Source organism: Cupressus sempervirens, chromosome 3 (assembly GCF_028749045.1).
Source record: "Cupressus sempervirens isolate cs-2001-9-10 chromosome 3, ASM2874904v1, whole genome shotgun sequence".
In the NCBI taxonomy this organism is placed as follows: domain Eukaryota; kingdom Viridiplantae; phylum Streptophyta; class Pinopsida; order Cupressales; family Cupressaceae; genus Cupressus; species Cupressus sempervirens.
Window position 1 is genome coordinate 199,892,740 of NC_143120.1, and position 72,089 is coordinate 199,964,828.

The following is a 72,089-nucleotide window of genomic DNA, read 5'->3' on the forward strand; positions in this document are numbered from 1 at the left end:
TCTTGCTGCATTTTGGGTTTATAGAATTTATGAGCAATCCTCGTGAAATCAAATCTATCAAATTTCCTATAAACCGGCTTATTTCCTTGTGGTAGATTTCTCCTATTCCACTCATTCCCTCTCTTCCATCCCCGTTGAGGAGGCTGAAACTGCATCTTATTTTGAAAGTAGGGCTTCTGTCTATGAATCCCAACATATCTATTGAAAGGCCATTTAGACCCATATTGTTGCCCGTAACCCCAACCCTCATGCTGGTGAAAACCAGACTTGGAGCCATCATTTCTCCTGCAGTTTCCTTCATCAAAACCAGAAGACCGTTGCCTCCAACTTCCATAGCCAACCACATCTCATGCTCTCACCATTTTTAGTATCCACTTCAGATACTCATATGCAAATGGAATGTTACTATAGTTACATTAAAATATTATTATGTTTAACTACAACATCCTTCAACCATGCAGAAATATAAGCTTGTGCTTCCAATCATCAATAAAAGAAACACTCAAGTACCAATGCTTAACTAAGAAACACATTCTTTCACATAAAACAATGCAGCTAAGTTGATTTTACATCCTTAGTTATTAATTATTATATGAGAAATGCATTGCATGTCTATCCACATTGGAACAACATCAAATATATAAAAATAACTTCGTAAACTTTTAGGTATAATAAATGAACCGAGTTACCTCAAGTTCATATTCATCATCGATTGATTCACCACTATTGTCAGATTCTGCCTCGTCTTCACGTATTCTCTTGCTTGGCAATACATCCAAAAGTTTTGTCCATACACACCCAATACACGTAGTTGCCTACAACGATCATAACAACCATAATTTAGACCAAGCTTTTGTTCCAATTTTCCATACTAAATCAATGTGAACCTAAGAAACAATTAAAGATGGTGTGAAAATAAATTCAACCATGTAAAGAATAGAAAAATGATTATGTAGCTAGTCTGTCAAACCAATTTAAGACATAAGAGTACAATGCACTTTGAAATCTTCAACAATAAGGATCTAAGATATGCCAGCCCCTATGAATTTTATATAGGAGAAATTTGTAAAAGCCACAATCACTACAATGTAAACAAGCTCGAAATAATCTTTCAAACTTTTCAGCACCAAGCAAGCACAAAAATATAAGAATGTATCTATTAAGTAACAAGAATGAACCTAGTCTAAACTTGACCATAATTAATGAAAAGAACTTGCCATATAAAAAATATGCAAAGGTTAAAAAAATCAATGTCATCACATAAACAAAATAGTTTTCAAAGAAAACACACCTCTATTGTTTTTCATAGATTTTGGATCCTTCTTTTCTTTGGCAATTCCCACAACATCAAAACAGAGATAATTCATAGATGTTGCAACCTAGCCCAAACAATTAGAAATATATATGCGTGCGTGCGTGCGTGCGTGCGTGCGTGCGTGCGTGTGTGTGTGTGTGTGTGTGTGTGTGTGTGTGTGTGTGTGTGTGTGTGTGTGTATGTATATGTATATGTATATGTATATGTATGTATATACATATACATATATGTATACATACATATATATAATATATATATGTATATGTGTGTGTATATATATATATATATATATATGTATACATATAGATATATATATATATATGTATGTATACATATAGATATATATATATGTATATATGTATACATATAGATATATATATATATATATATATGTATACATATAGATATATATATATATATATATATATATATATATATGTATACATATATATATATATATATATATATCTATATGTATACATATATATATATATATATACACACACATATACATATATATATTATATATATGTATGTATACATATAGATATATATATATATATATATATATATATATATATATGTATACATATAGATATATATATATATATATATATATATATATATATATATGTATGTATATATATATATATGTATGTATACATATAGATATATATGTATACATATAGATATATATGTATGTACACACATATATATGTATGTATATACATATACATACATGTATATATGTATATGTAGATATATGTATATACATATACATATATGTATGCATACATATATACATACATATATATATATACATATAGATATATATACATATTGTATATATATGTGTATATGTGTATATGTATATATGTATACATATACACATATATATACACATATGTGTATATATATACATATACATATATACATATGCATATGTATATGTATATGTATATGTATACATACATATATATATATATATGTATATATACATATATATATATATACACATATATAGATATGTATAAATATGTATATATATATGTGTGTGTGTGTGTATATATGTATATATCTATATATATGCATGTATGTATATGTATATACATATATGTATATACATATATACATATATACATATATATAGATATATATGTATATATGTATATACATATACATATACATAGATATATATACATATATATACATATATACATATATATAGGTATATATATAGATATATACATATATACATATACATATATATATATACATATACATATATACATATATATACATATACATATACATATATACATATATATACATATGTGTGTGTGTGTGTGTGTGTGTGTGTTGTTAAGAGCAAACATAAATCATCGAGAGGGTTTCCTTGTTTGATTTAGTTAGCATCTACAAATTGACAATGTGAATAATATTACAAAACTTTCAAGATTTCTATGCACCCAAAAAGAACACTCACATTTGAAAACTCAAAGTCCAATGTACCACATATCTCGATCAGTTTCATCCTATCAACTTTTAACTATATCCAGATAAATAAGTTAGGTTTTTGCACAGCAAGATCCAGAACTTAGGGTGGGTATATGGATAAACAAGAAACCAAAGTTTAGAGAAGACTAACTTGAGGCCATTATTGTAGCATTGTCATATGTGTGATGATCAAAAGTAACACAAGAGTAAGGGTTTGAATTTTGTTTAAGTTGTTCACCCAAAAGAAAAATAAAAAAGAGAAAAAAACTGCTCCTAGGTTATATCCTTCATTCATATTGACTAAAGAATCAAAGGATTATTATTGGCCTAATAACAAGCTTGAAATATGCAAGTACAAACAAACCTTATTTCTTCTTGTACATAGGTAAAAAGCTACTGCCGTGAACACTGGATGACCAAAATCAGCACTTGATCTCCAGGACTCTGGTAGAGCAACTATAAATCTTTCTTTGTATCTTTATAAGGTTAATATTAGAATTGCATATTCGATCATGATTTTGGGTTGACAAGACTCAGGGATCATATGCTAACCCCACACTTATCAGAGAGCTCAAGGTCAAAGTATAAGAGCATAGGATTTCATTTAGGATATCAATGTGTTATTTAATAATGTGCCTGCAATATCTATGGTGGTGACTTCAACAATTGAGAATGATGAATATCATTAGCAGCTTTTCTTCCATACACACCAACATGGGCATTTAAAATCCACTTCATCTCCACATAAAGTTTTTAAACTATGCTTAGAACCATTTATTTAGTAACTTACAACCGAATATTTTCTTATGATGTTTAGTTTCTTATAAACTTCCACAGTAAATTTAAAAACCTACCATTTTGGTTTACTAACTTCACGTATCTTACACAAGCTGACTTGTGTTCTAAATAGTATTAAACATTAAAAAAACTACAAAATGTGCAAACATTTGAGGTCTGAAAAATCTGTTAGCTAAACATTATGCATAGTTGGTTGTTCCCTCTGCATCAGAGCATATTTCCCATTTGGGAAATAATTGATGCAATTTCTGTTATATGTGAAAAAGCTAACAACCATTGAATACTTCAATTACATCACTCCAAATTTCTATTCTAATAAAAATCAGCTCATTTTAAAATTTTAATAAAACAATGCCTACCTTGCTTGAAGAGAAACTAGACAAAGAAAGCATGGCAGAGGGTATACTTACATAGCTCCTGTGTACCTCACAGTCAATACCCTGAGGAGGAAGGCTCGCCTATCTTCTGACATAGACTAAATTATAAGCTTCTTGCAACTTTTGAGTTTTGACTCTCACTTTAACCTGGAAAAGTAAGTTCTTGATCTTTTTATGCGATTGGAGTTGGGGGCATTGGAGATGGCATTTTCATAAATTTTCATTAGTGTTTCAGATTCAAGATGCCCTTTTATAATCCTTCTAATAAACCTTACCTTTGGCATCAACAATGACATCAAAAGAAGAAGGTCAGGGCAACCCATGGTTCTAATTTTCTGCAAAACTAGACACCTGGGCCTCATAGTCTTTTCTAAATTAATTTCCAACAAGCTAGCATGTTGCACTACATAATCTACGAGGAGCTCCATCTTATTAACTAGTAAGTTCATCTTTTCACTAACATGTTCCTTTGACAATGAAATGACCTGAGGGGCAGCTCCGAGTAGTTAGCATATTTCTTGAGTCAACAGCCCGTAGAGTTTAAAATTCTCTATCTTTGCCTCTAACGTTTCCATGCTGCTAATAGTCACTCAATTTACTATATATTTGAACATTTTCCCTCTCTATTAAGCAAAAATCTTGTGAATAAGATTGACGTGTGCAAGCCTCAGAGAAGTCTTTTTGAGAACATGCAGATTTATTTTTAAGAAGCTTACGAGCTTCGGCCCACAAAATTTGCATCCTTCCCAAAAAGCGAGGGAGGACCTTAGGGTCTTCTCCAAGTTATAACCAAGAAGTCATGGATCTCTTAATAGGGTTTTGACGAGCACATCCTCAGACTAAAATATGTTCTTCAAAAATTTCACCTTGGGAAGTTGGGTCTTGAGGCTATGTGTTAATATGCTTGGGTATATGCTCAAAAGTTTGGCCAGATTTTGATCCACGAAACCAAAATCTTCTAGCAGTTTGATCTTAGGTTCCAATACTTTATCTACAAATACCATAAGTTGGGGCTGATACCTCATTATACGAGCAATTTTGACTTCAGTGCAACCGTGTTGCTTCAACAGATGAAGAAATCTATTGACATTGTTGAGGGTCTAAAGCTTCTTCAAATGAGGTGCCGACCTAAATTAGCAGATGAAGTGGATTTTAATCATTTCAATGAATTAGGGCGTGCGCAAAATAGAACTTTTTTTATTTTAACACAACAAGCCTATGTTGGTCAAAATTTTGACCAACATGGGCATGGATTTTAAAAAGAGGACATTTTTTCTTGCCCATTTCAACAAATTTGACCCCATTTTAATAGATGGTCAAAAATTTTGGTCTAAAAATGGTGTCAAATGTACTAGTGATGGCAGTCCACAATACCAAGAAAATATACGCCAAGAAATTAACACCATGACCCACAAAGAAAGCATAGAGCAACCAGAAACTACCCTCATCATCCATGTACTACTTCCCCAAGAAGAAGGTAGTCCACTTCGCTCACTACCACTTGAACAACTCAAGCCATACAAGCAATAGCATTTAACCTAGTCATTTAATCAATGTGAACAATCCTATCATTTTCCTAGGCTGATCTAGAAAGGACCTACTTGATAAGGTTGGAGTAACATTGCATACAACCTCTTGCAACATTTCTTGGAACATCTAATGGCATGCACGACTGTAGGGAGACAGTTGTATTTGCACAGCATGACTATTGTAGTGCACAACATAGTTGCTACTTGCACAATGCCATTACTTTACATAGCATACTTGTAAGCTTGGGTTGCATCAATACCTTGCACAACAAGGTCATTGTCATGCAAAAAAAATCTACTTTGTGTATACCATGACGTTAGCATATTGCACATTGAATGAATAATAACCACACATGATTAACCCTTGTTGGTCACACATGGTCAAAAGTTGTTCACCAAACAACTTTACCTGAACCATATACATGTCTTCCTACACTTCAACCAAATACCATCCATGGTTTGTGGTAGTGGATACAAATACCTAATTGCTTCTAAGTACTTGTGATACCTGATAAGTATATCTAGAAGTTCACCATACTCTAAGATGGCATAGCATGTATCTCAACAACACCACAAATACACCTACACTATCATACACACTCGAGTAACTTAGACAAGTAGGAGGTTGTGAGTTGTCCAAATGGTTTGCAGTTCCATTAGTGATATTGGTTTCATGTCTCTGTGCCTAGCCAAACCTGTTTTTGTTATTCGCATTTGTAGTTAAGGATGGTGTAGATCCATTCTTTTGTGGTGATGTAAAAGGAGGTAACTTTGAATTGTCAGCCTTTCCACAACCCTTCCCTTTGGTTTTGGTGGGAGTTCCATCAAATCTTTGAGAACCATAGAAATTCTCTGTACAAAGACCTACAAGTTTCTATTGTTTTTCAGAAATTGGGCAAAGGGGTGCCCTCATAGAACTAGCCATTGTTGTTGAAAGAAAATTAGAATCAGATGGCTTTTCTGAGCCATTCTCAGTTTCTTCCTCTAAAGTATGTTTTTGAGAAGTCCTGCAGAAAATCCTTAAAGAAGACATTTTGTGCAGCATGTTTTTTTTCACCCTTAGAATCATCCATTTTAGCTAGTAATATAAAGCACTCTTTCAAGATTAGATAATGAGATCTAAATTGTTCTACAGTTCTTGAGCAGAGAAAACACCAAGGAAACAAGATAGATAATACTTCTGAAAGGGTACAAAAACCTCTATAATTTTTCAAAACCTAGAATAATGAACTTAAGGGAACCTTTAAAAATTGGAACATCATGCAATATTGCACTCATATGCTATTTTTCAAACCAAAGGTTCTAGAAAAGAAAATGAAAAGCATTTTACATCTTGCACAATTTTTTTATGGGAAATAAATTAATCTAATACTCAAGCCAAAGTAAGAAGGCACATTCAGGACCCTGTTATGATTCAAACCCAAGATACTCTTTGACCTAATGCTATTTGTGCTTGCTCCCCATGGCTTATTCTATCTTTTCTCTGTCCCTTCTCTTACTCTCTTCTCTTACACCAACTTTCTGAAATATGTCTAATTGTTACCATTGTCCTCTTTTACTCATTTTTTAGTTTCAACTATAGCATGGAAATAATAGTTCAAGCTTTTAAAAGAAACTAAATAATAATAATCGTTGAATATGATTTGTGGAGAATAAATTATATATTCTAGTTACGTGTAATTCATAATTTGGATTGACAGTCTTTTGGTGAGTAGAGTAATCAATGAGTTGAATAGTAATCAACCAACACTTTTAAATGTTTTTGGTCTGAAACCTCTTTACTGCAAAGGCATCCTACACTAGTGAATAAATAAATGACTAATTATAATTGAAAAAGCCCATAACTTGGAGGCCACCCTATGTGAGGTTGTGAAACACTGAAATATAGGTTCGTGAGTTAATGCATTATTGTAGCAACAAAATTTCAACCAATATTACCTCCCAAACAATCAGTGCCAAACCTTCTGACTATAATATTAATTTATTAAACAACTTAAGTGTCACATAGCTACGGAAAAAAGTAAAGAATAATAAACAAAAATAATATGCATGCTTGATTACTTAGGATTTCATGCCATCCAAAATGGCTTAACAACACCTAAAGATTTTATGACACAAAATAATAACAATAGTTGAACGGAATGCACTCAAGTGATAAATGCACGTGCCCATTTGAGATACAAGAAAAAATATTAAAACTAAATAAAAGACCTACTCCAACATGCTGGGCAATGCCAGGTGGATGTGTTTCACCGCATAGAAAAGAGAGATTCCCCTTCATCAGCCTTGGGCAAGCCTGCAAAACAAATTCCATGCAACCTTAGAACTCATTCGCATACCAAATGAGACTATTAATCTCTCTAAGAAATTAATGAATGAAAAAGATTCATCTCAATTCTATTAACATATTCGTAGGGATATCACAAAATTGTTGTGTTCAGTAATTGAAGCAAAGAAAAATTTGGTGTATTGTGCAAGTCTAGATAATGCTATCATTTTATATTTATAAAAACACTTACTGGGAAAAATAACGATGTGTTCTCCCCTTAGATTACTTCCCATTTAACAAACCAAGGAAAATGCAATAGATATATTTATCAACAAAGAAATAACATCAACGAGAGTAACCATGCCATCTCTTAGCATTCTCAGTATTGCCATTAGCACATAAAGAACTGGGCTACACTTCACAATGCCAAAACCTTGAGCAAAATTCACTGTAAATTCAACTTTGTAGATTTTAAGTCAAACTCATTGACCCATGTTTCATGAGTAATAATTCACAAGGAATCATCTCTCATGAGAATGAATGGAACACTTAGCTCTCATTGCAATTAGATGATGCTCACAGGTGGTGGATAAGCTAATATTATAATTTATTAACTATAAACTAACACTATGGATCATAAACAAACAAAAGACTAGTAGACTGAAAATGTGTTCTTAGCAACAATAGTTGTCTATTCATTTAATGTGACAAGAATGTATTCAGAGCCATGCATGAGAATCTCAAAAGAAGTTCAGCCTTCACTATTTGACTATCATGGCTATACTAGGATAACTGTGGTACAAGGGGTGAATTGATAAATCTGTCCCTACAATTGGGACTGACAATAGCAACAAATAAATAAGCGATATTTGAGAGAGATTTAAACAACATAGATCACTTGGAAGGCTCTGAAGGTTGGTGCTAGATGACAAAATCAGAGGTTTGAAAAGCATAGTTGAATTACTAGTCACAATGGGAAATAGAGGCTTGTTGCCTACTGCTTGGAGAACTAATTGTGATCTGCCACGTTTATTCATTTGTCTATGATTTTCAAAATTAGAATAGATCTCTGTGCTTAGATCTCTGCTACTGCTTTCCAAACTACTGTCTATATCTATCACTGGCATGCCTTTTTGCTTGGATATAGGATGTAGAACTTTTGAGTTTTTCCTTGCTTGTGTAGCAATCCTTGAAACCTCTTATGCATTCATTCGAGCCAGTGCCCAAGGGCTAATCTTTACAGATCCTTTATTCTTTTGCACTATCTGTTCATTGGGTGTCCTCTTTATATTTTGATTATCTACCTTGATGGATGGTATGACACTATCTCTTGGCAACATAGAGAACTACAAATCACCAAACTGGTGTAGTAAGTTATATAGATCTATTGACATAAAATATGAATAACATGTGCACATTGCATTTGTCTCAAAGATTGTAGATTCAGACCTAGTCCTCTACAAAAAGGCGTGGTGGAGTGCACTAGGACCCATGGTGTAATGCACTCATAGAACTTGAATGACTCAATCTTGACACTAAACTTTTCATTGATATTTGTGGGCTTTGTGCTCATCCCATATTTTGCTGCTCTTGCTCCCTCATTGCAACAATGTAATCATATGTGCTGACACCCTATTATTGGCATTTCAACCAAAGCAAATAAGCATAAAATACATTCATCATATAACAGAAGGAATACCAAAAAGTTCAATACAGAAAATATCAATATTTCAAATCAAACTTTTGACAAGATTATCAACCTTTCTTATGAGTAAAACATGAAAGAAGAAAAGTTTTCCAAGAGGAAGCATTGCAATCATAGACAAAATAGTGCATGAACCCTATAAAATGACCCAATTGAAAAGTTGAACACTACGTGATAAAAGGATTGTTTTACATAACTCATTATCACTTCAATGGGAAATATTATAATTCTTATTTGCACATAAATTTGAAAATGAGAGGAAAAATATGCAAAGATTGTTGCACAGCTCACCAAGACAACAACAAATGGTCCCAATGAGAAACTACTACCTAGCTTAGATACAATCTCCACATCAAAGTGACTCTGATTAAGGAAACATCACACTATTACAAAGAGTCCAATTGACCACTAAAGTATAAGCTGCGATCCAAGCCCAACATGTACAACCCATGCACTTGTCAATAATAAGTGAGAGCCAAATGGGCTAAATGATTGCTTTCTGTAAGCTAGAATAAAATTTTAGACCTTACGGTGGATTTGAACCAAGTAGAAGGAAGGCTCAATCAAAATGCTCCTGGATCTGGAGCACGATGGTTTAAGCACCATGCTGTAATCAACTAAAAATTAATGCAAATATGTTGGCCACCTATTCTTAGCTTAGGTGCAATGTATAAGGATCAACCATGTTAGTGTTTTATTGATAGGACTACTTATAGGACTGATATTATCATCATCGACTCTTACAATGCATAACAAACAATGTAAGCCATTGTCATCCACAGTGCCCATGGACATTCAAGGTATTTGTTTCAGTACCACCTGTTAAGTGCATAAACTTTTAGAGCTTGACATTCAAATACGAACAGTCGAAATAAAATTGTACAGTTCTCTGAAGACTGGTTTCTTCTTATTGAATATATGATAATCAATTGCTACAAACTATAACAACCTCTCATAATGCCATCCAACTTTTATTACCACAAGACACTCCAAGATAGCCAAGATACTATCTCTACATCTTTTGAGTTAGTAGGAAATATTGAACTCAATTTGGCACATTGTAAAATTAGAAAAGACTCATATGAAGCCAAAACCTAAATTGGTAAAAAAATTATAACACAAGAAACTAGTACAGTGTTGCAAGAAAGTTGATCTTTATACAGTGGCAGCTAATGAAAAGGCATTGACAACTCTTTTAGCTGCCTGTACTTTGCTCACCAGCACCTTCCGTTTCACTTCATCCTTCTTGCTTTGCTATTTCACTTTTTCTTTAAAATGCCTACATGAAGATATACTCTGATCATCTATAACAAAAAGAAATATGCTTCTAGAAAATGTAATAATACCAATTGTATATTTAATAACAAAAGGCCCATCTGTACCTGCACAAAGGAACCTTGCAGACATCTGGCTTATAACACATTCTTGAATGAAGTTCAAGAAGTTGCCACATTCTTTTATAGTGAACACATCCACCAGGGACTCATGTTTTGTACCTAGCAAAATGTCTAACTAAAGATTCAAGGCCTTTGCATGCTGGGAAATTGCAGGGTCCCATTGTATGATCTAGGTCTTTGTCGTGGGGTCCTACTGTGCAACAACCATCTTTGCAGATGTGAACAAGTGCTTCCATGACATCATATAATTGTAAATATGTCCTTTTCTCCTCTATCTTGTGAAGCCTTTCTTGTTTTTGCTATGAATACAAAGAAAACGAAGGATCACAAATTAAAATTATATCAATCTCAACAAAACTAAGAAACTACATTGGCATCAATACCAGCTACTTGTGAGAGATTTAGCTTCAAACCAAGTTCTATACTTTAGTGTACTCCAAACATCTTTACCTTATTGGATGACTTAGTATTGATTCAACTCTACGACAGTTTTTAATTGCTTAAACCTCCTTGCATTTGCATGATAATTGGCAATCTGCGCTAATATAAACCCTCTTTTAATCTATAGATATCTAGTGACAAGAGCAATCTTTCACCCTTGATATATCTAAGAAATTGCTACTGTCCCTGTCAAGCCGTAAGCAAGCAAGGGCAAAACATCATTTTTTTGTCTAGTGATGGCGCCCAACTCCAAAAAAATGTGAATGATCCCGTGCGTGCGAAAAATAACAAATAATAAATGTTTTTGGTTTTTACATCTAAGCCTCGTGTTGGTTGAAATTTTGACCAACACATTTCGCCCTATATGTGTTGGTCGAAATTTCGACCAACATGGGGCTTAGATGTAAAAAAAAGAAATTTTTGTCTTCTACATTCCGACCAACTTAAACTTTTTTAGTTGATGGTCGAAAATTTTGGTAGAAAAATGAGGTCAAATGTAGTAGTGTGCACTTGTTGCTAAATGTGCGGCCAAAGCTACTCAAGGTAGTGAACCTTAGAAGATTTTAATAAAAAATAACATCAAGAGAGCTATGCCATCAAAAGCAAGCGATTGGATGAGGCTATTGTCGAATGATTTATTGACCATCTCAAAAGGGGTCAGTATTGAAGGATCAATGGTTTTCAAATACATATGTAAGGCATGTAAGTCAACCAATCATTGAATTACTAACAAAGGTCTAATTGAACAAAACAATAGAATTTGTTGTGATAGATCCATTTGTTGGGATCTCTCCTACTCTTCCAAACCTTTGGCCCTCCTCCAAGGTTGCTCTGCCAAGAGATGGGTTGGCAAGGGTATATACTCCTTTCATGATATCATTATTAATGGCTCTCTTATCAGTTGGAATAAACTTGTTGCCAACTTTGATATCCTCCTCACCTAGTGGAGAACCTACACCAGCTTGAGAGATGCCTACTCAACCCTTAGCTACCCTAGAACCTATTGTAACACTTCCACCTATTCCTCTATTTGAAGCTGGGTTGACTCTCCCCCCTTGCACATGATTAAAGCTAAGATCCTCTACTCCCTTCTCACCCATAAGTTGGACATTTATGACCATCTCAATTGTATATGGAACCTTAATTTGGACCATCAAACCTAGAGTAAGCATTTGACGAATATGTGTTGCAGACCTATTGAACCCAAATCCATTGTTTCCTTTGGAACCTTCTTATGCATAAACCCCCTTTTAAGAAACCCAATGACAAACCTAACATATGCCCATATTATAGATGATGTGAATATGTTCAACGTGTATTTTTTGGTTGTATTTTTGCTAAAGAAGTTTGGGGAACATTTGGTCTTGTTCTTGACAATAATTTCCAATTGGAACATGTGATCTCTATAAATATTCACAATAACAATAAAGTTTGTAATATCTTTTGGAACATTCTTTCTTCCTCATTGCTACAAATAATTAAAAAATTTAGGAATGATGTTATTTTCGATAGGAAGGCTGGAAATATTATTGAGTCTCTAAAAAGATTCATACTTCCTAACATTACCTCGTAGGTCACAACCATCTTGAAGTTAAAGGAGGACAAATTCATTAAGCTGCTAACAGAGGGGACACCAAAACTGAGAAGGAAAGAAATTGCATATGGACATACCATTCTTAAACAAAAAGAGGAATTTGAAATCACCCTTGTAGAGTTCATTCAACAACTTAAGAGAAAGGGTAAGTGGAAGGCTCCTAAAGTTGGTAACAAGTAAAATACATCAGTGCATGGAGGGCACACTGTGAATAGTAATATTAGACCTCAACCAAAGGCTGAGCAACCGCTAAAGAGGACCATACATCCCTTGTTACCATTTGCTGAATACACTTATGAGAATCAACTTAATCCTAGTAAACCAATAATTGTGCCTAATGTCATACTTGTAGAAAGCTCTAAGGTAGACATGTTTAATGCACCTATGGTGGGAAGACCCATACCACTAATGTGGAGATAGTTTATTAAATTTTAGATATATTGCTTATGTTGTTCCTTGTTAAATAATTTTGATATAAACTTGAAAACTATAAAAATGCTTAGTTTTTAATGGTCCTAATATTTTCATTGATATAAATTTTGTTATTACCTATTTTTAATAGAAAATTATATTCTTTGTTGGTGTAAATAAGTACTTCACTTATTACACTTACTTAAGTTTACTTAGGTTAATGCATTATTTAATTATTTTTATTTATGAGACACTTGGGAGTTTGCACACCTTTTGAGTTGTCATGTTGACAACACAGGAGTACGCAACTCTATTTAAGCACATGGTGTCTACAACATTGTTTTGTGTGTCCCACCCTTGTAGGCTTATCCTCTCATCACTGCACTTACTTTCATGCTTAATGGAGGATAACCCATATTTGGTGGACATGTGCTTGGTTGTATGACACATCATGATGTTAACTTCTATGCATTCTATAACCTCTCCTGAGGCCTTTATATTCAGGCACTCCTAGTGTACTCTATAATGAACCAATTATTGAATACATTGTTATTTTGATCATACTCTCTCTCTTTGGTCTACTGTGTTCTTGTGTTTGAGTTCTTAGTTCTTGGTTGAATTTTGCCCTTAGGCAAATTCTTACATGGTATCAGAGCAACTTGGAGATTTTCTCATCACAAGCCGTTCGAGACCTCTTGCTTGCTTCATCACCTCAGCCCGAATCCAGAGTGCTGCAGAAATTGGGAGTGTCCAGCATCAGATCTGACCTCGCCATTGCATTCGGAATGCTAAACTGGTGAAAATCGACTATAAGCATGCCTACCTTGGCCCAAAGTCGACCGTGAGGAAATTTTTTTTTGCAAATCGAAACTCAGAGGCCCTGATTTGCGGTATTGGTATAGTCATCATTTTCGGATTTGTGATTTAATTTTAATTTGGATTTGTTCTTTCTCTGTATTTTCGTCATTTTTTTGGGTCAAATTTTTGAAAATTATTTTGACCCTTTGGGCACCCGACAGAGAAATTTTTTTAGCAGACCCGGGTAGTGACACCCCGGATCTGCCATTTGGAAGTTTATTTGTTGTCCCAGGAGGGTTTACTATTTTTTTATAGTGGTTATTTTTATTAGTCGCAGGCCATATTTATTTATTTCGTAGCATACAATACATTTCTGCCCACCCTTCCTGGCGGCGACCAATATTTCCCACTGGCTCGGCCCTGCCTTAAATCTCGGCCAAACATCCCAGTGACGACAGATTAACCACACCCTCCACCGGCAAGCTTCCTCTTTGCAAATACAACCGATGACATATTTTATTCGACGGCTCGTGCATTACTAATAGTAGCTTTCGGTAGTCTTGCACAATACCCGGTAGACATCAGGTATATTCCGTCAGTGCAGAGGCATATACAGGCTATTTTCCTACACTGCCCTTCACATTCTGCAAGGACACGTGTCCACTAATAAACGGACATGTGACGAGATTAACTCGCCACCTAGACTCCCTGCCCAATCAGTGACGCGCTCGCAGACTACAACGCAAACAAATCTGCATTCGACACATGTCATTGACACAACATTTTTGCCATCACACCAAAATTGCCACGTCATCCCTTGGATAGCCAATTTTTCTGCCACGACCTCATCCATACATTCCGTACAGTATGAAAGGTACAGTCAACTGCCACATCATCCCAGGGCATGGATTTTTTTGCTGGCGTCAGCAAAAACAATGGTGTTAAAATTGACGCCCGTCTGAATGTCATTTTCAGGCATCTTTCAACTGCATTGATGGTCATTTGATCATCAAGTTTAGACTCACAGTTTCCTTCCAGACCCCTCTCTAGATTGCTTTTCAATTTGGCAGCCTGACTTTGTGAGCTCCTAACTTGGACATCCGGACTCCGATTCAGGTGCAATTTTTTTTGAAATCAGGTAAATTTTTTTGAATTTTCCAGTGGTGGTGTTGTTTTCTAGTTTTGGTGCACAAAATTTGCAAAATTTGCATTTTTTGACGATTGTACCTGCATAATCCTGCATTTTGCAACTTCAAAAGCTCCGTACGAGCACATCTGGTCACTTTTTCAAGTTTCATTTTTTTTGAAAGTGCGTATTTTTTTGTCTAATTTCCAGATCTGAAGTCAAATTCTAGGGTTGTGTGGACAAATTTCTCACTTTTGGAATTAGGCCTTCTGTGGCATTGTAAAGCTTTGGTTCTTTTTCAAAATTGTTGTAAATCTTAGCTACAATGCTTAAGTGACAGAATTCAACCTTATAAGATAGTTGCAAAAGCAAAATCATAAAGTCCACTTTGTTCATTTTGACAAGTGGTCCATTGTAAACGCACTACTTATAAAGTGCCAACAACATCTCTTTAGGGGGGGGTCTTTTGATTGAGTGAAAAGAGGGGGTGTGTACTGTGTTTATGTCTCTCTCTTGTGCTCTTTTCATTTCTGCATCATGGGTTTTAAATGTCCTCCTCTAACTTCACACAATTATTCTACACTGAAAGATATTGCATGGAGTAGATTAATGGAAAAAGGATATATTCTTTATGTTGATGGTACAATTACCAAACTGACTGATGCTAAAGAACTCATTGATTGGACAAATCTAGACTGACAAGCTTTAGGTGTAATTAGGAGTTTTGTACATGGGGATCTTCTCTTTCACATTAAAAATTGTTCAGAATCTAAGGAAGCTTGGGATAAACTTGAACAGTTGTATGGTAAAGGATGAAGAAAAGGGATTTTAGATTGAAGATGATCTACTTCTCTTGGATCCTAAGAATTATGACACAATTCAGGGTTACATCATTAAAGTCAATGAGTATAGGGCACTTCTAAAAGATTGTGGAAATCCCATGAAGGATGATAGGTTAATTCATCACATCCTGAAAAAGCTACCTTCTGAGTACGCCAACTTTGTTTCAAGTTTTAATACTCACAGGTTGACCATGGGATTTGCATACCAGAAGCCTTCCTTTGATGGATTTGCAGACATGTTGATTGTTGAACAATCTCACTTAGTGGATTTTGGACTTCTCAAGTCATCTAAGACCAAAGCCTTGGTGGCTAGTGATGATTCCAAATCTAGTCAAGGGGAAAAAGCAACAAGAAGAAGAAGTAGTGGAAGTAGAAAACACAATCTGAGACACAACATGACTCCTCTCAACAAGGTGGTTCTTCTTTAAACAAGAAAGGAAGTAATGAAAAGAAGGACAAACTCTTTTGTGCATACTGTAAAAAGCCAAATCATGATGAGCATCATTGCAAAACAAAAAGAATCGATGAGTTAGAAAATCTACTCAAGAAGATCAAGATTCAAGTGCCAGGTACTTCCAAGGATTCTACTCCTACCTCTTCGAAGGGTAAAGGTCAAGCACTTATGGAAAACACAAGTTCTTCGGAATGGATACTTGACTCAGGTGCCTCTTACCATATGGGTTCTTCAAAGCAAGACTTTTCTTCATTGAAGCAGTCAAAGGTGCCACACATCTTCGTGGGAGATGATACTAAAATGGAAGTTGAAGGAAAAGGACATGTTGAAATGGAAGATGGGGAATTCAAAGATTTTCTCTATGTTCCAAATCTAAGCTCCAATCTCCTATTAGTTTACCAAATCACTCACCTTGGAGATGGTCATAAGGTTGAGTTCCTTCTAGATTCAATGATGGTGCGAAGTCTTAGAGATGATTAGCAGTTGGGAAAGTCAATGATGACAAGAGGTTATATTCCTTCTCCCACTTTGTACCTAAGAGTCCTTCTCAAGCCTTGTTAACTCACTCTACTTCAAACATCAACTTATGGCATGAGCAGTTTGGTCACCTTGACTTTTGCTCTCTTCAGCAACTTTGCTCAAAACACATGGTCAAAGGTCTACCTAATATCAACTTTTCTAAGGGAGAGTGTTCATCTTGTTCAGTGGATATGAATCTCATGGAGAAGTATGATAAAAGGAAGTCTTCTCGAGCTCCAATTGTTCTTCAGCTAGTTCACATGGTATTAGCAGGACCCTTTGCAGTGACTTCACTTAGCCAAGGTCACTACATACTCACATTTGTTGATGACTTTTCGAGGTTCACTTTGGTCTTCTTCCTTCATCACAAGAATGAAGTAGTTCATAAGCTTCAACACTTCAAGGCTCATGTTGAACACAAGTCAAGGAAAGCCATCAAAGTACTAAGGGTGGACAATGAGAATAGATATGTTGACAAAAGACTTAAGAACTTTTGCAGAATTGAGGAGATTGATCTTCAGAACTCACCAGCATTTAGGATGCACAAGATAGATGTTGTAGCTATGAGGTTTAGGACTCTCGAGACCATGGCAAGTTGTATGATTAAGACCAAGTCTCTCGATCCTACATTAGAAGTTGAAGCCATTAGCAGTGCTACTCACATACTTAACATGTCTCCTCATCCAGCCTTAGATGGCCAGACTCCTTTTGAGGCATGGTGCGGCAGAAAATTAGTTGTGAGTCACCTTAGAGTCTTTGGTTGTCCAACATGGGCAATCCTTTCTTCTAGGAGTTGCAAGGCACCGACACCTAGGCCTTGTACCTTCGTCAGTTATGAAGACAATGTGAAGGCTTACAAACTTATGGATCTTGAGACACATGAGATTTTTGTGGAGAAGGATGTTCACTTTGAGGAAAGTTCTCCTAGCTTGTCCTCTACTCCTCTCCGCACATCATACACAGTGGAAACTGATAGTGACACCAGCGATAGTGCTTCAACAGTTTCAGACACACGGGGTTCTATTAACAATTGCAGTGAGAGGTCACATTAGTCCAGTCCACATGCTTATATTGTCACAGTGAAAGGTCCATCACAACATGGTGCATCTCGTCTTCTAGCTCCAGCTTCACTTGACTTGGGAGACACACTTGAAGACTTACATCTTCTCATTGATGATGATTCTTCTATAGTTGTTGCGAGGGCTCACTCTAACCCTCATGTCCATTGTCTACATGATCAATCTTCCCAGGTTGGTGTGATTGTGGATCCTTATGAACAACAATTAGCGGAGGTCTCTTTGTTAGTTGAGAAGACAGATGGTTCGGTGGAACAGGTTCAACAGACATCCTTGCCAGATCTGCATTCATTCTTTTTAGCACAGTTGGATGGAGTGAACTTCAGCATCAGTACAGGGATACTTGAGTAGGTTTCAAGGCCACAGTACATCTTCAGGACTGTACCTTTGCCTTTGTTTCTTCCTAAGGGGAGGAACACTGTTCTGCATTCTTGGACCAGCTTCTTCATCGGAGCGGCTTTCACTTGCTGGCATTCTTCTTTTTTTTGGGGGGGGGGGGGAGCCTATTATGTCTCTCTTCCTTCTCTCATTCTCTTATGAATATATTGGATGTATGTCGTAATGGGGGGGTCTTGATTACTCCATCCATCGATGCATCCTTACTTATCTCTCTTTTTGGGGGAGGGTTTTTCCCATGAGGTTTTCCTTCTTTCCCCGCTTTATGGGAGATTGCATTTTCATTATGTACATGGGTACCTAATATGGCCTCGTAGCCGGGACCCATTATGCATCTTCATCCTAGTTTCGTAAGCTTAAGGGCATTCCCCTAAGTTGCACTTAAGGGGGGGTGTTGGTGTAAATAAGTACTTCACTTATTACACTTACTTAAGTTTACTTAGGTTAATGCATTATTTAATTATTTTGCATTATTTTATTATTTTTATTTGCGAGACACTTGGGAGTTTGCACACATTTTGAATTGTCATGTTGACAACAAAGGAGTACGCAACTCTATTTAAGCACATGGTGTCTACAACACTGTTTTGCGTGTCCCACCTTTGTAGACTTATCCTTTCATCACCGCACTTACTTTCGTGCTTAATGGAGGATAACCCATATTTGGTGGACATGTGCTTGGTTGTATGACACATCATGATGCTAACTTCTATGCATTCTAGAAGCTCTCCTGAGGCCTTTATATTCAGGCACTCCTAGTGTACTCTATAATGAACCAGTTATTGAATACATTGTTATTCTAATTATACTCTCTCTCTTTGGTCTACTGTGTGCTTGTGTTTGAGTTCTTAGTTCCAGAGTGAATTTTGCCCTTAGGCAAATTCTTACATTCTTCAATAATAAAATTAAATTATCCATTTCTCTTTACTCTCAAATTTATTATTGGCACAATGATAAATAAACTCTACTCATACTCAATATGAATTGAAAAAAACAATTGGTTCTACTAGAGATTGTTGTAGGTTGATTTATAGCTCTTAACTTATTATTCTACTTAATATTTTAATTAGATTAATAGTTATGTGAAGTCTTTTGAACTATTTATTTTTCAACATGATTCAATTAAAAAAAAAAAGTTGTCCTACAAATATTCAATGTCCTATGTTGTAGAATAGAGTTCAAATTCCCCAACAATCCTAAACTAAAATGTAAAGCTTTACCAAAAAAAACTAAATGTCCCCTGGGTAAGCTTTATGTTTTAATTTAGGTTTTAGACATTGTCAAAAATCCTTATTAACCTTCCAATACAAACTTAACGAGTCATTTATAAATAGATAGATAAATCGTCCTTTATTCTTTTATTCTAACCTAAGTTGGAGTAAATCGCGTTTACCCTAATCCAACCCGGGGTAAATCACCGTGCATTCTTACCCGTGGACGGCAAAACCTAACTTAACCTTGGTAGTTGCAATAACTGTGGTTAATTGCCCTAACTTTGCAGCGCGTTCGGTCACATTGTTTAAGTAGGGCATTTGAAGGATATGTCAATCAAACCCTGTGAGGACACAAACCCACTGATAGGAAGTGCCGTATGACGGTTAAAAACGCTTGTTCTATGTAGTCTCAGAACATTTGAATCCCTGGTTTGTTTCATTGAAACACCTCGGCCTCTTGTTCGATTGCGTCTTACGAGCGTTGGATGATTTTACACGGGTCTCTGAGGGTTTCTATTTATTCTTTTGCCCGATGCCACGTCCTAGGTAGCTACTTATTTGCAGTGACCATGGATGCTATGATTGGGCAGATATTAACTTCTTCACATTCCTGATAGGAAACCAAGGGTATGATTTCGATTGCTCATTGGTGCCATTATTGTGATTACATTTTTTCAGTTAATATTCCGGCGGCTCTTTCATTTTCCCCTTTTGTTTGTTCTTAGAGTTTTGGGGTTATGGAGCCAGTGATGATTTTTTTTTGTTGGAATTACCGACTGAGGATTAATCCGCAGATGTCATTAGGCATTCTGAGGCTCCATTTTTCTGTTTTGATTAAAGTTTTTCCGTCCCTCAAATGTGTAATTAAATCAGGCAGGCTGAAACTATGGTCTTTTTTGATTTAAGGTTAAATTAATCTCTTGTTACGAGAATCAACAGAGAATAGGTTGGAAGTCATGATATCAAACTTTACAGGGTTTTATGGTATAAGGGGTTTACATCGAAATGATGTTAGATTTAAATAGCCCAATCTCCTTTTCCAAGGCTCTCCAGGATCTTTTCGTATGCTGTAATGCTGAGTTTATATATATTAGGATGTGACATTTGGGCATTAGGAATGAAATAGAGGGTGAGATCTCAGGATAGGATTTTGTGGTTTCCGATCCCTAATTTTTCAGGTGCTGTGTAGGTGTTTTGCATTTGTAAGAAGTATCAATGATAGGGGGTTCATAAATATTAGTGAGCCTGTAACTTCTGTATATTAAGATTGATAGATAGGTTTTTTTGGGAAAACGTTTACATAAGTGAAATTATATTAGTATTTTTTTGGGAAAACGTTTACGTAAGTGAGATTATTGTTATCCTGATATTGGATTTAACTGTGTGATTTTGAGTCAAACTCGATGACCCATGTTTCATGAGTAGTGATTCAACATGAATCCATCTCTCATGAGAATAAATGGAACACTTAGCATTCATTGGATTTAGGTGATGCTCACAGGAGTGAAGCACCGGTACTTCACGGGAGGTCACCCATCCCAGTACTATTGGAAATCATCTCCTACTTATCATCAATTATTGTTATTGTTAGAAATTATTGTTATTGTTAGAAGAAATTCAATTATTGTTATTGTTAGAAGAAATTCAGATGCCATTATCGCATCTCGAAGATTATAGTTTTGTTTTTATCTGTGGGATGTGGGGTTTCAGCGTTCGTGCGTGGGAAGTGATCTGTCTTCACGATTTAGATTAGGGCTAAGGGCGCACTTAAAAATGTTCATCATAGTTTGTTATTCCATTCTATCGGGGCGTTGGTTGAGGTTTCATTTTTAATTTTCCGTCGCTTTAAATCTTAAATCAGGTTCAAATCTATCGTTGTTAAAGCTTGAAGATAAATGTACTTTTGTCACCGATTGAATGTTATTTTGGGAGTTTTAGGGTAGAATAATGTCGAAATACATATAATACTGTCTTGGCCGCTGATAATCGTGAATGTATTTTCCTGACTGTAACCTTCGTGTTTATTTGGTCAAATCATTAGGTGAATGTAGAATTGGTTCTCAATATGCTTTAATAAGACGACCATAGACAATCGAAAACCAACAGGAACTACGTTAATGGCCATATTTCGCATGAATGGCTCTGAATGATTTATGCAGCTTTCGGAAGATATGAATAATTGTTCACCAAAATATTTGTGGGATACATATCGTTACCAAAAAAAACTTGAACTGAAGAAGACTTTATAAATCTTCCACATCCAAGCTACAACGCTTAGCTTAGCTTACCAACCGAGGCCACCTTCGTTTTAGAGCTGTAACTCAACGAACACCGTGTTAAGAAATGTCGAACATTTGATTAATGGCTAGTGAACAGCGTACACGAAATACGCAAAATGGCTGGGAACTTATTATCAGAATAAAATGTTCAAAATGTGAGGCTTTTTCTTTAGAAAAAGCGAATCAAACACTGCTCTGCAACTTCAATTTTTAAAATGCTTCAAGGATCAAGTTCTCTCATATGGAGCAAATATGTATGATACTAAAAGCACACTTTAATTCAATCTATAACATGTTTCAATGGTTAAATGCCTCTCTAACAACAATCTCGTACAAATCCAATACAAATCCAATATGAATGATTACTATTTTATTCTTTAGCATCAGCTGATGTTATGTATCCGTCTTATTGGCACCTACTTGTTTAATTAAGAATATGTAATGTTTCATGTTTTTTTTGGAGGAATTAATTATAAAGTTATTAATTAAAAAATATATATTATAAGTTAATTTAAATTTTTTTTTAGAGGTTGTTGGAAGAAGCAAAGAAAAATTAAAAAGGGATGCTTACTTATCAAGGGAAAAATAATAAATAAGCATTGAGGGCTCATTGCTTATCATTGAGATTTATTATTGAATTTTGTTTGTGCGTGTTATGGAGCTTAGGGTTTTTGCAAATAGTCACTATTGGCCATTGAGAATGAAAATTTTCAATTGGTACTCAATTTTGAGGGGGTGAGATCATTTCAATTATTGTAGTTGTGGGAAGGATATTTTAATTTTTCATTTGTGCTTAATTGCTGATTTGGAGTTTTCAGTGGAGTTGCACTTTAATCATATTATTTTCAGCACAGTCTCTACCATTTGATCAATCTAGTGGCTTATTGGTACTAGCATTATAGTGGTATTAGAGTGGTTTTTTGCTAGCTTGATAGGGTTAACTAGCCATCATTTAATTTAGTTTACAAAAAAATAACAAAATTGAGAATATGATTGAGAGACATTTTGAAAGCCCATCTAGAAGTGTGCGAGATGATGAGACTTCATAGCAATAGGAGATGCAAGTACATAGACAATGATGGTTATGATGCAACATTTGATTGGGGAAAATAGAAGGAATAATCATAATAATGATCAAGATGACATGAGCATAGTAGGATCACAACATAGGACACGATTTGGAACAGTTGATGGACTCACACGTCTTACATTTAGAGAAAAAACTCAAGTACACAACTTTGATGCTATGTTAACAGATATTGTAGATGAACTTTGACAAGCGAGGAATGAGTGGGATTCATTATCAGAATATGTACAAGATGGATGGACATTTGATAGGTACTTGAACTATAGAGCTGTTAGGTAGAAGCAAGTAGATAAACACAGTGAGTTGCAACAGGTCACCAACAAGTTGGTATTGCTCACATTTGATGGCAGTGGAAAAAAGACTACTCGTGCTTGGATTCACAAGGTGGATACTTTCCAATCTTTGAAAATGATGATAGAATTTGAAGCACTCAAGTATGTCACTTTACACTTAGATGGGGCAGCACATGATTGGTGTACACATGGTATGATCACATTTCAACATAATCAGGGAACCACTTATCAGGAGTTTGTGGATAGATTGATTGATAGAACGGTTTGATAAAAAAATTTTGAAGTTTATTTTTGGGAGTTAGCCTAGTTGAGACAGTTAGGAGGTTTAGAACAATTTATCAATGATTTGTAGAAGCTTGCAGTGATGGTGCTTGACATTTCAAAAAGGAGGTTAGTCATTTTATTCATAGAGGGATTAATTGAACCACTCAAAGGGTGGGTAAAAGTTTTTGATCCTCCTACATTATAGGAAGCCATGAAGAAAGCTCATAGTATGGAATTTGCAGTTCCAGCAAATTAGTTAAGTTCAAAGGGTTCTTCATCATTTAGAGATAACAAAAGGGAATTTAGCAAGGGTAAAGAGAAGGTTAGTGACTCAAAAGACAAGCTAGCTGCACCTTGGGATAAGGAAACACTTAATGACTTGCGTAGGAAGATGCTATGCTTCTTTTGCATAAGTCCCTATGAGTTTGATCATGATTGTCTTATGAAGCCTAAGGGGAAAACTAATCAGGTGATGTGGGCTTATTATGAAGGTTCAGATTTAGACATCTCAGAGCACCATGATGTGGATCTTGATGAGGTAGAGGGCGAACAAAAGGTAGATAGTGTTGAAAAAAAAGAGGCTCTAGAGATACATTTATAGGAGGCACGTTTGGCTAGTATTCAAAGAGAGGGATTTTTCAGATTTTGAGGAGTCTTGGTAGGACAAAAGATTGTTACTATGTTGGATATAGGTGTCATGCATAATTTCATTGATGCACAATTTGTGGAGAGGTGTGGACTCATTACTAAGGAGTTTTGAGGGATTGAGAGTTAAGGTAGCTGATGGATACACCTTTCGTTGTGATAAGATGGTGCGAGATCTACCTTTGTGCTTGAACAACTATGAGTTTAAGGTGGACTATCATGTGGTCAACATGGGTGACATGGACATAGTACTTGGGATGTAATGGCTACATTCTTTGAAGGAGGTTACTTTGAGATTGGAGGATATGGAGATACGATTCGTGATGGATGGTAGGACTCATGTGTTGAATGCTATCCGTAATGGTGATGTTATGACTTTCATTTAGGCGGTTGGAGAGATTAGCCAGGCATAATAATATAGAGTGAGCAACAATATGTGCCTTGATGCCAACCCAGGGGGAGCAACATAAGATTGAATATCATCTAGATATTCAAAAATTGAGAATCAAGTATTGGAAGGTATTTAGTGAGATTCCACCAAGCAAGCCACCAGATAGAGGTATTGAGCACATTATTGAGTTGGAGGAAGGTGATAAGTCTGTCATGATCACACCATATCGGCACCCAAAACGACTCAAAGATGAGATAGAGAGGACCATCAACGAGTTGCTAGCAATGGGACACATCAGGCCAAGTAAGTCACCTTTTGCATCTTTTGTTGTTTTGGTAAAAAAGGATGGTAATCTACGAACGTGTATTGATTACAGGGTGTTGAATAAGAGAACTATAAAGAACAAGTATTCCATCCCACGCATTGATGAGCTGATAGACGAATTACATGGGGCTTGTTATTTCACAAAAAATGATTTGAGATTAGGCTATATCACTAGATCAAAGTTCGAGAGTAAGATATTGGAAAAATTGCTTTTAGATGTCATTATGAGCATTTAGAGTTTGTAGTCATGCCTTTTGGTTTTTAGATGTCATTACGAGCATTTAGAGTTTGTAGTCATGCCTTTCGGTTTGACTAATCCACTTGCCACTTTTCAGTCCACTATGAACAAGGTCTTTCACCATCAGTTGAGGAAATTTGAGCTAGTGTTCTTTGATGATATTTTGATCTATAGCAGGACATGGTAGGAACATTTAGAGCACTCGGAGACAGTATTAAGCATTTTACAAAGCGAGTCCTTGTATGCTGAGGAGTCTAAATGTGATTTCGAGATGATAGAATTGTTGTATCTTGGACACATCATTAGTGCGGATGGATTTTGAAAAGATTTGTACTATTGTTGATTGGCCACCACTCGAGAACCTTACACAATTAAGAGGGTTCCTTGGTCTATGTGGATTCTATCGCTGGTTTGTTAGTGGTTACTCACGACATGCAATGCCTATGACAGATTTGCTGAAGAAAGAGGCATTTGTGTGGACTCGGGAGGCACGTGAGTGTTTTATGCAATTCAAGGAAATAATGACTACATGCCCAATATTAGCATTGCTTGATTTGACGAAGCCATTTGAGCTTCAATGTGATGCTTTTGGAGAGGGAGTTGGTGCTGTACTCATGCAGGACAAGCATCCTATAACCTATGAGAGTAGGAAACTAAAAGGGGCTGAGATATCATTCAGTATATATGATAAGGAGATGTTGGCCATCATGCATGCTTTGGCTAGATTCAGATAGTATCTTGTGGGCAGCAAATTTTGTATTAAAATTGATCATAATAGTTTGAAGCACTTTTTGGGACAACGAGACTTGAATGATCGTCAGCAGAAGTGGGTAAGTTACAGGCATATGATTTTGATATCACATATGTTAAGGGGACATAGAATATTGTTGCAGATGCTTTATCTTGTAGGCCACACCTCACTTCTATGATTCAAAAATCAGAGGACTGGCGACACTTGATTGTAGTAGAATATGCCAAAGACAGGCGGGCCTCTGCTATAGTGGAGGGAAAAACAATTGACACCAGATACACTCTCATAGATAATTTGATCATTTACAAGAACAGGATTTACTTAGTCTCAGGATCGAAAGTAAAGCAGTTGATTTTGAGAGCATTCCATAATTGACCTACAGCAGGCCATCTTGGATATTTCAAGACTTACAAGTTAGTACAAGAATGATTCACTTGGAAGGGACTTAAGGTCGATGTTTTGCAGTATGTGCATGAGTGTCATGTTTGCTAGCAGAACAAATAAGAGCACACTTATCCAGCAGGGCTCCTACAGCCACTTCTTATGCTTGACAGGAAGTGGGAGTGCATCTGTATGGATTTTATTACGGGCTTGCCTTGGGCCCAGGGGCGTGATTGTGTCTATGTGGTGGTGGATAGGCTGACAAAATATGCTCACTTCTTCCCTATCGCTACTACATACTCAGCAATTCAGGTGGCAGAGGTCTTCTTCAGGGAGATTTTTAGATTACATGGTTTGCCTTAGAGCATTGTGAGTGACAGGGACAGTCGCTTCATGAGTCACTTTTGGCAGGAGATATTTCGGTTGTGTGGCACTGAGCTTACACCTAGTACCAGTTATCATCCACAGATTGATGGTCAAACAAAGATTGTAAACAAATGGGTGGAAGGGTATTTGAGGAATTATGTGGCAAATCAATAGCGAGCTTGGGTCAAATGGATATATCTCTTTGAGTATTGTTATAATACTACATATCATATGACTATACAAATGACACCCTTCATGGCACTTTATGGTTATGAAGCACCTAAATTCTTAGATTTGTTGTTGGGAGACAATCGAGTACCCCGTGCAGGTGAACTATTACAGGAAAGTAAGGAATAGGTGCTACTCTCAGAGACAACATTGCTAGAGCTCAGTACTAGCAAAAACAGTATGCAGACAAGAAGAGGATTGAGTGTAATTTTGAGATAAATGATATGGTTTACTTCATGTTGCAGTGATATAAGCAATCCACTCTCAAGAAGAGTGGTACAGAGAAACTCAAGCCACGCTATTATGGACCATTCAAGATCATCAAACGAGTTGGTGAGGTGGCTTATGAGTTAGAGTTTCCCACAAATGGTAGAGTGCACAATGTGTTCCATGTATCATGCCTCAAAAAGGCATTGGGTCAGAATGTGATGCCTTCTATAGTATTACCTCTTTTGGATGATGAGGGGAAATTGATCTTAGTGCTAGAATCCATTTTGGATAATAGAGAGAAGTAGCTTCGCAGGAGAGTAATCAAAGAGTATCTAGTTAAGTGGAAAGATTTACCTGTTGAAGATGCTACTTGGGAGGGAGAAATGATTTTGCAGCATCCAGCATTAAGATTGCTTGAGGCCAAGCAATTGTAGGAGGGGCAGACCTGTAATGTTCCATTTTTTTTGGAGGAATTAATTATAAAGTTATCAATTAAAAAATATATATTACAAGTTAACTTAAAAAAAAATCTTCTAGAGGTTGTTGGATGAAGCGGAGAAAAATTAAGAAGGGAGGCCGACTTATCAAGGAAAAAATAATAAATAGGCATTGAGGGCTCATTGCCTATCATCGAGATTTATTATTGAATTTTGTTTATGTGCGTTGTGGAGCTTAGGGTTTTTGCAAATAGTCACAATTGGCCATTGAGAACGAAAATTCTCAATTGGTACGCAATTTTGAAGGTGTGAGAGATCACTTGAATTATTGTAGCTATGGGAAGGATATTTTAGTCCTTTTCATTTGTGCTTAATTGTTGATTTGGAGTTTTCAGTGGAGTTGCACTTTAACCATATCATCTTCAGCATTCAATTTCCACCATTTGATCAATCCAATGGCATATTGGTACAGGTCATTACAGAATAGAGCAAACGTGGCTAAGATTTTTTAGGAATATCTAAAGGGAAGCTGTCTCTTTAAAAAAAATCCTCTTAAATAGAGGAATCTAGTTGTCTTGTAAATTTTAAAAATAATTTTTTTTTTTCATTTTGGGGGAAGTTGAAGAGGTTTTTGACAAATGGCAAAATCCTTTCCTAAGCTGGTGGGATTAATTCCAGTCCTACCCCATTTCACTCCTAAAATTGAGAGGGCTAAAAAGTCTGCTCCTATTTGATAGGGAAAGATTTTAAATAAACCTTTAGCCCCTTTTAAAAAGTTATCATGGGTTCACCCACTCTACAAATATAGAGCCCAAGCCTCTCCCATAGGACTCCTGCCTAATATGCATTCATTAGTATCATCCAATGTTATGCATCTAATTTATATGCTCTATGCTGCAAAATTCTCTCCTTTTTCATAATGTCCTCAATCTTGTTTCAAATTTTGTATATCATCTTCGAGAATCTTCTCTAGTCGTTTTTATCTTCCTCTAAACTTTGATCAATCATTTGTAAGTTGAGATGGTTGAAATCATAACATATTCTGCATTTGTATCATAGAAACTATGAACATAATCAAACAAGTGGAAGAAACCATAGAAGAGACTACGACCACATCAATGCATAGCATGTATTCATCAACACCAGGCATACATCTACAATATAAGAGTTCATAGCACCCTCTGACCACATGCATCACCATTCAAAGCATCGACTCTAGGCATAAATCTTCCATCGAAGAGATCATTGTTCACTATGGCCACATGACTATGCTCGACATGTAGACATCTGCGACAGAAAATACAATCAATAACCAATCACTTCACAACAACAAATTGTGCCTAATGCAAAAAAAAATCAAATTCTCACCAAAGGGTTGGGTTAAGCTCACTACAAGAGTCTACAATAAACCGTTCTTTTTAGATTTGTGAAAACTTATTTTCAACAATTGTTTGGTTAGTTTTTACCTTTGACATATGTAAATCATGAAGAACAGATGTTGGGTAATTTATGTTTTACATTTTTTTAGATTTTTAAATTTTTTTAAAAAAAGAAAAATAAAAAGGGTAAACGCTTTGACTTGGAGCTATGAACTAGTGAGACCACAAATGGGGGACTTCATCCCCATTGGATTTGAACCTTGATGGCAAGGATAACAACTTAACAACTTAACCATTACAACATGCCACTATTGGCTCTAGATTTTTAAATCTTGATCAATACTTTATCTTATATTTTTAATATTTTTAAAATTTTTAAATTTTAATTGATGTATTTTCTAAGAAGCTTAGTATGTCAATATGGACCAGATTGACTTCAAGCAAACTCTAACTACAAACAAAAGAATAGGGTTCACATTAACTACATGCAAACAGAGGTTGACATCAACAACAATACAAAACGTCAATGACATAGAATTTACAAACAAAATAACAGGGTTCACATTAACTACAAGCAAACAGAGGGTTGACATCAACAACAATACAAAATGCCAATGATATAGATTATATGCATGTAAATGCATATATCTTGAGCCCACAATACTTTGCTTCATTTCAGGTTCTGTTGTGTTTGCAGCAATTTAGTTGGACGTTTACTTTTAGAAGATAAGATTGTTCAAAACGAAAAGAATAGAACTTAGCAGGATTTTCTTTCAGTCGTCTTGGAATATAAGATTGTTCAAAACGAAAAGAATAGATCTTAGCAAGATTTTCTTTCAGTTGTCCTGATGTAAAATGTAGCTTCTACATTAATTTGGAATGATTTTTCGATAAAAAAATTCTTACACAACAAATCCAGTGCAAGTCCTAAGAAAAGATGTCATCTCAAAGCAATGAAATTGAAGGCGTCAAATAGTCACAAATTTGTATCCCAATTGAATGAGAACAGAAAATCGGTTAATCAATTACTGAGCTCTAAATTATGGATAAGTTTTCAATGGATGAGCAATCTTTCATTTGTGAATGGTAAATGAAATTCTTGGATCTTTTTAAAAGATCAAATAAAATATAATTTGGTGGCCTTGTAAGGCAACTCGATATCAAGCGGAGCAAGAATTGCTATGAGTGATTGGAAAATTAAACTTGAAACCACTGGCATGATTTTGTTCGAGGAAACAACCAATGAAGTTGAAGTGCAAGCAATCCAATATTAGTGCAACTCCTTGGTAAACACCATATCAAGATCAAAAGGGAGACACGTCTGTATCTCAATAAATATATAAAGATTATAAAATAATTGATTGACGTGGAGTAACACGTGGAAGTGTTTGCAAGTTTAAAGCTATGTGTCTAAGGAAAAAGCTTTATGAGTTATTCGGTCATGGGTTAACCAGAACGTGTTGGAGGAATGATCCCAATGCTAAAAATAGTAGAGCCAGGGCTTGTGATGTTCATTACCAGCAATTTTCCACCATGAAACAACACCTTTGTGGTGAAGAAGAGTGTAGTAAAAGTCACATGACCAGTAGAGAAGCAATGCCAACAATGAAAGGGAAGGCCATCATAAGACACAATGCCAGAGTGCAAGCCCTATCCCTAACCACAAACACTATGTCCCAGAAAGCAGCTGGTACACATCCCAATCAATGTTGCGGAAGGGTTGGTTAGCCTAGTTTAGGGTTAATTGAGATGCTGGTTATTTGTAGGGACACACTGGGTGCATTTTTTTTTATCACACTTATTATTAATAAAAAATTATAATCATCGATAAAAAGCTAGCTCAGATAAGAATGGATTAGGTAGTGCTTTTATACTGCAACATGCTTATGTTCATCTTTTTAAAATCAGAAAAGCAAGCAACTCTATATCTCTGACCAGAAAGGTTTTTTTTTTGTGGTTTGGCAAAAGTGGGCTAGCCACTAAATATATTGATTAAATATAATTGATTCGAAAGTTTAATTGGGAAAGTTTAACTTTTAGTAGCCAAGAAGGCTCACTCCATGTTTGCACATTCAGATTTATCACACGATTCTGAATCATTTGAAGCTTGAACACTACCCCAACAAGAGTCAAGTAGGGGCTGAGGTGAAGAATCCCATCTTGATCCACGAATCACACCTCATGTGAAATTAGGCACGACAATAATTACCACGTTTCATCCATACTCTTGAGCACTATGTAATGATTGCGGCCATTCCAAGCATTGAACATCTTTGGGAGAGCTTCTAGCATGCACACTTGAGGTCTTAATGTTTTGGCCTTGCAAAGTTGTACCCACATCTTGTGAACCATCCAACCCATCTTGCGATCTTAGCGATTGACCAAGATAAAAGCCTATGACTAGGCTGCAATGAAAAGTGTTTATTTGGAAGCTCCAAAAGCTCCAATAATGCAAACCCTATGTGCTTTATGCACTCTACAAGTTGAAAATCCAAAGCCCTCACAGTGATTTGCAGGGTGGATTTTATAAATTGAGGGCTCCATTTTTTGAAAGATTTTTGTAGTGCACCATAAGTTGCCATGAAATGTCTCCTTTGTGATTTTTTATGATAGTTAAAGTCTCTAATCAGATTTTTAAAATCAAACCACCAATATTTCAAAGATCCGCCAATTTCTCAAATAAACCCAAATCGGATATGCTCGAAATAGTGCCATAAACTTCACAGCTTCACATATTATTAATAAATCTGAAAGTGGACATTTTTACAGAAATTTTATCAGCATAACAGCCTACAAAATGACATTTTTAGATCGGGCTCTTGAAAATAACACCAAATAGCTCGGAAACACCACAAAAACACTAATAATTTATCACAGAAGTATAACCACGACCCAATACATATATTCAACTTTATTTTAACATCTAAATATTTGAAATACAACAGCAACCCAAACTGATATGAAATACTCAACTGGAAACACAAAACTCTTTCAAAAAAATACACTCGAAAATTTACAAATCTGCACTGTTCAACACAAGGGCAAACTCTGCATGAGCTTGCACATGGAATGACTTTAAACTCCCGTTCTTAGCCTTCCTGAAAACTTGCGAACTCCCGTCCTTGGGTCTCCTTCTCCACAAGTTTGGCAGCTTCTAAAGAACAACAAAGCAATGAGCAAAATTCCTTAAAAGAGGGCATAACCCTAAGTCACATCCAAGAGGGGTAAATAAAACATATTTTAATAATAATTTTCATTTATTATTCCATTGGTTTCCAAAGATTAGCCCCTTTTTTCGAAACTTCACCTTTTAGGCCTGCCTGCCTTAGCAAAGATTATTATTTTTTAATTATTTGAAAAGGGGACATGACAAGTCCTTCCCTCCCAAATATTGCTTGTCCTCAAGCAATGAAGGTTGGAATGCTCAAGAATATGTGCTCCTTCCCAAGTTGCATCCTCCAGTGGTAATCCTTTCTATTTGACCAAATGCTCTATGATGCTCTTATTTCTCAATCTTTTCTCTTTTGTATCCAAAATCTCTTCTAGTATCAAAACTAATTTTCTTTCATCATCAAGAGGTGTTAATTCTGTAGATACTATGGTTTGCTGGCCTAGAACCTTCTTTAGGCAAGATACATGGAAAACATTATGTATTTTGCTGTTTGGTGGGAGCTCCAATTCATAAGCTACCTCTCCTACCTTCTTGATGATCTTATAAGGCCCATAGAACCTTGGCTTGAGTTTCTCTCCTCTTCAAGGTGCTTTGCTTATACGGCTGCAACATGACAAATACCGAATCTCCCACTTCAAAATATTTTTCAGTCCTTTTCCTATCAGCATACAACTTCTGTTGGTTCTGTGCATGTTGTAGATTATCCTTGAGGGACCTTATTATGTCTTGGCTTTGCTCGACGAAATCACTTGCTGCAGGTACTCTGCTATCTGAAAGTACTAGATCAACAAAGGAAAGGACATCATAACCATAAAGAGCACAAAAAGGAGGCATACCAATAGACATGTGATGAGATGTATTGTAACAATACTCTCCTAGGTGCAACTATTTCACCCAAGCATGTTGTTGATTTGAAACATAGTTCCTCAAATATCCCTCTATCCATTTATTAACTATCTCTGTTTGTCCATCTGTTTGAGGGTGATAGCTAGTACTGGGAGTGAGTTCAGTTCCTACCAAATGAAAGAGCTTCTTTCAAAAAGAGCTGAGGAATCTACTATCTCGGTCACTCACAATGTTTCTAGGCAAGCCATGTAATCTAAAATTTTTCTTGACGAACAATTCAGCCATTTGTGATGCCTTGAAATCAGATGTGATAGGAAAGAAATGTGCATATTTAGTCTATCTACCACCACATATATGCAATCCTTACCTTGAACCTTGGACAACTCAGTGATGAAGTCCATGGAAATACTTTCCCATTTTTGTTCAGGAATAGGAAGTGGCTGCAACAACCCTGCATGAAAATTTTGCTCACTCTTGCTTTGTTGGCATACCATACATTCCTTAATGTGTTTAAGGACATCCTCCTTCATACGCTTCCATGAAAATCGCTCTCAAATTTGTCTGTATGTCTTGAAGTATCCTTGATGACCAGCCAAAGGTGTGTCATAAAAAGCTCTCAATATCCTCTCCTTAGTTTTTGATCCTAGCACTAAGAAGATCCTGTTCTTGTAATAAATCAATTCATCAACAACCTTGTACCTGTTATCATCCATTAATTTATCCAAAATCTTGGTGGCAAAGGAATCTTTAGCATACTCTGAAATTATGGAGACTTTCCAATCAACAGAGATAGATGTTAAGGAACACAGAGTGGGCTTTCTTGAGAGAGCATCAGAAACCACATTATTCTTTCCTTTCATGTATTCAATATCAAAATAATAAGTTTGCAATTTGCTTACCCATTTTTGTTGACAATCATTCAAATCCCTTTGGTTCAAGAAGAACTTGAGGCTATTATGGTCTGTCTTTACAATGAATCTCCCACATACCAAATATTGTCTAAACTTATGAAGTGCATGCATGATTGCCAACATTTCCTTATCATAGATGGAGTAACCTTTCTATGATTGATTTAGTTTTCTACTCTCAAATGCTATTGGATGTCCCCTTTGAGTTAGGACAACCTCTATACCTTCTCTAGAAGCATCACATTCAACAACAAAAGGTAAAGAGAAATATGGAATTGCAAGCACATGGCACGAACTCATTACCTCCTTAAGCTTATCAAATGTTTTTTGTGCCTCTTATGTCAAAAAAAAAACTCCTTTCTTTGTCAAATCAATCAAGGGGGCAGCAAGCTGAGAAAATCCCTTGGCAAATCTCCTATAGTAGCTACACAACTCGAAGAAACCTCTCAACTATGTAAGATTAGTGGGTGGAGGCCAATCCAAAATTGCTTGAATTTTTGTTGATCAACCTGTACTCCTTTAGAACTTATAACATGTCTCAAATATAGGATCTATGTCAAACCAAACTCACATTTAGATAGCTTAGCATAGAAGGATTGCTGCTCCAAGATTCCCAAAACAGTGTCTATGTGCTTTAGATGCTCTTCCCATGTTTTACTGTAAATTAAGATATCATAAAAAAATACCAAATTTTTTTTTCCGAAGATGCTGGTTGAATACCTTATTCATACAAGATTGGAATGTTGCAGGTGCATTAGTGAGGCCAAATGGCATAACAAGAAATTCAAGTGCCCATAGTGACATCTGAAAGTAGTCTTTTCCACATCTTCACTCCTCATTCGGATTTGATGGTACCCTGATCTTAAGTCAAATTTTGAGAAGTATACATCACCATATAACTCATCATTGAGTTCATCTATGCGTGGTATGAGATACCTATTTTTTATAGTCTTCTTGTTTAGAGCCCTGTAGTCTATACACATTCTCATTGTACCATCCTTTTTCTTAACAAGTACCACAAATGATGCAAATGGACTAGAGCTAGGCCTTATGAATCCCATGTCCAGGAGTTCCTTAATAGTTTTTTCATTTTCTTCCTTATAACCTCTTGGATGGCAGTATGGGGTTGTTATAATTGGTTTGGCACCCTGTTCTAACTCTATAACATGCTCAAAACCTCTATCTGGTGGTAATCTTGGAGGCAAGTCATTGAAAACTATACTATGCTTATCAAGAATATTTTGAATTAAAAAATGGAAATTACCTTGATTCTTTGGAGAGCTTGTTGGATGGATTATGACTCATGTTGCCCATGCTACTTGTCCTTTTCGGAAAGTCCTTTCCATCCTCTTTGCAGAGACCGCCTTAGGTGCTCCATTCGATAAGCCTCTCAATAAAACTTCTTTCCCATTGGAATGAAATTTAAACTCCATAGTTTGATGGTTCATGTAATAGCCTCCAATAGAGTGCAAACATTGAACACCCAATACAAGATCTGTCTCCCCAATGCCAACAACATAGAAGTCATCACATAAATCATAATCTCTTAGGGTTATCTTGAGTTGTTTCACCATCGGTGTGCAAGGCATAGTGAATCCATCAACTACAGTAACATTGAATCCCTCAAAATCTTCTACTTTAAGCCTTTTTTTCATGACAAATCCCTCATCAATAAAGTTGTGAGTTGCCCCACTATCAAGAACTGTCAACCTTTGCCCTGCTAGTACCCCTTGAATTTGAAAGGGATGGTATCTTGGGACTTCTGATAATGCTGCTAAAGTGCCACCCTTGCTGCTTTTTTTCTTCTTTCTCTTCTTCTTTCTCCTCCTTATTGTCATGAAATTCCTCATGCTCATCTAAATCAGATTCTGAAGCAACTTCAATATAGTGCACTTGACCTTTCCCCAAACATTTGTGTCTTGGAACCCATAGTTCTCTACAAGTGAAACAAAGATTTTTCCTTCGTAATTCACTCCTAGTTTCTTCATCTACCTTTTTTTTGCCACATTTCTCACATCTTTTGGTGGTAGTGTTGGAAAAGTCTTTTTTTCTGAAAATTCCCTTTATGTTGCCAAAGATTTGGGGTTTTCTGATTAGTGATTGGTTTCATAGGCATGCAGGTTTCAAGTTGCAAGCTTATTTTGATAGCTTCCTGTAAGGTTGAGGGTGAGAAAGCCTTAACCAAACCATCAAGAAAAAGATAAACAATCATCTTTTCACTCATATCAGGTACCATAACAACTGCTTTTTGAAACTCTTCTATATATTCATTAACTGATTTGGTTTGCTTCAACTTTGACAATTTTTTAAAATACTCTTCATCATCCTTGAGGTCAAATCTATCTATCACTCTTTGACTGAAATCATCAAATGTAGTTACCTGATCATGACCTTGAGTAGTGATTCCATGATACCACTAATCATAGGCTGCATCTTCCAAGTGTAGACTTGCAAATTGAACAACATCACTCTCCTTCATGGGGTTAAGTGTGAAGAAGGTCTATAATTTTTGTAGCCATGCTCTTGCTGAAATTTTATTTGTTCCATCAAAAGTAGTCGCTGTAAACTTGCTTATTTTATTTTTGAGCTCTCTGCTCCCTCCTATACTCTTTCTTGGGCATCAAAGTGTTCATCATATCCACATATTCTCTAAAGGAATCAAACTACGAAAGTCATCATCTAAGACATTGTAAGTAACTCTTAATGCAATCAAGTTACCTGTAACCTCTTCCACGGGATTAAGGGCTGGATTTGGTACTGGTGGCTCATCTGCAGGTAGGAAAATAGTTTTTGTTGATTTAGAGGGTGTGGGTTTCAGATTTCTTGGCTCCTTTGAAGTGCTCCCTTTCTCATTAGTAGACACAACTCCCTGTAGTTTTTCTGTCAATATTCACAAAGCCTCTCTAGTTTCTGCCAGACTATCCACTGTTTGCTTTTGAGTATTCTGGATGTCTTGGAAGAATTTCTTTGCCATCTCATCTGGGTTAGCCATACTTTTTCCTTCCTTGAATTTTGTACTTTTACTTTTAACTGGAGGTTTGATCAAAATTTCTTTATTCTTTTCTCGCTGCAAAGATCTCTTTTCTCTTTCACTTAGTTGCATGCAAACTTCTACAAACCCTCACGTTGGCAAGATCATAGCTCTGATACCACTGAAATGTCCCCTTTGTGATTTTTTATGATATTTAAAGTCTCTAATCGGATTTTTAAAATCAAACAACCAATATTTCAAAGATCCGCCAATTTTTCAAATAAACCTAAATCGGGTATGCCCAAAATAGTGCCATAAACTTCATAGCTTTACATATTATTGATAAATATGAAAGTGGACATTTTTATAGAAATTTCACCAACATAACAGCTTACAAAATGACATTTTCAGATCTATATAGAGTTTACAAAATAGCTCCCAAATGGAGGACAAAAATAATGCTCATCGGGCTCTTGAAAATAACACCAAATAGCTCGGAAACACCACAAAAACACTAATAATCTATCACAGAAGTATAACCATGACCCAATATATATATTCAGCTCTATTTTAACATCTAAATATCTAAAATACAGCAGCAACCCAAACTGATATGAAATACTCAACCGGAAACACCAAACTCTTACAAAAAAACACACTCGAAAACCCACAAATCTGCACTGTTCAGCACAAGGGCAAATTCTGCATGAGCTTGCACATGGAATGACTTTAAACTCCCATCTTTAGCCTTCTTGGAAACTTGCAAACTCCCATCCTTAGCTTTCCTGAAAATTTGCAAACTCCTGTCTTTGGGTTTCCTTCTCCACAGGTTTGGCAACCTCTGAAGAACAACAAAGCAATGAGCAAAATCAAGTTCTAGAATGAGCCCAAAATGCCTCCAAATCTCTTAAAAGAGGGCATAACCCTAAGTCACGTCCAAGAGGGGTTAATAAAACATATTTTAATAATAATTTTCATTTATTAGTCCATTGGTTTCCAAAGATTAGCTCCTTTTTCCGAAACTTCACCTTTTGAGCCTGCTTGCCTTAGCAAAGATTATTATTTTTTAATTATTTGAAAAGGGGACATGACATGCCATGAATTTTTGTTTTTGTAGAAGTTGAGATTGTTGGAACAAACCTCCCACCAAAGCATGACCTATCTAAAAATTGTAATGTTGTGTTGCGATTTTTAGCTTGTTTTCACTCCAAAATTACTGGTGAACGATTTTAGTTGCGAGAATCTTCAAAAGTGTAACTGACTGTAATAAATCTATTGTGTTGGACAAGAAAATCGACATTAGAGTGGATAGAAAAAGGAAATGCTTGGAAGAAGGGGAGAGAATGTCATCCCCAATTACTTGTTTGATAGCATGCCAAATAGGAGGAGAATGTACACAAAACATGACATCCATGTTGGAGTCGTCAATGTGCATTGGAAGAACATTCTCATCCACGGTTGGAGCCAAATTTTATAATTTTTGGGTAGAATTGTCTAATGGAACTGAGAATAGGAATCACATTTAATACACACCTCCATAGAAGTCAACATCCTCAGCGAGCAACTTTGTAATGCACTACATCCATAAATTGGAAAGGTATAAATAAATCGGGCAATGATAGTTAAAAGCACAATATTGTGAGAATAAATTTCCATCAATTGACAACATGTGCAGAGGATTTGAAGAACAAACAACCATGTGAATATAGTGTTTGAGCTGATGCTCAAGTAACATCACACCATGTGTGACCAATACCACGTGTCCATTAAGAGCACATGAAGTACAAATATGTCGCTCATTTGACAGAAAGCTTGGCAAATTTAACTAAATGAACATGAACAATGATTATTGCATACATTACCAATGCAGTCATGACATGAGCTCAAATGAAAGATAATTAGCACCGACACTTGTCTATATCCCACTTAATCAATAATTGTAGCTCCTCATATTGATCAATGAGTGAACTTGGTTGAAAGGTTCAAATCATGATGACATCACACCCTAAATTTGAAAGGTAATCAACAAGCTTGTCTCTCTCATAGATAAGATAAGATAATATTGTTAATGTCCAACAAAAGACCACAACATAACAAAAGACCACAACATGGGTCTATGGGGTTGGAAGCTTACAACCAAGAGGATAGTGAACAAATGGAGCATCGAACGGTGTCCACAAAAGAACAAACACAATAAATGAAGAAGAAAGAATTAGGTATCTGTCCTCAAAGGGAAAAAATTCAACAACGATTGATATGGCCAGTGGCTACCAGGGGTTCTGTGGTGTCGTAGAGTGCTATGAGAGGAGTGTCGTTGGCGAAGAGGTCCATTGTGGGGTCTCACTGATTTAGAATAGCTAGTTTTAGGGAAATTGCACAGTCACTTCACGCCTCGAGTCAGAGCTAAGGGTGAGAAGGTGGTCATGATACGCTATGTGTGGGTCTAGCTCATGGGGAATGATAGTTGTAAAGTGTCGTTGCGAAGCTGTAAGGACTCATGGAGATAGAGTGCAATGCAAAACTAATTTGTGTACTTGAAGAAATTCGAGAGGGATCTGCATTCTCTAAACATACAATAAAATCTCCCTCTAATCTTGTAGTATATGGGGCATCTGAAAAGGAAATTGGTCAAGATTTTTCCTCTACTAAGATACAAAGTCTACAAACTCGATTCTCTCTATCAATATGGTGATTGACTTGGATTCGAAGTTTGTGCGAGCCCACTTTAAAGGAACCAAGGGAGATATGTAGGGCATGTGTTCAATCCCTGTGTAAGTAGTCAGGGCTTATAACAATCCCATCTTGAATATCTAAGAAGTGCTCGACGTAGAATGCCATCCTCAGATGTAGACCCCCAAGAGGATCAACCTAGGTTTGGATAATATACTGCTTGTAGATGTCAAGTCTGACATACCTATTTAACTCTTGTCGAGGGGGGAGGAGATAAGCAAGAGTGTCCAATGAGAATTCGTAGGGAGGGAGATGGTCGATGTCGATCCCAACTGATCTCAGTAGAATAGTAGCCTGAGCATACCAACAATGGTCTCTAGTGGCTGGATCAGAGTTTGAAATAGCAACTAAAGAGCAGTAGGATAAGTAAGGGTATCTTTGTTGGCCTTCAGCCAAGTCTTCAAAGCCTTGAAGACAGTGGAGAAACCATATCAGGTCAAAAATGGCTGCAATCTTGAATGGGTGGGCTCTAAACTTGGCCAAAATAAGACTGTGGGGGGTAGATTTATGATATTTGATAATCTAACAGAGAAGCAGAATCTGGGTATGCTTGATCATGGCCCAATTCGAGTCCAAAAGGGAAGCCCTCCATACCTTGAACCATAGAGCACTGTGGGTCTTACTAAGGAATTTAGAAGGGATAGCTTTGTTGATGTGTCTCGTAAGTGGTGTTTGAAGCATTATCTCTCAAGCATGGTGAGGGATCCCAACCTTTTTTCGATTCGAGGCTGAATGGCTGATCTCAAGCTGAAATAGGATCTGAAAAACTTAACCCCAAGGTATGTGTAAGATGATGTAATCTCAACTTCCCAACCCTGAAAGTGAAAATGGAGATGTGAGGTCTTTAGACCATAACACAAATCTTCTCCAGGTTCATGACCAGCTGTCTCATGTCACAAAACGACACAAGTCTATCCAGAAGCCCTCTAAAGACCCTCAAGAGAAAAAGCAAGAAGAACCACATTGTCAACATAGAGAAGGATGGAGATCAATACCTGGTGTAGAGTATGAGAAATACATATATCTTGACATTGGTCTAATAGGTTTCAAATTTTATGGAGGATATACTTAAGCTGCCAGGTATATCTCTGTCTTTTAATGCAAACATTAACTATTACTTGAGAATCATCTTTAATCTGCAGTCAGTGAAAATTTCCTTTCTTGGCAAGGACTAATCCTACGAACAAAGCTTGAGCTTGAAAAAGGAAAAAGAATAATAGATTATGTAATACAAGTAAAATTCTCAATCAGATAGACTAGCCAACCTTAATCAAGTAGAAAGCAATAATGTAATTGTAACAACACCAAGAATGGAATGACAAAAGACAATATTTCATGTTGTTGATGATTAAATCATCTTTTAGCCATCAAACTGCTGACTATAGCAAGAGGGACAGTGGGTTCATGCTGAAAATGTTGGTAATCGTTGGTCTATGTAACATGATTAAAACCTTGAAAATGTTGTGAGAAATATTTATTTGTTACCAAAGTTACAACTAGAGCTTGAACCTTTGAAGGGTGTAAAGATTATGCCAATTATGTTATATATATATGATATGATGTGTTTGTATTTGTATTGTTTATGTAAGTAGTTTGCACAAAACTTAATTTTTGTATACTAAAAGATTTGGTAGGATAATTTCATCTTTATTATTCATATATAGGAAATTGTGCCTATTGTATACTTTGGGAAGAATATTACAAACATGATTTGGATGCTAAGGATATTTGATTAATGTTCATCTCAATTCACTTTAGTGTAGATGCTCAAATGAGAAAAATCTAGGAAAACTAATTTATTACATGTCCTTTGAATAATATCATTGTTTGATGCTATTATTTGACACTATGTTCACTTTGGGGTATGAAATACACCATAATGCAAATTATGTGGCAATGTTATAAAATACACCAAACACAATAAAACAAGTGACATTATTTGAAAAACAATAATAAAATAACATCTGTATGATTGAATATGGTAATTCCTATAGTGATTCCTTGGATTTTTTTTAGTATCCCAAAATTAAATAGAATGAAAAATTTCACCCCACTTTTAAGCGTCTCAAAGTCAAATAGAATGGAAACATTTCACCCTACTTTTAACATTTTTCTCTACATTGACTAGACAGTTCATTTGCTATGTTCACTGTCTTGTTCCATTACAATGTAGCAAATGTCTTATTCCATAATGTGGGGACTTTTTTAGTTTGCTGGTAGCTGTTCTAGTTTTTGTTTGTTTTCCTGGTTTCAATCTTTGCATGGCAGAGATTTCTATGGCATTATTTGTGGATCTTTCTCACATGGACAAGGTTCATAATGGGTCCTCTTCAAACATGAATGCACAACAAGCATATACATTTTATACGAGTGTTGACCCTAATATGAAGAAGGTTAATGGGTGTCTTCCTAGAACCTAGGATCGCCCAGTTTTGGTCATTCCTCTTGATTTGGTGGAAGAAGATGTCTCATATTGGAGTAGACATGGTCTAATCTATAAGTTTCTTGATATTTGCATTCCTTTGTCCACTCTCGAGGCTTGGATCCAACGTTCCTAATAGATTGAAGGAGATATGGACGTTATGCTTGCAAAAAATAGCTATTTAATGGTTATTTTCTCGAATATGGTAGATCACAATAGAGTTTGAAGGTGGCTCATATTTTTATAATCAGGTTGGATTATTTATTAAACCATGGCATTCAGATTTTAATTTAGTTGAAGAGATGTCTTCTCGAGTTCCTATTTGGGTTCTACCTCGCCTCCCCCCAGAGTTTTGGTGAGAAGACATTTTACATAAAATTGCTAGTCTCTTGGGAAAGCCGACGGTAGTTGCTACACAAACCCTTGATAAAAAAGTGATTTCTTTTTCCTAGATTTGTGTTGAGATAGATCTAAATAATCCCCTACCAGATTCGACGGAAAATTTGTTTGGGATCTTCATCATGGATTCAACAGTTAGATTAATGATTACTTGAGAGTCACCTTTAATCTGCAGTTAGTGAAAATTTCCTTTCTTGGCAAGGACTAATCTTGCAAACAAAGCTTGAGCTTGAAAAAGGAAAAAAAAAAAGATTATGTAATATAAGTAAAATTCTCTGCATCCTAAAAGAGCACTGTGGGTCTTACTAAGGAATTCAAGCGGGGTAGCTTAGTCGATGTGTCTTGAAAGTGGTGTCTGAAGCACTGTCTCTCAAGCATGGCGAGGGAACCCGACTTTTTGTTGATCCGAGGCTCAATGGCTAATCTCAAGCTGAAACAGGATTTGAAAAACTTAACCGCAAGGTATGTGTAAGATGATGTAATCTTAACTTCTCGACCTTGAAAGTGAAAATGGAGATGTGAGGTCTTTAGACCATAACACAAATCTTCTCCAGGTTAACGGCCATCTGTCTCATGTCACAAAAAGACGCAAGTCTGTCCAGAAGCCCTCTGAAGACCCTTAGGAGAAGAAGCAAGAAGAATCACATCGTCAACAAAGAGAAGGATGGAGATCAATACTTGGTGTAGAGTATGAGAAATACATATATCTTGACACTGGTCTAACAGGTTCCAAATATGATGGAGTGTATACTTAAGCTGCCAGGTATATCTGTGTCTTTTAATGTAGACATTAATGATTACCTGAGAGTCACCTTTAATCTGTAGTCAGTAAAAATTTGCTTCCTTGGCAAGGACTAATCCTACGAACAAAGCTTGAGCTTGAAAAAAGAAAAAATTTAATAGATTATGTAATACAAGTAAAATTATCAATCAGATAGACTAGCTAGCCTTAATCAAGTAGAAAGAAAGAATGTAATTGTAACAACACCAAGAACAGAATGACAAAATACGATATTTCATCTTGTTGATGATTGAATCATCTTTCAGCCATCAAACTGTTGGCTCTATCAAGAGGGAGAGTGGGTTCATGTTGAAAATGTTGGTAATCATTGGTCTATGTAACGTGACTAAAACCTTGAAAATGTTGTGAGAATTATTTATTTCTTACAAAAGTTACAACTAGAGTTTGCACCTTTGAAGGGTGTAAAGATTATGCCAATTATGTTATATATATTATATGATGTGTTTGTATTTGTATTGTTGATGTAGGTAGTTTGCACAAAACTTAATTTTTGTATACTAAAAGGTTTAGTAGGATAATTTCATCTTTATTATTCATATATAGGAAATTGTGCCTATTGTATACTTTGGGAAGAATATTACAAACATGATTTGGATGTTAAGGATATTGATTAATGTTCATCTCAATTCACTTTAGTATAGATGCTCAAATGAGAAAAATCTAGGAAAACTAATTTATTACATGTCCTTTGAATAATATCATTGTTTGATGCTATTGTTTGACACTATGTTCACTTTGGGAGTTAAAATACACCATAATGCAAATTACGTGGCAATGTTATAAAATGCACCAAACACAATAAAACAAGTGACATTATTTGAAAAACAATAATAAATAACATTTGTTTGATTGAATATGGTAATTCCTATAGTGATTCCTTGGATTTTTTGATTAGTCCCAAAATTAAATAGAATGAAAAATTTCACCCCAATTTTAAGCGTCTCAAAGTCAAATAGAATAGAAATATTTCACTCCACTTTTAACATTTTTCTCTACATTGACTAGATAGTTCATTTTCTACATTCACTGTCTTATTCCATAACAATGTAGCAAATGTCTTATTCCATAATGCGAGGACATTTTCAATTTGCTAGCAACTTTTTTGGTTTTTGTTTGTTTTCTTGGTTTCAATCTTTGCATGGCAGAGATTTCTATGGCATTAGTTGTGGATCTTTCTCACATGGACAAGGCTCAAAATGGATCCTCTTCAAGCATGTATGCACAACAAGTATATACATTTTATATGAGTGTTGGACCTAATATGAAGAAGGTTAATGAGTGTCTTCCTAGAACCTAGGATCGCCCAGTTTTGGTCATTCCTCCTGATTTGGTGGAAGATGTCTCATATTGGAGTAGACATGGTCTAATCTATAAGTTTCTTGGTATTCACATTCCTTTGTCCACTCTTGAGGCTTGGATCCAATGTTCCTGGAAAATTGAAGGAGATATGGACATTTATGCTTGTAGAAAATAGCTATTTTATGGTTATTTTCTCGAATATGGTAGATCACAATAGAGTTTTTGAAGGTGGCCCATATTTTTATAATCAGGTTGGATTATTTATTAAACCATGGCATATAGGTTTTAATTCAGCTTAAGAGATGCCTTCTCGAGTTCCTGTTTGGGTTCATCTACCTCGCCTCTCCCTGGAGTTTTGATGAGAAGACATTTTACATAAAATTGCTAGTGTCTTGGGAAAGGTTCTGGCAGTTGCTACACAAACCCTTGATAAAAAGGTGATTTCTTTTGCCCAGCTTTGTGTTGAGATAGATCTAAATAATCCCTTGTCGGATTCGATAGAAATTTTTTTAGGATCTTCATCATGGATTCAACGGTTAGATTATGAATCTCTTCCTTTTCAATGTTAGTTATCTCCTACGACATTGCCCTAAAGTTCATAAGGAAGCTCATTCCCCCTCTTTGGCACCTCCTCCTCTAGGTAAAGAGGGCAAAGGGAAAGCTCCCATGATGGTTGAACCTCAGGGAAAGGACAAGGAAGGATTTGTACTTGTTAAAACTAAGGCTAAAGGACGAGGTCAGAAGAGGCCATTCAAGGATAGATAGATAGATGGAAACTTTAATAGGTTTGAGGTGCTAGAGAATTTAGCTTTGGAAGAAGGGGTCCCGCATGTGGTCACTTCTAATAGTGTTGGGGTCAGTATGGAGGTTGTACCAGCACTTGAACTAGAACTAGTTCAAGCTATTTAAGGACAAGAAGTGGCTTAGGTGACTTAAATAATTCCATAGACAATGACATTGTTTTGGCAGATTTAACTAGAGAAGTTTTAGTTTCATCCCAAAATAAGGGTTCATCTCATAGATTGGGAGTGCAACAATGACCCCTTAAGAAAGGTCCTGCTGATAGCTCCTCAAAAGGGTGAAAGATAGACCTTGAAAAGATAAAAATGACTGGAGCTCTGTTGGTGGAATCTGGGTTTGTTAAACCTATTGATGCTCAGTTTTCTCAAACCCCTCAATGATCATTCTCTCTTGGAATGTGAGGGGTTTGAATAACACCTGTCGTCAAAAAGATATTCATGATTTGTTTGCAATTCATTCTCTGGATATCTTTTGTGTTCAAGAGACTAAGGTTTCTATTGAGGTTATGCATCAGCATTCTCCACGCATTTGGTATGCTGGTCATTGTCAAAGTATTGGTTCATAAGGGAATTCTGGAGGTTTGGCTCTATTTGGGGACCCTCGAAAGATTTATCCCCTTTGGTAGATTTATAGTCATTACTCAATCTCTATGGTGGCTATTGCCTTGGATTGTGGTCAGACTATTCTTGTGACAAATGTTTATGCCCCTGTTGACATTCATAGGATGATTCATCTCTGTGATCACATAAGGTATGTGCATTCTTGTGTTTCTTATTTTCCTTGGATCTTATGAGGCGATTTTAATTCTATTTTAAGCCTTGAGGAGAAAAGAGGAGGTTGGCCTAGACTTGGCCCTGCTTCTGATCTTTTTCAAGCCCAGGTGGATGTTCTTTTTGTGATTGATGTTAAGCCTTCAAGTGGGGTTTTCACTTGGAACAATAGACAAAGTGGTTAGGAAGCTATCTCAGAATGTTTGGATAGGTTTCTTGTTTCATGTTATTGGGTTGGCGGTGGCCTAATTACGAGTTTTGAAATTCTTGATTGGAGAGGTTTCTATCATTGGCCGATTAAGTTCTCTTCTTCTCTTGTTGCACTCCTTGAGAACCCTTCTTTTAGATTCCAACTTATGTGGCTCTAAGACTCGTCCCTTTATGATTTGGTGGCTAAGTGGTAGAGAGAGGGTGGCCCAGCTTATGACACGACTATTTTTATCTTTGAGAAGAAACTTAAATATGTCAAATATCATCTTAAGAGATGGAATACTTCTTGCTTTGGGAACCTTCAATCTAGAAAGAGGAATGCTCTAGATCATCTTGTAGTGATTACTCACCAAATCAGGGACTCTGGGCTAATAGAGGCTCTTGGCAGGGCAGAATCCCAGGCTATGTGGGATGTGGAAGAATGAGAACTTCGGGAAGAGATTTACTGGAAACAAAAGGCTCGCATTGATTGGCTGTAGGAAGGGGATAGAAATACCATTTTTTTTCATCATTCTGTTCAGGCTCAATGTAATAAAGGGTATATTTCTTCTCTTGTTACTACTGAAGGACTTAAGATTTCTTCTCAATCTACTACGACCAAGGAAGCCCTTCAATTTTATTCTAACCTTTTTACCGAGGATTCTCAACCTGTAGCTGAGGAGAACTTAATTCTTTCATGCACTCCTTCTCTTATCACCAATGCTATGAATGATTCTCTTCTTCATCCAATTTTGATATCTTAACTTGAAGAGGTTGTGTTTGGGATGAATAAAGGTAAAGCTCCAGACCTAGATGGCTTCTCTGTGGAATTCTTTCAGGGATTTTGGGAAATTATTAATATGGATCTCTTGGAGGTGGTTAAGGAATCCCTTCAGAATAAGAAAATGCTTTGTGTATTGAACTGTACTCTATTGACTCTTATCCCTAAGAAAGAAGTTGCTGACAATCTTGACTCCTTTTGTCCCATTGTTCTTTGTAATATTGTGTACACAATTATCACTAAATTGATTGTTGACAGACTCAAGAAATGCTTTCTAGTTGTGATTTTAGAGAAACAAGGCAATTTTGTGGCTGGTAAGCAAATTCTTGATGGAATTGTTATTGCTTCTGAAGTTATTCATTCTATGCATACATCAAAAGAGTGAGCTATGTTCATTACGTTGGATATGGAAAAGGCTTATGACAAAGTCAAATGGAGTTTTCTCCAAAAGATCCTCTTGGCCTTTGGTTTGTGCCAACAATGGGTGAACTGGATTATGAGTTGTGTTACTTCAGCTTCTTTTTCTATTCTTGTGAATGGTTTTCCTTTAGAGCCCTTTGGTGCCTCTAGAGGACTTCGCCAAGGGGATCCTATTTCACCTTATCTCTTTATCATTCTAGCTGAGAGTTTGGGCCGCTTTCTTAAGCTTCGTGCTCACCAGGGTTTGATTCATGGGTGGAAATGAGGTGTTGGCTTGCTTCCTATTTTGCATCTTTAGTTTTTGGATGATACGTTATTTATGGGACAGGCCCGTCTTCAGGAAGCTACTTCTTTTAGACATAATTTGGATGTGTATCTTGCAGCTTCGAGATAGAAAGTTAATGAGAAAAAATACTCTATTTTTTTCTTCAATACTCCCTAGGCTATTTAGAAGTGTATTGCTGCTATTTTGAGGTTTCAGATTGGGTCTCTTCCCTTTGTTTATTTGGGAATTCCTCTTACTATTGGTAGACATCCTAGATCTTCCTGGCAAGTTTTTCTTGATAAACTACGACAAAAGGTTAATCATTGGACTCATCAATGGCTATCAACTGCTGCTCGCCTGACTCTTTTAAAATCAGTTATTCAAGCCCTTCCTATTTACAAGTGTTTTGTTCAGGCTGCTCCTATGTATTTTCTTTAGGAATTTGATGCTCTATCCTGTCAATTCCTTTGGAGTGGGAACCTTTCAACTTCTACATGGACTCTGGTTAAATGGGAAACTGTGTGTAGACCTTAGAAGGAGGGTGGCCTTGGCTTACGATTAGCTATTTTAAATGGATAGGTTCTCACTGCAAAAATTTATTGGTGTTGGTGTATTAATGACATCAACTTTGGACTCGTATTCTCACCCATAAGTATTTTCCAAATATTGATGTGGTTGAAGTTCAATGCTTTTATCTAGAAGGGAGAGGATCCATGATTTGGAATATGCTAAAGTTTGGAGCTCAATTGGTTAAAGATAGTCTCTTTTGTGATTCAGGATCACAAGCTTGATTTTGGCTTGACTCTTGAGATGGGCACCCTCCTATTCTTATCACTCATCCTTAGCCACATGCCCTCTATCAAAATTTTAGTGCTGATGGTTGGGACATAGTTGATTTTTATAAGATAGGGTGTGTTAGAGGTTTGGCTCCTTCCTTTTGTTGGAAACACCCTTTTGAATGGCCTCTAGGAGGATATGAGGAGGATAGGAAGGAGTTGTTTTAGATTTTACAGTCTCGTGACTATACTACTTTGGTTGGTAATGATATTTTTGCTTGGGATAGCAAAGATTTGTCTGGAAAGTTTTCAGTGTCTGTAGGATATGTTGAGCTTCTTTGGCAAACATTGGGGGACATTTAGATGCCTTGGTGGAAACAAGTCTGGTACAAGTTTTCTTGGCCCAAATGTAATTTTTTTTGTGTGGTTAGTGGTCCATAACCGATGTCTTACATGGGATAATTTATGCAAGTATGGCTTCCAAGGACCCTCAATGTGTGTTTTATGCCAGACTAGTGAAGAAAATATCTCTCATCTCATTTTCCAATGCTCTTTCACTAGACATATTTGGCACTCTTGGTGGAATGTGTGGAACCAATCTTGTTGGCATGTTTCCTCACTAGCAAAATTCTTTGCTTGCTGGAGTAAGGCTCCTGTCAAGACTTCATTTCTTCAAGTTACCTAGACTCTTGGACCCTCCTTTATTATTTGGCATATCTGGTTGGAAAGGAACCGTCGTATCTATAAGGATGAGTTTTTAGAGGTTCTTCACTTATGGTGGAAAATTCTCCATTCTTTGGGGGAAACTATTTCTGCAAAATGTGACATTTCTGAGGCCATAGAACCAAGGGAGGATATTTTCAAGAATTGTTTGAATATTCCCCCCTCACATGGAAAACTGCTAAGAAATATGTGTAGACATCCCTTGCGAAAGCTAAATAGGGTGGGGAAGTGGAGTGCCCCTTTGCAGGGTATTTTTAAAATCAACACGCATGGGTCTTCTAAGGGAAATCCATGCCCTGCTGGCATTGGTGGTGTTGGTAGAGATACTAAAGGGGATCTCCAGTTTGTGTTTTCTATTTATAAAGGTCATCACACTAACAACCTGATGGAGGCCATAGCTATTTTGTATGCTGTGAAGAATGTGTGTGACCTTGGTTGGAGAAGGCTTATCTATGAATCTGACACACAAGTGGTGATACGTCTATTGAATCAACAACATTATGAAGTTGTTAGTTGGAAGTTAGCTTTGATTGCGGACTAGGTTCATAATTTTTGTACTTCTTTGGAATCCTTTACTTTCACTCATATTCCCAGGGAATGGAATAGTGTAGCTGATTGTTTGGCGAAGTGGGCTTCTAACCATATGTGTAATTGGAACATTGTTGATAAAACTCAACTTCTGATGGGCTTGTCCCATCAACTTGATCACTTGGTTGATCTTGACATGGTTTTCTAATGCCCTTTCTCTGTTTATTTTTGTTTCTCTTTCAACTTGAATAATTTTTCACCCATCCTTTATTTCAAACAATGTGTGTGCAGTAACACTAATGTGTGCATAACAACATCATTATCACTAGTTATTACACCCTAATAAGGTGCAATAGTCATGCTGATAGAAAGATATACATGAGTAATATATTGAAGGGAGCGATTACAAAATAATGTCTTCACATTGTTGGGTTGAGCACAAGTGACATTGTTATTTAACGAGAGCATATATGTGCAAAAGAGAAATTCTTAACAAGGAATTAATACTTCAAGAACTATTAAGTTGTGAGGTTGTAATGATAGAGTTGTACACCTTGATTTAGAAGAGAAATAGTTAATTGCAATCAAGTTCCATACCTTTCCCTTATTGTGTTTGGATTGTTTTATATTATGGAGTGTAGATAGAAGGAAAATAATGGATAATAAGTAGTTTTACTATGGTCAACAATAATATATGGTACGCAATAGTTAAAGAATGTGTGCGTACTAAAATAATTAAATATGAAAAATCTAAATGAAATATATTGATACATATCAAATTTGAAAATATTTAATATGGATAAATAATAGTAAAGATGCATTTCATAATAATAGCATGGATACATTTCGGCCTATTCAAGGGCTTGGTAGGGTTAATCCTATTCAAATAAGGGGAAAGGATTGCTGCACACCACCAAAGAAAGGTTGGGTTAAAATCAACTTCGACGAGGCAACTAGGGGAAACCCAGGGGTCTTAGGGTGTGGTTGTGTAGCAAGAGACTTCAAGGGTATTACTCTTTCCTTCATGGAAAAACATCTACATGATGGCACAAGTAATGTGGCTGAATGTTTTGTAGAGAAAGAGGCTCTTGTCTTAGGAACCAAACTGGGCATTAGAAGAGTCCATTTGGAAGGGGACTCAGAGATTATCATAAATGACATTAAGAAAGGGAAGATGGAGGCTTGAAACCTTGATAAATATATTCAATAGATCAAACTCTTACTAATGGAATTTGAAGACTTCAAGATTTTCCATACATTCTGAGAAGTGAACAAGGTGACAGATATGTTGGCTAACATGGATGCAAATGCAACAATGGGTTCTCAGAATGAAATTTTTGAGGACTTGCGACACCTTGTATTAGATTAAAGATTATTATTTTTTTACCTTGGCCAACGTTAAAACCTACAAAATTTACATCTTGGCCGATATTTTTTTGAGAAGGCATCATGACTTCTTCCCCCGATGGCATTTATTATTATATGGCATGTAGAGATCCCAATTCTCCATGCGTGGCGGCTTGTGTAAAGTCATTTTTCATTACTCCAACATTATCTTGTTTCCAGAGAGTTCCAAGAACATTAAATCAGGTAGAAGACAAGCCAAACTCAACATTTTTCATAGGCAATAGAATTGGAGACCAATATTGCTTTAGGCTTTGATAACCAAACACAGAATTACGAGGGCAAGATCACTCTTTGACACCTTAAGAACATATTTGTGTATGATGATCCATATTTCTTAGAGGGAGTTCAACAGATGTTTGGGCCGGAGTACCTGGATGCATATTGGAAGCGACAATTGAACCTGGACATGGCGTCTCTGTGTTTGGCGCTAGCACTATTGGTGAGGGAAACAAAGGAGGAGGTTCTTTGTGTTGTTGCTTCTTGTGTGGATATGTAGTGGCTTTTGGGGCTGGAGGAAATTATTGAATGTGTTGTCTTGGGCGTGGGTGCAGAGATGGGAGAGGAGGCTTGGAGGCTAGTTGGTGGTGGGGAATCGTTTGTCCAACCATTGGTTGTGTGGTCCTTTGTAAATCCACAAGGAGTGCATCTCCCAAAGGTAGAGTAGGGGTGGAGAAATATTGTGGATTTTTTTCTTGAGTGAATTTGTGTTGTCGGCCAAGAGGAAGCGAGGCTTCATGAAGGCTACACCAAGAAAGAGCACACTTGCTCCAGGGCAACCATTGCACCACCAACTCATGAAGAAAAACCAATAGGAGGGGGGATCTTCTACAACAAAAGGAGTCTGGGTGGATGCCTCGTTGCTTGAAGAACAAGGGGATGTCAGTTGCAAGTGTTGTCGGGTGAGGTAGGGGATTTCAGTGATGGATGATCGTGCAACACCAATGTTTACACGCGAGGAAGCCACACGCTGGTTTAAGGAGTAGCAAAAAATGAAGGTGGAGACAATGACTTTTTCTTTTGGGCATCTTTGGTCCTATTTGTCTCTAGTATTTTATATCTGGGTTTCGTTGGGAGGTCTATGCTATTGGCAGAGTGTTAGTACTCTGACTTTTTATAATGTCATATGTATGGCCATGGGAGAGTTAGATTTATGGTAGTAAGGTTTATGGCCATATTGCATATATTGTAACCTCTCTTTAATATCAATATAATACAAATATTGTTACCTATCAAAAAAAGAAAAAGATACATTTCTCCTTATGTTCTTGGGATTATGCTTTCATCTTGATGATGGATCACAAAGTCAGATTTGAAACTTTGATGCTAAAAAACTTCACAAGATTGAATTTAGATACATAAAATAAATCAAATAAATTTAAAAGTGTAATGTGCACAAAGGTTTGAAATTATTAATGAAATATTAAATAAATTTAAAAGTGTAATGTGCAATAGAATTGATTAAAATTCAGAAAAGGTTTGAAATTATTAATGAAATATTAATCATTAGAAGGTTGAAAATTAAACTTATTTTTTTGTCAAATTTACAACATATCCAACAAACTGTGTGTTGTTTGCCTCCATATTTTGGATGATATTTGTCAAACTCTCAATCATCCTTCTAAGCTTTAGATATGACAAAATCCCCTTGTCGTTTAAACCTTTGATCTATTGTATATGATAGGGATGCTGACAAAGGCTGTAGAGTCTAGCTTAAGAAGGATGATATCGTTTGGTTGAAAGTTTCTAAGACATTTAAACAAATCCTATTTTGTGAGTATCTTGCACCCATGGTGCATGAGACCACATTTCTTTGGTGCAACTTGTTGAACAATTTAGGTGCATTGTCTCTCCCTCTACATTTTGCAAATCTGTCTACGAGGGCATTTACATATGTAATATCTCCCAAAATCCTTGGTGGACATTCACACTCCATTCCAAAAATGTCATTTGGGGATAGGAAGGAAGGATGTTGAAACAAATTGGGGTCAACAGTCAGTTACATTTGACCAAAAGTTCCTAAATAATTTGCATCAGACACATATGTGCATTCAACGAGACTACATTTATCTAATGCATCATGTCAACCAATTTAGGGTGCATTGCGTATGCTTCTACATCTTGCATGCGTGATGCCCATACCCTATTCCAAAGCTCCCATTTTGGTACAAGCCAAAAGTAAAATTGAAACAGATTCAAGATTTTAACGTGTATTTGCCTTTTTCCCCCCATTGGGTGTTGTTCTCATATATTCGATGAGCCCTTTTTGCTCATGCAATTAATTAGGATGGAGCTATTTTTTCCATGTTAAAATTGATGAGCTAATCAACCCTTTGATGAAGTTTAAAGAGCTCGGTTGTGGTTCATTTCCATATAGTACATTCCTGCAGTGCATTTGGTACGCATGTATGAGGCACCTCAAATTCAATTCATAACTTGAAAAAGAACCTATTGATTGCATATGTTGTAGGGCACCAGTTGAATTATAAATACTCACATAAAAATGCTTCTTGAGTCAATTGACATAAAGATCATTTTTAAAGCCTGGTGCCTTTGATTCCTATGATGACCATGGGATTGTTGGGGTTCTCAGAGGATATTATGTGATTCGCCTGTGCTCTATGGGATCTACGTCACTGCTAGGTGAAAGTTTATTGCTATTTTATTGTCTTCTGCAAAGCCTTCAACTTTTTTCCTCGAGTGGATCTCTTTCAATGTCTTAGGGACATCAAGATCTTAGAGATTCTCCTTACAACTATTATGAGGTTGTACAAGCACATTGTGGCAAATTCATGACTCTACAGGGCTTCTCTGATCCTATCTAGAGCACTATCGGGGTGAAACAAGGTTGTCCTCTCTTCCCTACTCTCTTTGGCATCTACATTGATGAGCTTGAGTCATTTCTCCATGATTTCTCACTCCTTGGTGATGGTTGTTATTTACATCAGGTATTGATCTCTATTCTCCTATTTATTGATGATGTGATTCTCCTAGCATCTTCTCCCGATGGTCTTTAGTAGCTCCTTGATGGCTTGGCCTCTTTCTACGACTCACGTGAGTTAGTAGTAAATTTGGGCAAGACTTAGGTTATGGTCTTCAATTGTTTGAGGACATCACATCTCCATTTTTACTTCCAGGGTACCAAGATTGAGATTGCATCTTTATAAAATTACTTGGGGGTTAAGTTTTCTAGACCTTAGTTTAGCCTAAGACCAGCCATGCAGCCCAGAGTCAACAAGGGGCTTGACTCCCTCACTATTCTTGAGTGAAAATGCTTCCAACACCACTTACAGGACACCACGACTAAGATGTCCCTTTTTGACTCCTTGGTCAAGCCGACTGTCCTCTATGGCTCTGTCATGCCCAAATTTTGAACAAGACACACACACACACACACACACACACACACTCAACTCAATAATAAAAATATAATTAAATTTTGAAACATTTTAAGAACCCATATCAAATCATTTACAGATTATTGCTACAAATTTTCAATTACATCTAATCATATTTTAGAAAATATTTAAATGAAAAGCATTCACAACTTTGACATGTCTCTTCCAATATTACAACCACATTTGGATCTTACAACAAAACAAGATTTACATAAATGAAGATTTACATGTGATCTTTTACAATATAGAACTTTTACAAATATTCATAATAAATCATCTTGAAATCTCCAATAGAAAATAAAATCTTCCAAGCTTTTCTTCAACAAAATTCCTTATGAAACCTGTAGAAAACAATACTAATAACCATGGAGAGCTCACCTCCCAACCTAGGTCTCTATAAGACCACCCACCAAGCTTGGAGAACCAAGACCAACTGGGTAACAATCAACCACAAACATATAAAAAAATAATTACACAACACAACATTTAACACCCTTTTTGAGCTTACACAACAAGTTATCATAGCAACCAATATAATGGGTGAAGGTGTGCCTAAAATCCTGAGGAGAAGCCAAATACAGAAAACCAAATCTAGCTTCACAAGGTATACAAAATAATTACCAACTCTCACAAAACTTCTCCTGTTATTACCCCCAAAGTGCATAACAATGTATTGGCACATGCAACCCATACTACATGGGTATCCCTCTTCCTTCTAAGGAAGAGACTCTGCACTCAAGGGAAAGGCCCAACTAACCCCTTCATTCGAAGGCCTCTTCTTCCCTCCCAAGGGTGAGTGATGTCCTTCCACACCCATAACATCATACCTCAAAATCAAGAGAAATAAAATGAACAATAAAAATTCATTCACACCCAACAATACAACATGGACAATGATAAATACACATATGCATCTGTAGCCAATTTTACATAACTTTTATTTAGAAAAAATAATACAATACATAATTCCTAAAACATGGCAAAAGATCCAACCTTTCTCCAAGCTATGGCAAATGACCCGATTTGAGAAGAGCCCTCTATCCTTGATCAAATTCCCAAAAAGTAGAAATATCTCTCAAACTTGAGAGTGGGTGAATATATATCCTATTTTCAAAATCCTCTTATATATAAAAAAATCAACTCCTTATTTTTCTCCATTATGAAATAGAAAAATCCCCTTAATTCCACCTAAGTTTCCCTATTTGGTTGAAATTATAACTCACTGAAGATAAGGTGATAAGTTGGGTAAGATTTCTTCCATTTTTGCAATACTTCAAAAATGAGATTTTAAAAGGGTTAGAAAAGTGATTTTAACTTAAGAAAAAATGAAATTAAAGCCCTAGTGCTAACATATAAGTAACTTTATTTTACTAAAAAGACACCCTAGGACTCAAATAAAGCCCTCTAAAGTCACACTAAGCTTGAAATTTTAATTTTAATTTAATTAAAGCCTTCATAAGACATTTTTATACAAGGGAATATAAGTCAAACATTTCTGACTGGTTATAAATAAGGTTGGATGTCTTTTGCCAATATCTAAAATTGACTTGCCACTTATACACATAACAATACAAGTGTCAAGTGACACTATAAAATATACACTTAACATTATGAGTGGTAAATCTAATCTAACACACTCATTCACATTACATTCACAAAGTAAAATACAAAACAACAAGGCTAAGATCTTTTCATTAGATGTAGCGTTGGCATTCTCAATAGATACAAAGGTATAGCCTTGGTTCTCCATTTTACCATCGTTATTTCTTGTACACTCAAACCACATATTAGTAGTCCAAGATATATAACTCATATGCATATATAAATCCTACATCAATTTTGTATTCATAATTGAATCAAAGCATAAAATATATCTCAATTGAATTTCAAATAACATTTTTCCATTTCTAAACCATTTTGCATATATAATACTAGCAAAATCAACTAAGAATGATATGACCATTTGCAACATTTCATGATTTTCAAATATATGATCCATCTGACCTTTTCATTCAAATATAATTTTGTACTCAATAAAATAACCAACCAAGAACATGAATGTAAATAATCATCAAGCATCATTAATAAGTTCTCACATCATACATAATCACGATAAAAATAAAGTGTCTCATAGTATCAAATAGTTTGAATAATAGTCCAACATAGTACAACATATAACAAGCTCTAAAAATATAAAGTATCTGTAATGCAAATAAACGGCTATGCTATGCTATGATGGGCTAGGGTGAGGCCTCACAAACTCTATTTTTTGGGCCCCCTCCCTCTTGGAAACTAACTTAGCCTCTATTGATATGTCACTAGTTCACACCACACAACATCGTTATGGCTGAGTTTGGTGCTCACCCTTTCAGATTGGGGACCATCTTTGATTTAATTTGGCTTCTTCACTAGCTCCAGAGCTTCATTGATTTCTCCGATGGTCATCACAAATATTCCTACTTGGCCTATTGTTCCTCTATGGGGGTTGCAAGTTCTGACTCTGGTCATAGGCCCATTGTTGGTACATCCAAATCTCTACTCTCTTGGGCTTGATTGGTATTAGTTTGGATTGTCTTCCCCCTTCTAGTTTTCTCTGGATTCTTTAGCCCATCTTCTTCCACCTCAACGAGAGTTGAATGAACATGTTAGACTTGACATCTATAGACAATATGTTATCACGACTTGGAGGAATCCCTCAGGTGGGCTCCACCCATGCACGACCTTCTATGATGAGCACTTCCTTGATATCTAGGACGAGATCATCTTACACCTTTGGTACTTCAATCGTCATTGGAATCACACTCTTCACATCTCCTTGGGATCTTTTAGGGTGGGATCTCACTGGTTACATATTTAGATTGATCACCAGATTGGTAGGGAGGATAGGATCTGTTGACTTTGTCACCTTAGGGAGGTCAAGACCGAGTCTCACTTTATTTTTCCCTATCCCATTTACTATGAGATCCGAGGGAGATTCTACTATTTGTTTAGAAAGTGTCAGTCTCTTCTTTTATTCTTCAAATATATTGACTAGCATTGTCTTGCACTCTATCTTTAGGAGACCATGTGGGTCCATGAGCACACTATATAGCTCCAACTTTTCTCAGCATCAAATCCTACACAACTCATCACCTCTTTCTTCAGTCTTATAGTTCCTTCCCAAAGATCGAAGTGATCTCTCTGCACTATCTCGGATTACACTAGATCTGTGAGACCCTACAGAGATCACACTCGACAACATCCCTCTAGTAGACCTCAAAGCGGACCTTCCAGAGTACTTGATTTCTCTATTGTCCAACTTTTCATTCTAGACTACTTCTCATTTGTGAGGAGTTCTTAGCTATTTGTATTCCTTTTTCTTGGTTCTTTTATTGTTTTGCTTTCACGTTCTTTCTGTGGACACTATTTGGTGCTCCCCCTACTGGCGTTTCCCCTTTGTATTGTTTCTAGTCTCTTAGATCCTCATTGGTCTCCTGTTGGACATTAATAAATTTATCTTATCTTATCTAATTCAAATTTTGCATGGTAGTTTGTCTTAGCTTTGAAGCTTCAAATTGCTACCAATGGTAGCACTAGAATGTTGTGCTTGGATGGAATAATTGTTGTACAACTGTTGTGTTGACCAAATAAAAATCGTGTAGACAGACTGAAAATTGCAAAAAATTGGTGGTTCAGATGTGAGACAATGGTATGGGCATGAGACAAAACCATTGCATGAGACATTTAATACATGTATAGAGTGCTCCATAAGAGAAGCCTATCACCTTAAATATGATGATTGACTTCTTCCACCACAGCTCATCCAGATGCAGTGATTTCTCACAGTCTTAAATAATTGTTTGTAAATGGTAGGGAATGCGATGGTGAGGGGAAATGTGTTGACATAAAAAAATACATTCTAATTTTTGCATGAGACAATTTACTGTGTGTGAGACAATAAATGCATTTATTTTGGAGTGTTCGCTCAATAGGAAAAGCCTATCAGCTTAATTAATGAAGCATAAACTATTCTAGTAGAGTCAAATTTAACCTCTTAGCTAAGATAAGATAAAGATAAATCTATTAATGTCCAACAAAAAAGACCACCAAGGGTCTGAGGGACTAAGAACATACAAACAAAGAAGCAATAGACTACAAGACACCAAATGGTGTCTTGGGAAAGAGCAAGCGGTAACAAAATAAACAAAGCAAAAAAGGAGCCAACAAGGAGGGAAGAACTAGGGATCCTTCCTCCACTAAAAGAACTCCAACACCGAATGAGATGAATTAGGGTAGGAAGGACCTTTGGTCTATCATTGTGAGTTGCAGGAGTGGTGCCACTAAAGAGTAAGAGTAGTAGTAGTATTAAACTTGGTGTGAGGTCTCACTGATCTAGAGTGACCAACCATGGGGTACTACTGGCACTGGAGGTCGGCTTCACCCCCCTTGTCAGAGTGTACTACTAGCACTAGAGGTCTACTTCACCCCCCTCATTAGAGACAAAGGGGAGAAGAAGAAGGTGGTGATGAGGGGTTGATCCGTGACCTTCTAGGGGGTCAAGCGCTGTAAAGTGTAGTCCTGAAATTGCATCACCTCTGTGAGACAAAGTGCTAGGCATCTCTGATATGTATACATCAAGAAATCTGTGAGGGAACTACACTCTTTGAATAAAAAATAGAATCTCCCTTTGATCTCATAGTAGGATGGGTATTAGAAGATGAAATGGGTCTCTGTCTGAACTTTTGACAAGGAGCATAAGTGATAGATTCGGTTCTCTCTGCTCATATGATGATCAGTCTGGATCCATAGCTAGTGGGAGTTGACTCTGAAAGATCCAAGGAAGATGCATAAGGCATGACACCAATGTCGTGATAAGTAGCTAGGCCATGTAATAATCCCATTAGTGATAACCAAGAAGTGCTCAACATAAAAGGCCATCTTAGGACGTAACCCCCTAACTGGGTTACTCTAGGTCATGGTGATATACTGTCTGTAAATATCTATCCTGACATGCCCATTTAGCTCCTGTAGTGACGAGATGAGATGAGCAGGAGCATCCAACAAAAATTGCAAGGGCCCTAGGTGGTCAATATCAATCCCTATTAAGCTCACAAAGAGGTATCCTAATTGTACCAACAATGACCTCTATGGGAGGGATCTAATGGAACAATGACACCAAAGGAGCAATAGGCCAAGTAAGAATATTGGTGACGACCATTTGTTGAGTCTACAAAGCCATGAAGTTAGTGAAGAAACTAAACTAGATAAAAAATGGCACCTAGTCTGAAAGGATGAGCTCCAAATTTTGCCAAAATAATATCATGGGGGGTGAATCTATGGCATTTGATAATGTGTCTGAGAAGCAGAGTCTAAACACACTCAATAGAGGCCCAATCTAAGTCGAGAGGAGATGGTCCCCATACCACTAAACCATAAAGGACTGTCAGTCTGACTAAGGAGTGTAGAAGGGATAACTTGGACATCATGTCCTGGAAGTGGTGTCTAAAGCATTCTCTCTAGCATAGCAAGGGAGTACTCCCCTTTCTAACTCTGGGCTGGATGACAGGGCTCATATTGAAGCATGTCCTGAGAACTTGACACTGAGGTATGTGTAAGAAGAGGTGATCACAATCTTCTATCCCTAGAAATAAAAGTGCAGATCAGAGCTCTTCAGTTAGTTGAATACCATAACTTGAGTCTTACTCAGGTTCAAAGTCAGCTGCCACAAGTCACAAAAGGAGCACAAACCATCTAGGAGCCTTTGAAGACTCTCGGGAGAAGATGCTAAAAGGATCACATCGTCAGCATAGAGAAGAATGGAGATCAAAACCTGGTGTAAGTAGCAACCATCACCTAGGAGCGAAGACTCTTTAGGGAAGGTCTCAAGCTCATCAATATAAATGCCAAACAATGTGGGGGAAAGAGGGTAACCCTATTTCATCCCAATAGTACTCTAGATAGGAGCAGAGAAACCCTCAGGAGTCCTAAATCTACCCACAATGTTCTCGTATAACCTCATAATAGCTGTCAATAAGATCTCTGAGAGGAGATCTAACATATATATTTCAATTTTTTCAAATTCAAATTGACCCCCTTTACACTACCCATTTGCTAGTGGGCACATGAAAAATAATGCATTACCCCTTATAAGTTGATGCATGTAGCCCATGCCAAAACACAAATTTAAGCTCAACTTATTCAACAATAAATATTGATTTTCATTTATTAACCTATATATTTACTTAAATTTAGTAAGTTAAGATTATATTATTTAAAAATAGAAAATAGATCATGATTATAAATAAAATACATAAATTAAACTCTTACTAATACAAAATTTTTAATAAACAATAAACAATAATTTATTTTTCTAATAGTCAAAGATACCATCACTTTGTAGTCCTCTCTTGCAACATAATGAAATAATAATTCATATCGCCTTGAACCCTATGTCTTGTAGTTGGCAACCCAATACAAATAGTGTTATTAATATAAGTAGGAAAAGGAAGTGGGAAATTTCCATGGTGGAGACCACGACCTTTGACATGGAAGACCAAACCAAACTTAAAGAGAAACATTTAAATATATATTTGAAACATGTCAGACATCTCATGATATAATCTGCACAATTATTTAAGTTAAAAAGATTACTACATCAACAACCTTGCAATTGAATGAAGCATTAGATAGTGCTTTCTGATCTAATATGACTGATGTGATCTCTCCTACACTTCTACTGTGAGGACACCAATTCATCCCATCTTTTCCATTGATTTTGAAAATTTGCTAAAGAACTTGGCCTTTGAATTCACAAGCTACCAGTCAATATAGGCTTTGGAGTTGGTGTTTAAGCAATGCGACATTTGATTGGAAAAGACCCCTTGTTTTCTTCACAAGCTAGTAGTAGCTCAAATCAAAAGTCCTAAAGCTTCTTGGGTCTATTTAAGCTATTATTGAATTGTTGGTACTGAAAATGAAAAGTTTATTGAAACTCTCTTTTGTAAATTCTTAATATGTTTGAAATTGAGATGGAAAGGTAATAGTCTCTTTATTCCAAGACATAGGAAACATTCTACATTGTCATAATTGAAGGATTTGAGAAATATAAATCCACAAAGCTCAAAGAATACCTACATGTAAAAACCTGTCACAGAGAAGAAAAAGACCAGAAGAGGCAACGATTTTGTTATGAAAATATGCAAATTGTATTCTCAGAAATGAAAAAGATGAGAGATAATTACAAAAAGATCAATCCTTATAGAAGGGGATCAAAACCTGAAAAAAGGTAACCTAAAAGGTAAATGCCATTTAATAATTACTAATTAATTATTAAATGTGAATGCATAAAGTGAAATCTTAAGAAGGGAGTAAGGGTAATTTAATAAATGAAATGAAATTAATGCTTTGCTCTAACACCCTCCTTAAGATGAGAAACAATGCAGCTACAAACAATGCAGAAAGAATAGGGAAACTATAATGCAATGTGGAAAGGAAACTTGGGTCTCAACAACAAGGCCTGATGAGGTACCTAATCATAACCAAATCTCTATGAAACAGAGAAATAGAGAAGACCCAGTGGGAAATTTTTTTCTCAAAAAAGAGATACCAAGAAAAGAAGGAAGGACTCATCACTGAGACCCCCCAAAGACAACTTCCTTCACCCCAAGCATAGAAGGCAACTGAAGATACCACGAGGATGCAAAAGGTTTAGTGAAGATGTCTACAACCTGCTCAACATTAGGAATGTACTCTAAGCTCAAAGTGCCATCCTGAATTAGATGCCTAATTAAATGCATGTGAAGCTCAATGTGCTTGGTCCATTGATGCTCAACTAAGTTGTGAGAAATGTGTATAACACTCTGATTGTCACACCACAAAAAGGTGGGACTATCAGGAGGAAATCCAAACTCTGTCATCAACTATTGAAGCCACAAAACCTTCTGATTAGCCAATACAAATGCCCTGTACTCTACCTCTATAGATGATAATGCATAAGCACGTTGCTTCTTGCAAGAGCATGTGATAGGACTAGAACCAAGACATAAGACAAATCTAGAAGTGGCTTGCGATCATCAATATCACCAGCCCAATCTGAGTCAGTGTAACCAATAATGTGAGGATCCCCTGATGTGTAGTGAATTCCATAACATGTTGTACCATGAATGTACCTCAAGATATGTTTTGAAGCTTGCCAATGACTCTCATGTGGATCATGGGAGAATTGAGAGACAAGTCCAACTGCAAAGGAAATATCAAGACATGTGTGTGTCAGGTACAATAAACTACCCACAAGCTATGTGTATAAAGTGGAATCCACTATAGGAGTAGAGAAAGTGGTAGATAAAACAACACCTGACTAAAAAGGTGTGGTACATTCATTGCTCTGATACCATGAAGGATTTGAGCAATACAAATCCACGAAGCCTGAAGAATACTTGCATGCAAAACCCTATCACAGAGAAGAAAAAGACCAAAAGAGGCAAGGGTTTTTCTCTAAAAATATGCAAATTGTATTCTTAGAAATGAAAAAGATGAGAGATAATTACAAAAGATCAATCCTTATAGAAGGAGATCAAAACCCAAAAAAGGGTAACCTAAAAGTTAAATGCCATTTAATAATTACTAATTAATCATTAAATGTGAATGCATAAGTGCATAAAGTGAAATCTTAAGAAGGGAGTAAAGGTAATTTAATAAATGAAATGAAATTAATGCTTTACTCTAATAATAACTACATTGGTACTACTTAGAAGGGAAACAATCTAAAACAATTGAGCATGGGGAAGTAATAACCAAGTTAAAGGGGAATGTTTTGATACAATCTTAGGGAAAAATTAGATGAAGGAATATATAAGAATAGAAAGGAATTTAAATGAAATAAAAAAAAAATGAAATGAAATGAACTTTTTTAGAATAACTGGAAAGTAGCTCAAAATAACTAGAAGGTAGGAGGTTGACGATTTTTAATGAAAATTTGTAAAATTTGGGAGCAAAGCTCCCACATATAAGCCTATCAGCTTAATTAACCTTGTTAGCAACCCTCCTTGATGTTTGAGATATGCAAATTCTTGCCTGTACCCTACACATTTTTCTTTGTTAGCATTTACTAATACACCGATTAATGGTCGACTTTTGTGTATATATATATATAAGGAATATATAAGAATAGAAAGGAATTTAAATGAAATAAAAAAGAAATGAAATGAAATGAATTTTTTTAGAATAATTGGAAAGTAGCTCAAAATAACCAGAAGGTAGGAGGTTGACGATTTTCAATGAAAATTTGTAAAGTTTGGGAGCAAAGGTCCCACATATAAGCCTATCGGCTTAATTAACCTTGTTAGCAACCCTCCTTGATGTTTGAGATATGCGAATTCTTGCCTGTACCCTACACATTTTTCTTTGTTAGCATTTACTAATACACCTATTAATGGTTGACTTTGGTATGTATATATATAGTGTGTGTATTTAGTGGTTTATGGAATAATGTGATGCATGTGATGATTTTCTTTTTTTTGAAATGGAGGAAATTATTGGCCTTTCTTTATATGTGTTAATGGTTAGCTTTGGTATATATATAGTGTGCATTTGGTGGTTTTGTGCAAATACCGAGATGTGATGATTTTCTCTTTTTTAAGATTGAGGAAATTATTGGATTGGATTGAATATAATGTGGGGAAATCATGTAGCTAGGAAACATGATTTAATGTTCTTGTTTTGGTGATGAGTTAGTAATTCAATTTTTGTTGAAAATGATGCTCTCCACACAAAACAATACTAGGTAGTCACAATTTCGATTGTGTTGTATCAGTCATTGCAGAGCATATAAATCTTTATATTTTTTAAATCCTTCAAACAAAAGGTTCTTTGCATTCAAATTCCATCCATTTATTTCATATGATGGACACAGAATAATTTTTGAATATGGATTGCCAAAAATGGGGAGAAAAAGAATCACATGCGATGGAGAACTATTGATATAATTCTTATGAATAGAATAAAATAAGTAAAAAATAGATTTTATTTATTTTTAATATAGTTAAAAATATTATTTAATCTTAATGATTAATATATTAAAAAAAACTTTCAATTATTTTCTTTGATAAATTATTTTTTATTTTTAAGTTAAGTATACTTTTATGTTTATTATAAATTATTACTACCCATAGTAATGGATTTCTCTTCTGTTTTAATAAAAAACTTTATTAATTCTTGACTAGTCATGCTTGGTTTCAATATGAACTTTTTATATATGATTGTCTATTTTTATTTTTCCCATCAACGTCTTCGACATCTTGAAATCCTTATTAATTAGGATTTTAGTAGGAAAATTATTTTTAATTATTTTTATTTGAATTCTGAAAGTATTATCATCATTTAATTAAATTTCGGAGTTTGATTAGTAGTCATTTTAAATATATTTTTTCTCTATAAAATTCAAAGAATTTTAAAGAATGTAAGATTGAAACTACCAACTTAGCATTGACAAACACTATGACAATTTACTATTTCTACTTCAAATCTTGACACTTGGCATGGTCATCATTTTACAAAATTGAAGCAATCAACTTCTAATTGACAAGCACTATAACAATGTATTAATTCAATTTTAAATTATGAACTTAGCATGATCATAATTTTATTAGATTTTAAATTTTAACAAACAATCATTATAAACATATCTTTTCTTAGATAAGGTCCAAATTGAAAGAGAAAATCCTTCAAAATATAAAATTAAAATGAACATTAACACCTATCTATTAACTTGTTAATCAAGATAGGGCTTTCTAGAACTCTTTATTGAGATCTTCCTTTTGTATCTCTTTAAATTGTAATAAAATTTACTCATGTTTTAATTAAAAAAACAACTATCTATTAACTACAATCCAAAACTTATATTCTGAAAAATATTTAAAACCTTGCAAAAATATAAGTGTTAACTCACAAAATACAATTAACCTATAACTAACAAGCACTCAATAATATGATGACCACACCAAAAAAAAATTCAATTCTCTTGAAAGCCTCATAAATATAAAAAGCATCACCCTGCTGAGATGCATCTTGCTCTTGATCATCCATGGGATTATTGTCACCATTAAGGCTGATGAATTGGACAAGGGAGGTGTTGGCACTCAATAGTGTAGCCCAAATTTTGAGCACTATTGGAGAAATTAAGCCCTATAAATGCTTCTTGATGAGATTGTACCTGGTTGTACTTTTGAGCCCTGTGAGGTGTTCAATGCTTCTAACACCTTCCATTCAGCCTATCCACTTGTTTCATGAAGCTAAATTGACATTCTAAGCCATTTCGTGAAGTCTTGTTTTGAGTTAGTTTCAAATCTACATTTTCGCCTGTGTCAAACAACGACAGAGGCTATGTTTGCAAGTGAATATCTAGCACCCATAAGTGTTTCATGACTCGCTGCTTTTGGAGTATTTAGTGTCCATACCTAAGAACCTCTATTTTAGATTTTGAGTCATTTCGAGTCCATTTGACTAGGTTTTGAATCCATCAAAATTGGTCATTTAGTATTGTCATGCTGATGCAATTAGTTTAGAATTCTGGGAAGCCTTGTTTGACATGCTATAATTTTGACCCAGTTGACCAAAATGCTGAAATTCCTTTTGTGTTGCATTGTAGATGTTAGAGACTTGTTATGTTTCAAGTTTAAGCTTATGACGAATCCGTTTGATTAGTTTTCAAACACGATTCCAAATGCAATTTCTAAAGTTTTACTGGTTTCAGCATTTGCAGATTGATTAGTACCCCTATTCATGATATCATAATTCAAAATTCGTGATTGGCTAGACTGAATGGATTGTACCATTGTGTAGTACTCTAAAACTACTTTAAATGTGCCCAATTGCAAGTCTTGACACTTTTCCAGGTCAATTCCATTCGCAAAAAATATTTTTTGTCAGTGTTTTTAGTTTACAAATTCCAAGTAGCTCACTTTGACCGCTCACCATTTGTGCCCAGTTATTTGTTATTAGCTCAAATTGTAGATCCATAATGTCCTCATGACAGAGAATCAATGCCCCAGTTTTTGTCTTCCCAAGTGTCCATTTGCCTAGTTTTCAAAGCCGATTCTAAACCCATTTTATTGCTTTCTGACATTTTTTGTGCAGGTAATTTTGAAGGGGTAACTTTGACAGCCAATATCTTTTGACCTAAAATTCGTCATGAGATGATATTTGCATGGTAAAAGTGTGCGGAATAGAGAATCAGTGTGCCAATTTTTAGAGCTCGATCAGGTGTTCTGGTTAGTTTTTAAGTCCAGTCAAAGTACCTTCTAGCAACAATTTGACAGTTTGCAGATAAGTGATAAAGTGAGTTTTAATTGATGATTCAGTGATCAAACTTGATTCTAATCAGTTTGAGATGATCGATTCAACATTCAAGTTGTCTGAAAGTGAATTTTTTTTAGCCAGACCCACTTTGGGGCCTGACTAATGCCGCCAGATTGATAAGATTGATAAGATGTGAGGGTCTTCTTTGGTGCCTGAGGAGTTTATACATATCTGAGAGGAATATATCCAGATTGTGAATGAACTTTCCTGTGGGACAAAGTTTTGGGGGATCATTGTTTTAGATGAATTGGAGGAATGTGGATGTGTCATTGCAGTTTCTTTTCCGCTTCGGAAGCAAAATAAGGTGTACAAGGGAAAACATAGGGGTTTTGTGAAATGGAGACAGAAAAGGGATTTACATGAGACAAAACCTTTTATTGGAACAGTAGGAACACCCATAGGGCATTAAGTTTTTAATCCTTAGTTTTATGGTTCATTTCTAAATGTTGTTTTCGACAAAAGTTGCAATGTGGAACTGGTTTTTGACTCCTATGAAGTCTTTTAGAGAAATGGAAATTAGTTTAGGCCATAAATTAGTAGCGGTAAGGTGGAACACCAAGCTGAATTATTTTAGACAAAGCCCTTCATAACCCTTAACGTTCAAAATTCTGGAATGGACAGTCTCCAAGGATTAAACAGGGAGCAATTTGGGTAGAAGTTGTATAGAAATAGAGGAGCACGAGCAAGAAAGAATGTATTGCAAATGAGCACATGCAGTCAACATTAGAGCCAACGCCATGTAAATGAGTTGAAGCTACCAAGAGAGCAGGCAAGGACGTCATAGCTGGTCAGCAAGGAGATCACACCACAACAACATTTGAAGATAGTCATTTCTGGAGCTTTTGGAACCTCTTAACACTTCTCTGAATGCATTTAGGAAACAAGGTGCATCAAAGAAGTTGAGGAGCAACATAAGAGAAAGGCAGTCGAATCATAAAAAAAGAGGAGGGCCGCCCAATGAAACAAAGCACCTGCACTAGGCAATAGGCAGCCCACGCAAGGCATGGAGCAGGGGTGCCAAATGAAAGATCCACGACATGCTTGCGAGCGGACATTAAAGAAAGCCAACCCACACATTCACATAGTTAAAATAGTCAATGTATGCAAAGGATGCGTTGAAAAGAAAAGGAAGCCATAGTAAAAGAACAGGGGAGCTCGATGAAGGAAGAAGGCCCTAAACATAGTAAAGCCCATGCAGGGCAAAAAGGAGGAAAAGATAATGTGTTGGTCTAGATTTCACAAAATGATCTTGATCGGTCTGATAATTTAAACTCTCAGTACTCGCCAAAATAACAAAGTGATCTCAGTTATATTGCCTAAGGCAGTGTTAAAGGGGAGGAAGAGCCATGTTTTCCTCCTGGCATTGTGCCTCTTGTCTTGTGGCATCTAGAATACCCAGACGATGCTGGAGTAGGCTCTAAGCCAATTGTAGTGGATCTCATCCTTGTTCATCTTCTTCGTCCACATCAAAAGAAAGATAAACATTTTCAAATGAAGAAGCGACTCCCAATCAAAATAATCGTACTGATGGAAGAAATCGCAGCAAGGAAGAGAACAAAGATAGAAGTCTCCATGATTAATCCCACGCTAGCCAGTAAAGACCAGCGACATCACGAAGAATCATATATACCACATTGTTCATGGGAGGGATATTTTAAATGTTTAAATGTGAATCCACACAACACCCATTGTGTCTTAAGAAACATGAGTTTTGTAAGCCGTTGGCCCATGTTTGGGGACCCCACCACTGACTCGATAGCTAGAGGCAAAATAACTTTAATTCTGACAGAACACGCATAATAAGTAGGGTGAAGTTAGCCTATTCGAGGTTGTCGAAAAACTCAACAATTCGGTGCCTCGCTACCTCTCTAGCCAAGAAATCTAGGATTTTTAGCTAGCGACATAGCGAGTCGTCAAAAATCTAAAAAAATTGAGGAGAATTTGGAGAGCACATGGGTCCTGCTTTCAAGGCAGTCGGTGAACTAGGGAATGACAAGGGGCAATCAGATAGCAATGGCAATGACATGGCAGTGATGTGGAGTTCTTGACCACCACAAGGTGCCACGTTGCATGAATTATGAAGCATGATGATGTGGCAGTAGGAAATCTCAGAGGTCACCAGATGTTGGCACGCGTCTTGATCATATGGTCATCGCTATGTCGCCAAGTGGAAGATGCATGAGAATTACCATAGCGACATGGAAATGGTTGATGTGGTGACTACACATGGCAGTGAGTCCTAATAGCACTAACGAGGAGGATGTGAGTTTTGACCAATAATGGAGTACCATGTGGCAATGAGGTGGCGATGATGATGTAGGGGTGACTAGGCAGTGATTGGGCAGTGACTGAGCAATGACAGAGCAACAAGGCAACCAATCCTGTCTCGACACGTATCATCAAGCCAGTCAAACCAAGTTTGACCCAGATGGAATTGTGAGGCAAATTCAAAAGTTTCAAATAAAAACTTTTTAAATTCTTCTTAGGCTTTCGCATGCAGAGAAAAAATTTTAAATAAAATTTGATTTATAATATAGTTTAAACTTTGAAAAGTTTACATTTTTGCAAAATGAATATGGAAGCCATGAGATGGAAGTCCGAACTTCAAACAAGCATAACCTAGGAAATTTTTGTCAAAAATAGGCATTCCAATATACCACCAAAATTGGGAGAATCCAAATTTTCCATTTCTCAAGTCGGATTGTGCACAGGTTTTCACCAGTTCACGTTGTAGGTCAATTTGTAGATTTTGGGGCATTGGCAGTAGAGTAAGAAGATTTGATCATGAAGCATCAGAATCGGTTAGAGGGCAGTTCTAAAGGCTTGTTGGGATCCAAATGTGAAGAAAATCATCTTTAAGCAATTTTCTTGCATTCTGGAAATCACATTTCAACTGATTTGTTACTTTTACCTTGTGACATCATTTTAACATCATAAATCAGTTGCATCCTTTCATCATTATGTTTTGAGATATTTTATTTCTCTAAGAGCCAAAATGAAAGGATTTGATATTTAGTTGAAGAGAGAGGGTAGAAGGAGGTTTTTGATCTTCTTGGGAAGGAATTCTGGGTGGACACATGTCATCTTTACAACAAATCTGAGAATTCACTTCCTGCTATATTATTCCCTTTCTTTCTCATTGTATAGGTTCCAATTTTTGAGAAGAAAATCACTCACTACTAAGACACCATTCTTCAACATTTCTTCTTGTATGAGCAACATTTATGTTTTAATGCAGATAGTTTAGATTTGTTAGGTGATTTGTGAGTTAGTTTTTTGTACATCTTTCATGTATTTGGTTTCAAGGAAAACAAATAAAGAGCAATAAAGGGATTTAAATTTAGTCTGAATCTTGTCTCCTGTTCATGGATGTGTAATTTTTTCTAATTTGTGAACCAAGAGCATGAATTAGGTTGCATTTCATTTTGGAAAGTATGTGGTTAAAATGTCTTGCAGATGGAACAAAGAGCCATGTAATTGCTTGGTGTTTATCATAGGGTTTGCAGATTTCATGATGGGATAATTTGAGTATGAGATTCAAATCTGAAGCAGATGTCTATTCACAAGGTGAAGGATAGATCAGGGATCATGATGTAGAGATATGTCTAAGATTTCCAAAAGATGTATGGTTATAATTCATTTAATTTCCCAATAGATAAGGCACTAATCAGAGATAGGATCATTAGGTTTTGTTGCTCATACCTGGGTCTTGCTGATATCAACATATTAAATCAATTTTACTTTTTGTGTTGAAAGTTATTCAATGTTTAACCCACACTTAGCTTGCCAATTTCACGAGTCATGTTATTAGCTGTTTCATGCTTGTGATTTCTTGGTTAAGTATAGAAGATTCAAGGGTTTTATCTGCTATTCTAGATTCTGATTATGCTCATTGCACTGGTCACATAATTGGATCCTAAGAGGTTCACCCACCTAGGTTTTGCAGAGCCTGAAGTGTAGAAGGAGTGTAGCCTTATAGTTGGCCCAGGTTCTTGGTGAATTGTGTCCATTATTGGAGATAGTTTCCCATAGACACATTCTTTCCTTGCATACTTGGTTTTTCAAAATTGTTAAATTAGGAGCCAACAGGAGGAAGGCTTGACCATCAAATTCTTTTGCTCTTTTTCTTTATCTTTCTCCTTATCTCCAACTTTTCTTGTGTTTAGGAGAGATCCTCCTCCACATGTACGAGTAATCTGGACATTCTTCTCTGGAGGTTGATCTCTGCCTTGGCTGATGGACTGGACTGGACCCGCAGATGTTGAAGTTGCAACAATGGTGGAGGTTGCTGTAGTTGACTAAGCAGTTCCAGAAGCTACTCCACTAGTAGAGCTTGTACTTCCCATTATTTTATTTTGCACTCTATTCCACTCCACCCATTTTCCATCCTCTTAATGATCCCATGTATTAGGACCTCCATTGTATCAATGATAGGACCTTCAGGCGGGGTTGACACAATGGGAGTTCCTTTGATCTGGTCAAAAAATGAAGGATGCATATAGGAGCCATCCTCTGCAAGATCAGAAACATCAAAAATCATTATACAACTTAATTTCATTAATTGTTAGCCTAGACCAATACCTCTCTTGGGTTTGGTATTCATTGTGACATCTAGCCCGATAATCTTCAATGTCAGGAACATGTCTGTGAGTGTATCCCAGCTTCAAATGATCTCTCAAGAAGTTCATTGGGTCATACTGAGGCCTCATTACCTCATAATCAACCAATTTGATCTCTCTTAAAATTTTTAACTAGATTCCAAGCATCGGATCTAGAGGCACATGAATAGGGTCCTATTACTATTGGGAAGGAAATTTTGGCTATTTTCTTTACATTTAAACACAAGGTGTTCACTTCTAGTATTTGTCAACACAATTCGACAAGAAAAACCTTGTCCTCAGGGTACCTAGGAAGCCTTTTGGGAAACCCATCAAAAGCATTGATCCATAGGTAGGAGAAACTCAGGAATTGGATGAAAGAGCATCCAAACTAGCCTATCATTGAAATAGCTTCAGGTGAAAATCTTTGCTCGGGATAACTTTGCGATTCCTGACACAATCTCATAGTGAAGGCATCATTCACTTTCACGTACTCTTTGAAGCTCCTCTCCAACTAAAAGTG

General features: G+C 36.2%; 1 long non-coding RNA gene and 3 other non-coding genes across 4 annotated transcripts; all 4 read left to right on the plus strand.

Moving 5' to 3' along the window:
- The first annotated feature begins 20,086 nt into the window (after positions 1-20,086).
- LOC149565508 (uncharacterized) lies at positions 20,087-22,346 on the plus strand. Its single transcript, XR_016362049.1, has 2 exons — positions 20,087-20,385; positions 21,800-22,346. It is a non-coding gene; the product is annotated as an uncharacterized LOC149565508 (long non-coding RNA).
- On the plus strand, positions 20,096-20,270 carry LOC149565509 (small nucleolar RNA Z112). The gene has a single exon (XR_016363179.1). It is a non-coding gene; the product is annotated as a small nucleolar RNA Z112 (small nucleolar RNA).
- On the plus strand, positions 20,285-20,430 carry LOC149565510 (small nucleolar RNA snoR2/U65). The gene has a single exon (XR_016363189.1). It is a non-coding gene; the product is annotated as a small nucleolar RNA snoR2/U65 (small nucleolar RNA).
- Positions 20,499-20,579, plus strand: LOC149565511 (small nucleolar RNA snoR77Y). The gene has a single exon (XR_016363109.1). It is a non-coding gene; the product is annotated as a small nucleolar RNA snoR77Y (small nucleolar RNA).
- Positions 22,347-72,089: the final 49,743 nt, after the last annotated feature.